A 72,089-nucleotide genomic window follows, 5' to 3' on the forward strand; every position below is an offset into this window, starting at 1 on the left:
CACAGATGTCCTGCTGAGGCAGATGAAATGCCTTGTTCTCAGGCACCAACATAACTCTTTAATGACAAGCCATTTAACTTTAGTTAAAAAATGATGCTCCAGTGAGAATCCAGGAGATGGAATGAGCATTGCCTATAACCTCATGTAAAGAATCCAGGACTCAGACCTTCTGAAGCAGGCAAAGGAGAGGGAGGAATCCACAGTAGGAATTTTAGAATAGGGGGTCAGGAACTCTAATTGCTATTGGGACTGAATGGTAAAGGAAGGGAACATAGCTGACCAGGAAAGGTGCCTAAGCAGGTGTCTTTTGAGTGATGCAGAATGTGAACTGAAGGTGACACATTGTGCTTTAGAGTCAGCAACTGCTCCACTCCAGCCAATTTAGGCTTCACAGAAATATAGGGCCCAGTGATGTTCCATCTATGATATATTTTTCAGAAGAAAATAAGGATTTACATTGTGTAAAATTTCCCCATTATAAATGCTTGTCCAGATTGATGAAAACACTGTGGAGCCAAGTTGAGCATGATTGAGGTGGAATAAAACCCATGAGCTCTCCTTTTGTATCTTCACATTTAGAATGTCGATGTTCTCACACTAAACTCAATGCAAAGTCAAAGTCAGTTGTTACACATTGTTCAAGTAAGCATGCTGTAGTCCCAAAGAAAAGAACCCATGCATATATATTTTCTTCCCTGCCCTCCCCTCCCCTCCCTTCCCCTCCCCTCCCCTCCCCTCCCCTCCCCATTTCTCTTCTTTCTGTCTGTCTGCCTTTCTGTCTTTCCTTTCTTAGGATGCATCTGGCCATCTCATAAGCACCATGCATCACAAGACAGAAATTGCCCCAGCATTCGTGGGGACAGAACTAAGATCTACAAATCAGGAATTGCAGCTTCTCTCTATGTTTTTCTGAGGATCCATGGTCTTGTGATTCTGCCTTTCTAGGTGCATCCCTCCCCTTCTAACTGTAGACTGTCTGTTTCCTCTGTATATTTCCGGGTGTTGCTTCCTCACATCTGAGGTATGTATTTGGCTTTGGTTGGCTGAGGGCTGACTCTGGCCCTTACACTACAAGACGTTTTTGGCTCCGGAACCTACCAATTAGAAAGGACAGTCTATGTTTCAGTCTAGAAAATCTGATTGGCTGAGCCAAACCTATGAATTGATTCTCTTTGGATGAGGAGCCTTCTACTGGTCCAATTAGAATGGGCTAGGCAGAACTGAATGAAACCTCTTGATAGGTCTATGGGCAGGTTAGATTAAGACAAAGGGGAAGGTAGGTGTGGAAGCAGATTGACTGACATCTTATATACCACACACATTAATGTTGACATTTTAGATTTTTAATGTTGACAAATTTAAACTAAGTAATATGTGATCATCGAAAAAAGTTTGAGAAATTATGCAAAGGGTAAACATAAAATTACAGTCTCATTTCCCGTAGTCAAATGCAAACATTTTGGGTATATTTACTTCAGTCTTCTTTCCTACGTGTAGATCTCAAAAGGCTATATTTAATAAGGAAACATTCTGAAAGAATGGGAATATGAAGATTCATTTCTCTATTATTTGTGGATTAAAATGAGTTAAATTAAAAAAAATAATGCACTTTAAGAAAGACTTAACAATATGCATGGCCTTCCATCTAGTAATTTCTTATTTAAGGATTTACCTTGAAGAAATTCTCAGAGATGTGTACAAAGATGTATGTATAAAGTATTCACCAGTGCATTATTGAACATAGACAGATATGGGAAACACCTGAAATACCCAACAATAAAAAATAATTAAAAAGAGTATAAAACAGGCACCAGAGGGAATATTTTGTGACCAATAAACAATTTTTGGAGAAACATATTTACTGAAGTAAAAATGGTCACAATAAATTGCTAAGCACTTTACAAAATTATATGTTCAGTATAAGCATATTTTTGTATAAAATTATATTTATGTTAAAAGAACTTGGAAGACATTCACCAAGATGTTAGTAATAATGATGATCTCCAGGTAGTAGGATAATGAATCATTTTCACTTCTTGCTTTTCAATATTTTTTAACATTTCTGTATTGAACATGTATATATTGTGTAGACAAATAAACCCAATACACACAATTAATGAGAAAATTAATTTGGTGACAAAATTGTGTGAAAATGAAAAGGAAATTATAGCAAGAGAGATTTTAGCAGTGTCTAAGCTCAGTAAATGGGAACATAGACATAGGGCTCCTTGATCAAAACATCTTTTAGGAATCTGTCCCACCATGCCAGTGAAATCCAAAATGTATGCACATCCTTTTTGCCTCCTACGTGCATCATATGGAATTGAAATGTATCTCCCTTTCTTTGATAATTGAGGTCTTTCAAGTTCTCACTCTTGGAATTCTTTTTTACCCCCTGAGAGTTTTCTTTTCTGTTCTATACTGAAAATAATATGTCTACATTATGCAAAATCCGGAACATATTAAAAAGTACAAAGAAGAGGAAAAAAATGCCTCCTAGTTCTACAGGGTTATGTTTCTGAATCTTAGTGAGTCCAGGATGATTGATACGAGTCTGCACTGAGTTGGTAACTTAATCTTTCCACTAGATGAGAAATGGAGTGAGATGTTTATATGTGTGTTTATATGTGTGCAGCAAAACAACAACAGTAGCAGTAATAGCAGCCACAGTTCTGATTGAAGGTTCTACAACACTAGATTCTAAAGAATCAAGACTTTACTTCCTTTGTAATAAACTCAGCATGTTTTCAAAATCTCAATACTGAAATTCTTCCTGGGCACATCTGATTGTGCAGGTCAGATGAGATTATTTTCCTTATTTCTCTCTACTACTTTGTCTTTAATTTGGATGTGGATTGATCAAACAGCTAAATATGGTTTTTAAGGATATTGGAATGGCTGGGAAATGACCCCCATGATGCCACAGTGTTAAGAATGTTGAGCACCCACCGAAGAAATACAAAGGCAGATGGTTTGAGCTTGAAGAACATGAAAGATACTTTTTTTCTTAAAATTAAAATGAATGTATATATTTTATGTAATGCTCATGGGTTAAAAAGTCTAATAGTATGAAGACACTTAGGAGGAAAAGCAATAATTCTTGGTGTTTGGCTATTTTCTTACTGTAATTACACTTCTCAGAGGTAATTACTTATGTTTTGCTTTTGTCTATATATCTGTTTCCTCCATTTTTTAAAGATAAACTTTGTTGCTATTTCTTATTTTTCTTAATTCATCAGTATTTTATCTATTATAATACATAAGTATTTACCTAAATAATACCTCTATCCAAAATTATTTTCAGTGCCTTCACAAGTCACTTTTGCAGCTCCAACCGTATTAAGCTACCATTTCTTATTGCATCATAACTGATAGTATTTACTGACTTCCTACTATGAAGATAATAACATCAGTGTTCCCATACTTTCCTTCCCCCTATATTCCCTCTTCAAATCCCATTCTATCCTTAGTCAGTTACACCTTTCATTTTATACTGGCAAGGTTAAGAATATATACAGTCTGTTCAGCAATTATAGTACATTATTCCACACCTTGTCCACAAGTTGCTTCTAATAATTGGAAATAAAGATGATTTACATTATTTAGACAAGGCATTACAGTGTTTTCTATCTCAATGTCTTTGTTTTACAGTCTGGGAGACTTGCTTGATTTAATATTACAATGTATCATGATTTTTAAGAAATTTGACAATTTTTGGATTTCTGAGAGTTTTTTTTTTTGGTTTTTGCACTTTATTCACAGCATCCTCTTCTTGGTTGATGGTTGCAATATCTTCCCAATCTTTTCCATGAATACCAATTAGAAGTATTTTTGATATCTCTCTCTCTCTCTCTCTCATTCATTCTCTCTCCCTGAATTGCCCAACATTCATATTAAACTTTTTTTAATCTATTGTCTTAATTTTGCATATTTCAAGCTTTTCTTAAATGTCATCATTGGTGACATTAATAAATGACCTGAACCTTGTGTATGAGAATGGGACTTGATGAAGAGGATAGAATCAATATGGAGAGAGGGTAGGTATCCAGAGATTATGCACTGGGACTCCCGAGTGCTGGAATGATGAGGGATTTGCTCAGAGGCACCAATTTCTACTCTGACTGCCATGTAATCTATTCACCATATCCTCTGGGGGATAGTTATCTCACTTTAGAGTGGTCTGCATGCAGGTAGGTAGGTAGAAGAATGTTTTCTGTTCCATCTGTAGACTTTCAGTTAATTGTCTTTTCAAGCCTATTCTTTGAATATATTCTCTGTCATATCTGTTGTTTCTGAGTCCTCCAGAGCAAACCTGTTCTCTTGTTGATTGCAGTCCACTTTATTAGTATCCATGATTGTGGTTTCCCCACCTTTCTCCATCAATCTTCAGGTTTGTTCACCTGTATTTTGTTGTGCAGAAACTTTATGAACTCTTTTGCTCCCTGGTGATTCCTCTCTCATTCCCTTTGCTGTGATGAGTTTATATCTAGTTCTTCGTTCAGTATCTGTATGATGGGTCTCAAAAGGGAGAGGAGAGAAGTACAGATGCCATATTGAGATGTAAGCCACTACTATCCTTTTAACTAGGATACATTGTGGGCCCTAAGTTCAGAAAGACCAGAAGCTGTCAATATCCTAGCAAGATGAATACAAAATAAGAGTTAATAGATACAAACGTTTTACTAGTATATGGTGTCAGGCTTCCAAGTATTGCCCTAGAAGAGAAGAAGGATATAATGTTTGATTGAGGGAGACAAAGATTTGTTGAATGTGAAAGGTGGAGAATTGTGATTTAGAAATTCACAGTCATGATAGAAATTCTATCTAGTTGATGCGTTCAGAAAAGCAATTGCTGACAATTGTGATATATGCTGTAGAGCAAAAATAGACGGTCATTGGTGGAGTGATGTTTTTAATAACAGAATCAGGTGTTTTTAATAGGTGTTGAAACCAAGAGAATAAATACACTAGTATATACTAAGACATAAAAATGTTAAGAATTCTTGACAAAGAGAATTAGGGACTCAAAATGTGTACAATTGATCTTCTAATAACCATTTAAAACTAAATAAAGGAATAAAATGGCTTCTTTTGCAACGTAGAATGCTACAGTTATAAAAGGCAATTTTGGCTTAATTTTGGCAAGGCATGTCCCAAAAGAATAGACTGGCACTTCCTCAGTTTATTTGAACTTTTCTCTTGTGGGTTTAATATATATATATTGATTTCAGAGAGAGGAAGGGAGACGGAGAGAGGTACAGGAACATCAGTGTTGAGAGAATCATTGATTGGTGGCCTCCTGTGTGCCCCCCACTGGGGCTCGAGCCCGTAGCCTCGGCATGTGCCCTGACCAGGAATTGAACTATGACCTGCTTCATGGGTCTATGCTGAACCACTGAGTCACACCATTCCCGCAACTATTTTCTTATTTTTTACAGGACATTTACATTTACTGAGGCCAGTCTTCATTTTCTGAGTGTCTACTTTATCCCAGCACTAGATACTTTACGTTCTATTACGAAGTATCTAGTATGACATATTCCTTTTCAATGTATCTGAATAACTATTAATAAAATATTAATGCTGTATATTTATTTATTCATAGAATTCATTGTAAATCCAATTAGCAATCTCATTCTTTCAGATGCACCACTTAAATCCCATGATCAGAATCTTGACAGAGCACTATCTAGTTGTTTGCATAAAACAAAGGTTTATGAGGTACAAGCAGATTTTATCGAATGTCTGTCCCTATGGGGTCTCACATGTGCATAGAATTTTTACTTAGACTTTTAGGCACTCTGTCATTTTCAAAATAAGGAATAACATTTTAGCATTACAAGTTGTAGAAATTATAAGATCGAATTTTAAAAATTAAGAAATAAGTGCCAAGAAAAACAAATTATTCTTAAAGCAGCCTCTCCTTTTCATCTTTTGGTGCTGATATTAGAATCGATAGGCATGGCTTCATGTGATATATGTTTATTGGAAAGTTTGATCGTGTGATCCCCAGCTAAACATTCTGGAAACTGGAAACCACACCCAGATAGATGTGTTTGGCTTTATAATCTCCCCAAACCCTTAAAAAATAGATATAAGTTTAGCTGTTTTGTAGAGGTTAAACAGAAGCTCAGAGAACTCAGGCACTTTGTCAAGGACATAAATACTAGCTCAGTGATGGGGTCAGGATTATATCAATGCTAGTTCAAAGATGGATTCAAACCCAGATCTGGGATTGCAGAGCCCAGTTTCTTTCACTGTCCTGCCTGGACCTGCCAGATAAGAGGCTGTCTGAAGCCATTTGTCTCCTTAAGATGCCCCTCACTGTATTGAACAAAAGGATGATAAGGAAAATATCTTATTTTTATGACTGATCCCCCCAAAAAGTATTCTTTATATGTCTACCTGATGGGTTAAATACTGAATTCAACAGTAGCTTCCCTCTCCTTAGAGTCTATGCCACATAAGAAAGGTAAAGCCAGTGAAGCACTGGTCATGTTGAGAAGAAATCCTTTGTCAAATATTGAATTATGATTGCTATGAATCCTGCCTGTCAGCATTTTATGTCACCTAATTTGAGCAGGAGCGTAGACAGGATATAAGTTTTCCCCATCAGTTCAGCTGAAAGGATGGCCATATCCTTTTGAAATTTGCGTTTGAAAACCCAAAGTTTGAGCTGTCAGGGCACATCATTGCTCTGCTGAGAAGACATTCTTCCATTTCCATTTTTCTAAGCATCTCTCTGTTTCTCTGATCTCTGGTTTTCTTTCTTTCTGCACATCCTTGACAATGTGAAGATTTGTACAGGCCAATCAGGGCAGAATACCCCAGTTCAGCAATGTGTGGTCTCCTACTGACACTGGCTGGCTCTCATGGTCTATCACCATAAAGCCCTTATGGTCCTCAGTCCCTTTGGCCAAAGCATAACTTTGCAAGATGTTTCTTGTGCTGGGGCACCTGATAAGTCCTCCCATTAAGACACTTTGGCCCCTCTCCTCCACTGCTTTTAAGCTACACCTTAACATGGAATTATTTCTTCTTAAAATACCCTAATTTCAATAGTGTTCTATTTATTATTCAATTTTTGCCCCTGGGGGCAGTTCATGGTCTTAAAAGAAAATTTCTTAGATTTATATTAGCTATGCTGTTGTGTAATAAATAATTTAAAGCAGAATGAAGGGCCTAACATATTTCTTAACACAGAATTAAGCCCTTAACAAATACTGGTTTGCTTATTTCTCCTACAGGTTGAGAGGTTCAGAAACTGTGCGAGGTGTGTGTATGTGTGTGAGTGTGTGTTGTTGTTGCTGTTTTTTGAACATGTTCAGAACTCAGATTAATTCTATAAGGTTGTACTGCTTACTTTACATATATATGTAAGTGTATGCATATAGCACACATATATGTATAACAGAAATATAACATGTATATTATATATATATGTATAGGTAAACTGAATTTATCTTATATATAATAAGCTACTGAATAAATGCTCTTCCGTGGGACTGATTTGAGTCTCTTGTTCCTCCTCACAAAGTTGTTGGTATAGTGTAAAGAGGGCATGGACTGGACATGTGCTGGTCCACCCATGTCCTCTTTAGACTTGCACTGCATCTCTTGTTGCATGAAGATGATCCAACCTGGGATTTCTGCATCATGTTTCAAGGCTCTTAGAACTCATTGATGAATGTTATTAGATTTTTCTTATGTATGTGACTAAAGTAGTCTTTGAATAGTGTATTTGTTGCATTAATATCTATAAATTTAGAATTGATTTATAATAGCACCTATATAGTAGAGTGGCTGTGAGTACTGAGTTACCATATGTAAAATACCTGAAGCAGTGTGTAGCATCTCATAGAACCAGGTGAGTGTTTGGACTCTGATGTCAGAACTCTTGCATTGGGATTCCAGCTCGGCTGTGCCATCTTGGCAGGTTCTGGTGCCTCAGTTTCTGCATCTGTAAAATGGAGGTAGGAATAAAATTATTTCATAGGGTATTGTGAGAGTAGATGCATTGAAGTATGTGTAAAATGTTTAAAATGTCACCTGAACATAAAAAGCACAATATATGTTAGTTATATTTTATCAGTAGTTCTAGAATTATTATTATTACTGAAATATTTGCATTTATCTATGGAGTCTAAGTAACATTCCTCTCCTTGATCTTTCTGTACCATCTTTACCTCTAGATCTCCTATGAAAGGTACCCTTACCTCACTCAGGTTGGCTCAGAAAATACTTCCTAGCTCCACATTCTTTGCCTAGCCTAGCTGTGTGTACTTCGTGCTCTAGACCCTGTCTTTGCCTTCAGTTCTTATCTGACAACTCCAGGGACTTCACTTTTTGGCTTTTCCTTACTTCCCAACCCTGTATTTACACAGAAAAGTTTCCTTTTGCCCCAGTTATTCTAACATCATATGCTTCCATGTGTGACATTGGTTCCCAGCCGCTGGCCTGGGGTGACATCTGGATCCCTTGTTGCCTCTGATGAGAGGTGAGGAAGTGGGCAGAGGCAGTGGATGACATACTTTGCAAAATGCTGGCTGCTGGCTTCCATTGCTGAACTGTGGGGTCCATCTCTATAACTCAAAAGGTCTTTATCTTTTGTCTTAGCCTTGCTTTTTTTCCTACTCTGATTGGCATTCTTTTCAAGCTGTTGTTGTTTGAGGGGCGGTGTTTTAAACTCTCCTTTGCAGAAAGACTGACTGACTGCTTGGAATTCAAGCTGAAGGAGACTCCCTCACTATTCAGGGTAATCAACTTCCTGTGTAACATCTTTCAGGAACACCTGGCATTACTCATAGGTCACCTCATGCACAATAGGATATGAGCTACACTTTCAAGTGTTGTCATAATCCAGCAGCCGTATGAAGTATTATTATTACTTAATCGATAAAGAAGTGAAAGTTCAGACTAAGAAGTCTCTGTGGTCAATACTATTTTTAGCTGCCTGAGAACACTCCTTGGGGCCTTTTACACCAGTGTCTGAAATACCTCCTTTCCATGACCCCTCATGAACCAACTGGATGGTTAAGATGTTCCCTTTCAGCTTCTGGGAGAATGATCCTGGAGTCAGCAGCTTGGGAAGAGGCCCCGAGCACAGTCATTTGAAACTTTCACTTATAGGAAGTTGCTAAAGCAAGTGATAGTAAAATCTGTCCTGTTTTCACAGTTTCAGGAGGGTTGGAAAATAAATAAGAGGTGTTTATCTCTTTTTTACCTTCTGTGGGAAGAGCTCAACCTTCCAGAGAGTAAACAAGCTTACAGTCTCAGAAGTTGGACATCTCTTGGCCTCAGGGGGAAATGACCAGTTCTTTGTTTTTGAAAATCTAGATTCACTGAAGGGATGGATCATCTGAGAGAAAGGAGAAATAGATGGTACTTTATCCTGAAAGGAGAGAGATGGATTTTCTCACTACCAACCCAAGATGGCTGTACCCCAGAAGGGAATGACAGTATAGATACCCAAAAATCTATACACTAGGTCCCAGCCATAGCAAAGGATCCTGTGCCTGAGCTTGGCAAGAGGCAAAGGAAACACTTGCCTTCAGATGGCCTGTGTGTGCGTGCGCGCGTGTGTGGTGAAGGTCTGAAGGCAAGTAGCCTCTTTCCCCAATGTTAAAGATTGGATATGCCCTCTGAGACTATTGAATAATCTGAGAGAGGGAGGGCCTCCCTAAATATGTCTGAGATTCACTTTGTCCATGCTGATTACTGAGGGGCTTAGCACCAGAGTAAATTTGATTTAGAACAAATAAAGGTGACATTTCTTCTGAGTGTGAAGCATATTGGCATCCATTGGATATCTATCAATAAAAGTCAGCCATTATCATTTGATTTTATTATTCTTTCCAGGTTTAAACTTTGTTCTGGAATTGAGGGCTGAGGGAGTAAGAAAAGAGGGAGGGATAGAGAATATTGTAAAGGAAAGCAGGTGGGAAACAAAATGGGAGGGAGAAGTGAGTGCATTTCAGGAGGACAGGAAAGCGAGGATGAGCAGGCTTGCTGATAGACTGAGTGAGGGTGGACCTGTGAAATGGGGTTGTGTGTAGTCTGTGTATAGTAGTAACTAGGAATATTTACAGTGGTGGGGAAAGAATTGGAAAGGCAGTAGGCTTGATACCATTTTCTAATTCTGGAAGTGGTGAAGCATTCTCATAATTGTTCAGGGCCAGAATTTCTAGGTTGCTCATGATTGAGTCATTGATAGACATGATAGTTATACATGGCCATTGGCCAACAGCACTGTACTACTGTAGCTGCACTAATGCCTCCAGGCTCTTGGTGAATAAGAAACAGGAAGACAAAGGTAATATCCTATAGAGATGTTGATCTGTTTTGGGATGCCTGCCTAGTTCACTCTTCCTTTTTTTTTTGTACTGACCCCTGTTACAGTGTTTGCTGAAGGGATGGGCTGTGGACCTCATGGTACAGCTGCCTCCCCTGTTTCACACCCCTGCCACAACCTCTTGTACCAGAGATACACCTAATTTGTCAGAGACAAACTATATTAACTGTCTTGTGAATCTGGTGTCAAAGACACAAGGTGTATACCTGTAGGATGGTGCATGCTTGAGTATAGAAATCACAAAGCAAGAAAGAGGGCAGGGACAGGGTATGTTTTCAGCTTTAGTAAGTGGAGAAAGCTGGCCTCAAAGGGAAGCAGGTGAGGGTAAGGGACAAGCAGAGAAAAGCAGAGAAGAGAGGCCAGTTGGCTTCAGAGAGAGACTGAGAGAAGCTGAGTAGCTGCTCTGGTCACTGAATGGCTTTTGAGATCATCCTGGGTTAACAAAACATCTTTCCTTGAGCCTTCTTCATATCCTTCCAGTTGTCCTCCTTGAATGGGTATCTGTTGCTTGCAATCTCTGATGAAGAAGAAAATATATCATTTAATGAGTTGGCTTTATAAATAGGAGACTTACTGAATATGTCTGGCTCTGTCCAAGGCCTCTGCCAGAGAAATCATACTTGTGAGGAGATACTTTAATTGTAGGGAAAATAAATGTTTCTTAAGCCAAATTTAGATGTAGGTCACTGTGCCAGGTGTGTTACCAATCTCTTTCATTTAATCTTTACAAAACCCCTTTAAGGTGTGCAGTTACTATCCCCATTTTACGGATGAAGACCCAGAGACCAAGAAAAGTGAAGTAATCTTTCACTTTATATAAAAGACCCAGGATTCAAAATTATATCATTTTCTCTTTTATTCTGCCATGCTCTCTTATCTGACTTCATTTAAACTGGAATATTGAATTTTTTTCTATCCCCATGGTATTGCTTTAAAATTTTACACAGTTTGCTAGTCTTGATAAGTAAGTATGGGCTATTTTTGAACTTAGAAATGTTATGCATGATTCTCTGGGAACCTATGAATAATTTTTATCTGCATTTCTAATCTGGGACCCTCAGCCTCTGAAGCAGCTCTGCACTGTTGAAACCAAGGAGATTCAGAGGACGCTAAAGGAATCTGGGTGAATTCAGGAGGAATGCAGAGTAATTATTCTGAAGAGCCCAATAATTCCTTCCAGTGGATTATTAGCTGAGTAACTCTCAGGAGCCACTTGGCTGGTCATGATTATATAACTTAAGGAATTAGTGGAAGAATGTAAGACATTACTTATGAGACTCAAAATTTAGAGGAAAAAAATATCTTGGAATCTGCCTTGAGGACATTCTGAATAGATTCCAGGCACACCATACTGTTCTTTACTGATTGATGTTCTGTTTAGTTAAATCCTGCTGTTTCACAGTTTCAGTGCCATCCAATAACTTCATAGAAATTCCCAGAGGGAAAATTAGCATCTGTGCTCTATTCTGCATCACCTTAAGGAATTATTGTTGAGGACTGTAAGATAATGTTTTGGGAAATAATGAGATACTTAAATCTGTCTTGTAGTCAGAACTCCCTCCAATTCTTAAGGATATTTTAGGATATGTTAAAGAAAATTTCAGATGGAGCTTAAACTAGGGATAAAATTATAGTACTTAAACTCTATGTTGAATATGCTCTTAATCTCTGAAGGATGCTAAGTATCTGCAGATTTAGACATGTATTTATTTTCCAGGGAGAAAATGGTGATTTGAGCTTCTTCACTTTAATATAAATTCTGATTCCTAAGGGTTTTTTGATCACATGGCATGAATGGGATGACCTCCTCAATTAAACATAGCGTTAAATGACCCTATAAGGGATGCTTGTGCAATGCAGACTTTCAGTTTATTGTAAATTGCCCAACAGGTTTTCAGTTGGAACTCCCCTGAGAGAAGTCCACTTTCCCATTAGATTTTCATTAAGATCTATTTCCCTGAACCTCTGTCTGTTACTGTGCTCTTGGAATGTCTTGAGAATCAATCATTCCATTTTATTTTCCCGAATCTCAGGCAAATATAAAATCACATGACCTAAGGTTTGTGATCAGTTAGCCATAACAAGCACACCTGATTTTTTTTTTTTGTGGAGATGTGGCTTTCAGCTATTGAAGCAAAACATGTTGGTTGTACCCACTTCATGAGCGACGTGAAGACAAATTAGTTTAGTTTCTAGTAAGTACAGGCTTTGTTGTATAATGATTATTTTTCATACATTTCTTCTAGGGTCAGAATCACTCTGATGATATGCTGTAGCAGCAATCTCTGAAAGTTAATGCCATTTAAGTACAGACACAGACTAATACATGAATATGCTGGTCTCTCATTCCTAACACTTCTTGGACTCTTCTGCATTGGGATATAATTAAGCATGTATGGGAACCCTGAAAAAGATTTAAAAATTAACATGAAATATTTGAAAATTGCAACTGGCCTTCCTTTTACAAGATTCCTAACACCCTTTGGCCTCTGAGATTGAAGGTCAAAAATTTTATCCATTTTCCTTTTTGTGCTATTATAACTAAAATAGATTCAAGTATTTGCCAAGTATAATTCGGACTTTCTGGTTAAAGGCCAAGTTTTCACATTAAGCATTATGAATTTGCAATGAATTCATTACATTTAGCATTCATGGTAATAACACTGATCATTATGAAAATATTTAATATTCATGAGGGTTACACTGCTATTTTCTCAGGTGCCATGATAATTTTTAATAATAATTCAGCATTTCTTCATAGGCAGTTGCATAATAGAGTGGCAAGCAAGGCATTAATACAAATTTTAAAATGTGATCTTCCATGAGAGCGTTTCATTAGTATTATTCTGTATTATTAAAACAAGCTGCCTCTCTTCAATGATTCTGAAAAGTCAAACAAATCTCTCCATAGAGTGCAAGGTGATGACTGGTGTAGTTCACAGTTTAAAAGGGCAGGGACAACAGAAATATCTGCAAGTCCACTTTTTTTGGTGGGGGGAGTACTTTCAGTATTTGTGTCATCCTTGGCCTTTGTGTCCTTAAATTTGCTTTTTACCAATGCATACACTTCAGAGTATTTTTTCTGGTACACCATCTGTTTCTCTGCAATTGGGGATGGTTGAATAATTTCCTGAGGAATTGCTGACAAGATGTGGCCTAGGAACAGTAATCCAGCAGGACCAGCTTTCTCATTAAAATTGCTAAGCTCAGCTGTGTTGTAGCAAGCTCTTGATTTAAGGTGGTCATCCTGGGCCAGCGAAGGTCAGTGACCAGCAGCTACCCACTTTTTTCTAAAAATAGAACAGTGAGATCTGTATACACAGTGTAAATGCTCCCATGTATAGGACCATTTAGGTGGAATGTGTCATTTGTCCTAAAGGGATTTTTTTTGTCACTTCAGTAATAGGGACATCCTTGTTTACCTTCATGTGGTACTGTCTCTCACTCTCTGAGAACACTGGAAAGGAGGCATCACATCACACCTATTTTACCTCAGACTGCTGTCCCTTTCTTCCCCAGTAACAGATAAACAAGTATCTATATTTCTCTTCTAGAGTTTTCCATGATTCTTTTAGCAGAGCCTGGCCCTCTTCCCCAGTTGCATGGGAACTGCTGAAGGAGGCATCTAGAATCAGCAAGAGTCCCAAGCAGGGTCAGATACTGACTTTACCTATATCACCTCAATGTCCACAACAACACTATGACTCAAATATTATTATTTTTCTCATTTTACAGATGAGAAAACTGAGTCACAGAGCATTTAATAACGTGTCCCAAATCACACAGCTAGTAAGTACTAGAGCAGTAATTTGTACTCTATTGCAGTTTTCTTTGTCACGTACAGTGCACATAGTCTCATAGTCCTATAGCCTTAGATATGTGTGTCCCCAAAATGTATCCAACCGATCACCAAGATCAGATGCATTGGGACTGTTAAAAATAAAATCCTTGCTCCCCACCGCAGACTTACTGAATCAGAATCTCTGGGTTGGTGGGTGCCTGGAGTTTTTAACAAACTCCCCTGGTAATCCTGATGCATACTAAAATATGAGAACTACTGTCCTACAGCATAATAAATGTCATTTAATTAATTGGTTTATTAAATATTGAACAGTTAAAGTCATTATAAAGCTCAGAGTAGAATTGGGTGAAATTAAAAAGTAAAAATCTGAAGCTATGGTGGAAGGTGGCAGGAGGGGGCGGGAGGTGGGATTGAGAACCAACAGAAAGAGACCAAGGCAGGGACTCTCTTATGCTATATAATCCTATATAATAAGAGAGGAATATGCTAATTAGCCATTACGCCCTGAGGCGTAATGACCAAGCACATCGACCAGATCACAGATCAGCAGGAGGGTGGGCCAGTGAGGTACAAGCGGGCTGTGGAGAGCTACAGGAGGGGGCAGGGCAGCAAGCTATGTGCGGGGGAGGGGAGAGGGGGAGGGAGGAGGGGGGAGCTACAGCAGGGTGGGGCAGCGGGCAGAGAGCTACAGGAGGGTGGCAGCGACCTACTGGCGCACAGATTCGTGCACAGGGCTACTAGTATGTAATAAATCACAGGAAGGTTTTGGTATCAAATTTTGGTACAGTCGCAATGATGACCTTAAGTTACTAGTAAATGAATCCTGTCTGACTCCCTGATTTGACTTTCCAGCCAAACCAGTTGAAAGGTGGGCTCAAACCTTCTGTCTGCCTTTTTCTGCAGCTTCTTACTTCTCTGGAACAACTAGGAGATTGGGCAGCTCTACATTGTTCAGACAGTGCTCTAAATACAAGGGCTTGTAATAAGGAGGTCCTTGTTCTCTCTACATATTCAGCATGTGTATTTCTGCTCACTTTCTCCCTTAAAGTTTGACTAAATTTGGGATGAAGTCTCCCAGGTTACACCTTAAATTTGATTTTCCAGTCTTTGAAGTGAAAAGGGGGCTGTTTAGTTTTTATAAATTGTATAACATCCTGGATTGAACTTGGCGAGGTTTCCAAATATAACTACTGTTGAACTCATCGTTTTGTAATAACAGATCTGAACTGGCTTGAAAAAGGAAGAGGAGGAGTATTTATTATGAAGGTAGGAGTGCTTACAGGCCTTAGGATGCAATTGGAAACCTGAGCAGTACTTCCCAGAACTTTCTGTCTGCCTCCAAAGTTGCGCCATCCCTCTGCACCACTCTTCTGTTTTTTTTAGGCTAGTGGAAGGGGACCACTTCACATGACCATCTAATATCTTCTGTATTCAGAAGGGCTCAGACTCTTTCTTAGATTACATTCCCAATTACCAGGGTAAACAATCTAATCAGTGTAGCTTGGCACAAGTCTCACTGCCAGGTGGGTATGTGTAGGGGTTAGGGGATGGAGGAGGTGGAGGAAGGTCAGACATCTAGTAGTGAAAAGGGATTAGGAAGATGTCCCAAAAGTTAATTATTCGAGAAATGAGCTGAATGCATGTAGCCAATGCCTCCAATATTGCTTTTTCTTCTGGTGAGAGAGATGTGAGGGATAGTGATGGACAAGGAGTACAGGAAACAGCTTTGCAGAAAAATAAAAAGGAATTGAATGCAGTTTTCTTCCTTCCCCTTAAAATATCCTCTCCTGAGATCAGGCCATGTTAGATAAAAAACAAACAAAAACCATAGCTAGCTGTGAGAGGTATGGATTTAAATGTAACACATCCTGCAATTAAATCTCAACGACATAATATTAATGCATAACTTTTTATGCATGACTTAATGTCATCATCTTGAAGTAATATTCATCAAGAGTATGGAAAGAGTAGTAATGTTTCCAATTTGACATTGAATCTGGTGGTGAAAGTCCATTCCTATTTCGTCTCTAATGACATCTGGATGTGGGCTCTTTATGAAGTATTTGTTTAACAGAGAAGAAATAATATTTGATGGCAACTGCTCTCAGGCATTTCCATAAACCTTAGTGGTCAGTTCTCTTTATAGAGCAAAGATAAAAATCAATACTGTACCATTCAGACAATCCCAGCTACTGCTCTCAAAATACCAGGACTTCTCTGGTATGTAGCCCTCATTTGGAGGGAGAGAAGTATTGTACTTTCGGGATAGCTTTAATGTCTTCATTCAGCAAGTATTTATTGTGTGTGTCACAGGTTAAAAACTGGTTACCTGTAGGCTGGCCTTGTCCTACAAGTGTGTGTGCATATATGTGTGTGGGCTTGGGTGTGTGTATGGGCAATATAGCTATAGCTATATAGAGAGAGTTTAAAAATGTTTAGCTAGTTGCCAATTTCACATAAAAATCCAGATTTCCAGCTTTACTTGAAAAATCACATATGTCAGCACTAAGTTTACATATCTACAAAATAATATTCGCTAGAATTCTGTATGAATAACACATTGGAATTAACTATAGGGAGAAGCTAATAGAATGATTCCAGTTGCCTTCGCTCTTGGTCTTTGTTCTATGGAGCTGAGTTATTGGCAATATTTAAGTTCATTATGTGACTCTTTTCTCAGACTTGTCTCCTCTAGGTAGGAGATGTTTGGCAGGGAGTTGGCTTGAGCTCAAAAGGTGGTCATAAATTCATAAAATTGCCTTCTCTTTCTACATTTGGTGGCCTCCCAAATAATTATGATGGAGTAAATTTTTCTTCCTAAATCTTCATAGTAGGGTAATGTGGGAAATTTGTGGGAAAAAGTACATTGACAGAGAGGTGGTTGAAAGTGTCAGATTTTAATATTTGGAGGCATCATCCACATTGTTCTCCTACTAGTATCTGCTCTGCCTGCCAACAATTGCCCATACTCCTGAAATTTGACAGGGGTGTTAACTTAAAATGGACCATTTTACAGATCCCTCAAGTAACTTGCTAAATCCATTATGAGTTCCAGACGAATTTAATTCCTACCTCAGTAAAGTATTTCCTTTCTCCACCAACACAGACTGAATTTACACTAGTACACTCCTATTATACTAGTACTCCTTACTAGGGGCCCAGAGCATGAATTTGTGCACCTTGAAAGGAACTGTGGGCCACGAGGCTGTGGTGGGCAAAGGGGTGGGTCTCAGCCCATCCTCCCGGTCCCTTCTTGGCTCCTCCCACTGTGGCCCCCAGTCCTCTGTCTGCCAGCAGCCCTGCTCCTGCCACTGCCGCTCCCACGTGCTGATGGTGCCAGCCCCGCTCGCACCTGCTGACGGTGTGGAACGATTGGGGCCAGTGCCAGCAGCAGGTGCAAGTGGGGCCAGTGCCATCAATGGGTGCAAGTGGTGGCTGCTTCCCTGATCGCCCCTCAGGAGCAGGGGGAGGTGGAGAAGCCCTGAGGGGCAATCAGGACCAGCAGCCGTTGCTGCTCACACCCGCTGATGGCGCTAAGCTATCCGCACCAGTGCCGGGCAGCGGGTGTGAGCTCTGGGCAGGACTGAAGTGCGTGGGAGCAAAGAATTTTCAGTAATCACCAGAGGCTCACCCCGATGACAGTGACTGATGCCCCACCTTGGTCTGGCGCCTCTGCTCACCTGCTCCACCATCCCACCACGGCCAATGCCCGTCATGTTCCACGCGCACGTCATAACGACCAGTTGTTTGGTTGTTCCGCCATTGGGTCTATTTGCATATTAGGGAGATTATATATATATAATAATTGGTTTGCTGACCATGGCACTAGGGGATATAGACCTTTATAAAGTACATTCCAATATAGATAAATACTATATATTATATATATAGATAAATATATATATATTATCAGCACTTCCCAAACTGTTATGGATTGAATTGTATTCCCCCCTCCCTCCCCACCCCCATTCATATGTTGAAGTCCTAACTTGCAGTTTGACTGCTTGTTGAGATAGGGCTTTTAGGAGGCAATTAAGGTTAAATGAGGTAATAAGAGTTGGTGGCCATATAAGAAGAGGAAAAGCTCTCTCTGTCTCCATCTGTGTCTCTGTCTCTGCCATGTGAGGACACAGTGAGAAGGCAGCCATCTTCATGCCAGGAAGAGAGCTTATCAGAAACTGACCATGCTGGCACCCTGGTCTCACACTTCCAGCTCTTGGAACTGTGAGGAAAATTCCTGTTGATTAAGGCACTCAAGTCTCTGGCATTTTGTTATGGTGGCCTGAGCACACTGAGGCACACACCATATTCAGAAAAACATTGGATGTTAATGGGTATTTCAGTAGGGGAACAGTGGATGGGCAGGTAACTTTAGAGGGTACTAAATTAAGTTAAATAGTATTCTTTGTCATATGACTTCTCAGACCTTCAGTTGTTAATGTGCATCATCCATCTCCAAAGGGATGTATTTTATATAAGATTTCCCAAACCTATTGAACTGTGGACACTTTTCTCAAGAAATACAGGTTACTATCTCAAGCAAAACTAATCACCTATGGGGAACAATTTAGAAAATGCATGTATATTAATCTGACAATTTAAAAGTGGCTTATATCTCTTAGCTTAAGTGTGCACTTTCTTTCTTCCTATCTATCTATCTATCATCTATCTATCTATCTATCTATCATTTAAAATTTTCAGTGCAAACAAAATTAACCAGGACCTACTGTCAAACACTGTCCTACTTGATTTCCCAATTCTGTGTCATGTAGTGAGCCTAACAACGATTTGACAGGTGATGAAACTAACGCTCAAAGTCATTAGCTCAAAATTATGATTAGCAGAGAATATGAGTTGGTCTCAATTTTAAGTCTATGCCTTTGCTTTTTTTTCATTATCCCTCCCCGCCCTTGCACACCCAAATCCATGTAGACAGAGGTATGAGACTCTTAGAGAACATGGTTATTTGAGTGATGGTCTTGGTTTCACATGCTGATTTGGCCTGTGCTCTTTCCATCAGAACATGTATGTTCTAGGCCAGAGGATTTTCATGAGCAGAACCATGGAGATGGAAAAGTATAGGGTATATTTAGGGACTAACCCCGTTTTGGCATAAATATGGTTTGTGGAGGGAAGAAGGGTGGCAGGTGAAACTGTAAAGATAAGCTGAGAATAGATTGTGACTTTTTTAACATCATGCATATTAGATAACTTTGTAGCAACAGACAAGTTGAAAATTGCAGTGACTTACTATGAGGGATCTTTGCAGTGATTTTTGACCACGGACTCCAGGTGTGAGAAAGGAGACAAAGCGGGGAAAGGACCGAAGAGTTGTGTTTCAGGGTGTGTAAGGTGGTAAAAATTGCAGGTCAGTCTGGATCAGTAATCAGGAACCTCTGGTCCTCCTATGAGAAACCCTCCTAGAAAAGGGACTGCTTTTAAACACTTGTCTGCCAGATTCTTAGCCTTTTGGTACTGATCCATCTCAGACTCTTCCACACATTTCTATGGAGACTAGAAGAACTGAGGTTTAAACAGCCTTTGTGTCTTAGTGTCTTCTGTTGCCTGGGTCACTTGGGACTCTTTACTATTGTTAGTTAAAAAAGCTTGATAACTGTGTCCTGTTCTGATATAATTAAATATTTGATTAATTGCTTCAGCCTTATTCCACAGAGTATGCAGTTTTCCTGAATCAAAGAGTTTGTCTCAGCACGGTGTCAAAAAATATGAAGATTTAAGACTCACCCAAGCATCAGCTCAGAGCTAATGCAGCTGCCCTGACTCTTGAGGCTGCTGAATGGTAGGATTAAGCAAACATTTAAAAAAGAGGGGCTGCTAAAATTACTGAACAATACTACTAATAAAGTGTGTTAAATATAGGAGAATACAAGCTTACGTTTTTATATCTGTAATGTGTACTCTTGCTCCTGTTTTTGGTCTTCCCTCTTATTGGAGGAAAATCAGTTTTAATCTGTGAGAGGTCAAGGTGTTGAATAAACTTGGATGTGGAGAAAGTCTTTCTTCAGTCACCAAACATTTACTAACTACCCTTTGTGTACCAGATACATAAGAGAGTAAGATTGCTTTCCAGGTGCTCACATCCCGCTCAGCAGTGGTCGGCAAACTGCGGCTCGGCAAACCGCGGCCCGCGAGCCACATGCGGCTTTTTGGCTCCTTCAGTGTGGCTCTTCCACAAAATACTGGCTCTTCCACAAAATACTGACTTCTGTGCACGGGCCACGAAGTTTCAGTCACACTGTATGTGTGCACCCACACGTGGTATTTTGTGGAAGAGCCACACTGAAGGGGTCAAAGAGCCGCATGTGGCTCGTGAGCCACGGTTTGCCAACCACAGCGCTAGAGGATATAGACCTTTATAAAGTACATTCCAATATAGATAAATATTAGCTTGTTTCTGGGAGATTCTCTAGTTCTGTACTGCATTTGCAGTGATTTGCACTGCATCTCCCTAAGGTAGATTCTGGACTGTGGATTCTTTCACCGCTTTATCTACCAACATGATTCTCTCTGCTGTACAATTCTAGAAATGCAAAGACCTGCCCTCTTCTCCCATTCTATCTATTCATATGGTTCTATTTTCTTTCTACTGATAGACTTTTTCACAGGTAGGCCTTTGGATGGCAAGGGTATGCATCCCTGGTCTGCCACCTGTACCTGAAACTATTCTGCTTCTCTTTTTATACTATATCAAGGTACATCTGATTATTCATCTTCCCATGTAATGAAACATACAATAATAATTGATTTTGGAAGTAAATTTACTCAAATTTGTTATGCTTATATTCAGGGATTTGGATGAGCAAAAGCATTATTCTTTGGGAGAAAAAAAATAAAGCTTAATGTTACTTCTATTGCCAAAGTCTCCTACGAGTCTTCAGAAAATAATTTAAAAACCAAATAGGTGAAAGGTTTTATAATATATTTTACAACATTTTATTAGAATAATAAATGAGTATAGAATTAAAAGAATGAAGCTTTTTGGCAGACTATAGAACATTCACGTAAGAATAAATTACTTTGGAACTTTGGTTACTTTTTTAAATATTTGTTACCAGTTTTTGCCTAAGGCATAATGCCAAGCTGTTCCACAAAATGAATTATTACCCACAGCTCTTCCCATTTTATCTTTTTTATTTAATTAAATATGGCTCTCATCTCATTATCAAGAGGAATAAATCTAGATTGCTATGTGTTTAGTCCATTCTAGCTTATTTTTTCTGGTACTTTAAAAAAGGCAACTCTTTGCCATATGCTATGCACCAGAATGGCTGTAAATAATCATAAAATTAAATGCCAGAATTTACCACTACATGTGGTTTCTCATTAAGATTTGATGTGGTTTCTCTAAACTGGAAATGGTTGAAGGGTTGATTTCTGGTATTATCAAGCTGTTTTCTGAGCTTTCTTGTTGGCCCACCTACCTGGATATATAATTAACTTTAGCTTTCAAAGACTTCTGGTATATTGGGGCTATATCTTTAGGAAAATAAGAGGTTATTCTCTGAAACACATGTGCTGCAGAAATAGCAATATCAAAGTATCTTCAGTGGCTGTTTCCTAATATGATGATGACCATATGTTCTGGATATTCCCTAGCATCCTATGTCATGTACCCTGATTCAGGATTTGGAATATACAGCCAATACCATATGTAACACTTACTAAGTAGAGAGAACAGATCAGGCTGCTATTGCTAATGAGCTAAATGTCTTTTTAGGTTGAATCCCAAACTAACCCAGACTGTATCAGTCATTATTTTAGATTCATGCCTTTAATTTTCTTCTTAAATATTATTGTATTCTAGAGAATTCGAAATTTCCATATAGAGAAGACTGTGGTCCTATAACAACAAAACCATTTAGGGGAAAGATTACTATATATAAATTAAAATTAATATGGGTTAGACAATATATATATTTTAAATCTATTGCTTTGATAGTCTTCTTTAGATATTTTTGCTTTGTAGAGAATTAGGAATTTCCATGTAGAGAAGACAATTGTCCTATTTTCACAAATCATTTAGAGAAGAGATTATTAAAATTAAAGTTCTCTATGTGTTTTGTTCTGTCATTATGGTAACATGTAAAGATCAGTTCCATTGAACAGTGTATTAAATTTTCATACCTCCCAATTGATTTGGTTTCAATTCAATCACCAAAAATATAGGGATAGATCTTTCAATAACGAATATATTTGAATGTCATTCATTGTTCAAGGTTTTGTGCTAGGGCAGTGGTTCTCAACCTTCCTAATGCCGTGACCCTTTAATACAGTTCCTCATGTTGTGGTGACCCCCAACCATAAAATTATTTTCGTGGAGAGTGATAGAGGAGTGTGTGGATGTGTGTGGTGTGTGTGTATGAGCTAGGGACAGTTAGATTCTGCAGGTCTTCTAAGGGGCTGCTAACCCGGGCAATCTTAGGCGGCGGAGTCCCGCTCCCAGCGTGGACACTCCTGGGCGGCCAGCACAGGCACAGCGACCACACCATCTTGGGAAACAGAGCTGCTTGAGACTAGGATCCTGGCCTCAGCACCACCCAATCTGATCTCAGACGCATACCAGGACCCTGCAGCCACTGGGGACAGAGACCTGTGACCACAGCTACAGACCTGCGGACACCAAAAGTTCAGAGATCCCGGCGGCAGATCCGTGAGTAACAGAGCCCATCCCCCCTTCCCGCAGGCTCGCGGGCAGCGCCAGAGTAACTAACTGATAGACCCACCCCTTGCCGAGCCTCAGCCCTGCAGGAACTTTGGCCTGGAAGTGCGAGAGCACCTTGGAACTGATCCTTCCTTCTTGCACTGCCGGCTTCAGAGCCCTGGGCTGGGAACAAACGCGTGAACGGGAATTGGTCCGCTAGCTAGCACAGGCCCAGGGACCCCGTTTCTTGGGGCAGGAGGCAGCACCAAGCACCAGTGACTTGACTGTGTTTCTTATCACCTGCGCCTGAGATCCTGATTCCCTGTGCATTCATACTAAGAGCCAGTGAATCCAATTCCTGGTGCAAGGGCACACAGGGACCCTGATTCTCAAGGCGAGGTCGCGCGAAGCAAAAGAGACTCTGATACTGGTCTCTTGGGGAACTCTGACTCCTGGCGCATGCTAGGGGGCTCTGGTTTTCAACACGGTGCAGGCAGGGTCCCTGATTCTAAGGGCACGTACGAGGCCACATTGAGCGCTGGCAACACTGACTCAGAGCGAGCCTGGTTCCCACCAACCAACAACAACCACACATCTTAGTGTCAGAGCTCTTCAGTGACACTAGGGTGGTGGGAGGCTCCCACTGCACACGGCCCAGGCCCACGCAACTCGACGTTTGAACCTTCGGGAGATAATCGGAATGAAGAGACGACACAACACCCAGAGGAAAGACAATGAGGAATCACCAAGAAAGGAAATAAATGAAGTTGAAGCATGCAACATGACAGAAAAAGAATTCAGAATAATAGTTGTACAATTCATTCACCGGATGGATGAGAAAATCAACAACCTATGCAAGAATCAGGAAGAAATGAAAAGTGATATAGCTATAATCAAAAACACCATGGAAAGTTTCAACAGCAGACTAGAAGAAGCAGAGGACTGAATTAGTGAGTTAGAAGATAAGGCAGAGAAACAAGCTCAATCTGAACAGCAACTGGAGAAAAAAATTAAAAAACAGGAGGAGAGCCTAAGGGAGCTTCAGGACAACATGAAACGAAGTAACATATGCGTAATAGGGCTGCAAGAAGGACAAGAAGAGCAGCAAGAATTAGAAAATCTATTTGAAGAAATAATGACAGAAAACTTTCCAGATATGGAGAAGAAAAAAGTTACACAAGTACAGAGAGTCCCAGGCAAGATGAACCCCAAAAGACCCACACCAACACACGTCATAATAGCGATGGCAAATGTACAAGACAAAGAGAGAATCTTAAAGGCTGCAAGAGAGAAACAGAGAGTTACCTACAAAGGATCCCCCATCAGATTATCAAACGATTTCTCAACAGAAACACATCAGGCCAGAAAAGAATGGACAGAAATTTACAAAGTGATGCAAAGCAAAGGACTGAATCCAAGAATACTCTACCCAGCAAGACTATCATTCAAAATTGAAGGGGAAATAAGAAGCTTCACAGACAAAAAAAAGGCTAAGGGAGTTTATCACCACCAAGCCAGCAATGCAAGAAATGCTAAAGGGACAGGTGTAAAAAGAAGAAATAAAAAGCCCAGAAAGAAAACAGCTATAAAAAAATAGAAATGGCAACAAACAAGAACCTTTCAATAATAACTTTAAATGTAAATGGACTAAATGGCCCAATCAAAAGACATCAAGTGGCTGAATGGATATAAAAACATGACCCATACATTTGCTGTCTACAAGAGACCCACCTCATTAGAAGGGACTCACACAGACTGAAAGTGAAGGGATGGAAAAATATCTTTCAGGCAAATGGAAATGAAAAAAAAAGCTGGGGTAGCAATACTTATATCGGACAAAATAGACCTCAAAGTGAAGGCCATAACAAGAGATAAGGAAGGCCACTTCATAATACTAAAGGGATCAATACAACAAGAGGATATAACCCTGATAAACATATATGCACCCAATGCAGGAGCACCCACATACATAAGAAAACTCCTGGAAGATATCAGGGGAAAGATCGACAACAATACAATCATAGTAGGGGACTTTAATACACCACTGACATCACTGGATAAATCCGCTAGACAAACAATCAGCAAAGAAACAGCAATCCTAAATGACTCACTAGATCAGATGGACTTAATTGACATCTTCAGAACACTTCACCCCAAAGCCACAAAATATACGTTCTTCTCAAGTGCTCATGGGACATATTAAAAAATAGACCACATATTGGGTCACAAAAAAAGTCTCCCCAAATTCAAGAAGATTGAAATCATACCAAGCATCTTCTCAGACCACAAAGGCATAATATTAAAAATAAACTACAATAAAAAGAAATCAAAATACTCAAACACTTGGAAGCTGAATAGCATGTTATTAAATATTGATTGGGTTACCAATGAGATCAAAGAAGAAATTAAAAACATCCTGGAATCTAATGACAATGAAAACACAGCAATCCAAAACCTTTGTGACACAATGAAAGCAGTCCTGAGAGGGAAGTTTATAGCTCTACAGGCCTACCTCAACAAACAAGAAAAAATGGTAGTAAATCACCTAAATCTACCGCTCAAAGAATTAGAAAGAGAGCAACAAGAAAAGCCCAGAGTGAGCAGAAGGAAGGAGATAATAAAGATTAGAGCAGAAATCAATGACATTGAGAACAAACAAACAATACAGAAAATCAATGAAACCAAGAGCTGGTTCTTTGAAAGGATAAACAAGATTGACAAACCCCTAGCCAGGCTCACCAAGAAGCAAAGAGAGAGGACCCAAATAAACAAAATCAGAAACGATAGAGGCAAAATAACAACAGACCCCACAGAAATACAAATGATTGTTAAAAAATACTATGAACAACTTTACTCCAACAAACTAGACTACCTGGAGGAAATGGACATATTTCTAGAAAAATACAACATTCCAAAACTTAATCAGGAATAATCTAAAAATCTCAACAGGCCAATAACTATGGAAGAAATTGAAGCAGTCATCAAAAAGCTTCCAGCAAACAAAAGCCCAGGACCAGATGGCTTCACAGGGGAGTTTTATCAAACATTCAAGGAAGAACTAAAACCTATCCTCCTCAGACTACTACAAAAAATTCAAGAGGAAGGAACACTTCCAAGCTCATTCTATGAAGCCAGCATCACCCTGATACCAAAACCAGGTAAAGACAACACAATGAAAGAGAATTACAGGCCAATATCCCTCATGAACATAGATGCCAAAATCCTCAACAAAATCTTAGCAAATCGGATCCAGCAGTACATCAGAAGGATCATACACCATGACCAAGTAGGATTTATCCCAGGGATGCAAGGATGGTACAATATCCGCAAATCAATAAACGTGATACATTACATAAACAAATTGAAGGAAAAAAACCACATAGTCATATCAATTGATGCAGAAAAAGCGTTTGACAAAATTCAACACCCATTTTTGATAAAAACTCTCAGCAAGGTGGGAATAGAAGGATCATACCTCAACATAATAAAAGCCATATATGACAAACCCACAGCCAACATCATACTCAATGGACATAAACTAACACCATTTCCCCTAAGAACAGGAACAAGACACAGATGCCCATTTTCACCACTCCTGTTCGACATAGTACTGGAAGTATTAGCCATTGCAATTAGAGAAGAAGAAGAAATAAAAGGCATCCAAATTGGAAAAGAAGAAGTAAAACTGTCCTTATTTGCAGATGACATGATGTTATACTTAAAAATCCCTAAAGACTCCATCAAAAAACTATTAGACTTAATAAAAGAATTCGGCAATGTAGCAGGATACAAAATTAACGCCAAGAAATCTATGGCATTTCTATACACCAATAGTGAACTTGCAGAAAGAGAGATTATAAAAACAATCCCATTTACCATCGCACCAAAAAAATTAAGCTACCTAGGAATAAACTTAACTAAAGAGGTAAAAGACCTCTACTCAGAAAACTACAGGACAATGAAAAAAGAGATAGAGGAAGACATAAAGAGATGGAAGAACATACCATGTTCTTGGATTGGTAGAATCGACATCATTAAATATCCATACTGCCCAAAGCAATCTATAAATTCAATGCACTTCCCATTAAAATACCAATGGCATATTTCAAAGACCTAGAACGAACTCTCCAAAAATTCATCTGGAATAAAAAACGACCCCGAATAGCTGCAGCGATCCTGAGAAAGAACAAAGTAGGTGGGATCTCAATACCAGATATCAAGCTGTATTACAAAGCCACTGTTCTCAAGACTGCCTGGTACTGGCACAAGAACAGACATATAGATCAATGGAATAGAATAGAGAACCCAGAAATCAGCCCCAACCAATACGTTCAATTAATATTTGACAAAGGAGGCAAGAACATACAATGGAGTCAAGATAGTCTCTTCAATAAATGGTGTTGGGAAAATTGGACAGATACATGCAAGAAAATGAAACTAGACCACCAACTTACACCATACACAAAAATAAACTCAAAATGGATAAAGGACTTAAATATACGACAGGAAACCATAAAAATACTAGAAGAATCCAAAGGCAACAAAATCTCAGACATATGCTGAAGCAATTTCTTCACCGATACTGATCCTAGGGCATTGGAAACTAAAGAGAAAATAAACAAATGGGACTACATCAAAATAAAAAGTTTCTGCGCACCAAAAGAAACCATCAACAAAACAACAAGAAAGCCCACTACATGGGAGAACATATTTGCCAACATTATATCTGATAAGGGCCTAATCTCCAACATTTATAGGGAACTCATACAACTTAACAACAAAAGGAAGATAAACAATCCAATCAAAAAATGGGCAAAGGACCTAAATAGACACCTTTTAAAAGAGGACATTCAGGAAGCCAAGAGACATATGAAAACATGCTCAAAGTCGCTAATCATCCGAGAGATGCAAATCAAAACAACAATGAGGTACCATCTCACACTTGTCAGGATGGCTATCCTCAACAAATCAACAAACGACAAGTGCTGGAGAGGATGTGGAGAAAAAGGAACACTTGTGCACTGCTGGTGGGAATGCAGACTGGTGCAGCCACTATGGAAGGCAGTATGGAGTTTCCTCAAAAAGCTGGAAATGGAACTCCCATTTGACCCTGTGATCCCACTTCTAGGAATATATCCCAAGAAACCAGAAACACCAATCAGAAAGGATATGTGCACCCATATGTTCATAGCAGCACAATTCACCATAGTTAAGATCTGGAAACAGCCTAAGTGCCCATCAGTAGATGAATGGATTAGAAAACTGTGGTACATCTACACAATGGAATACTATGCTGCTGTAAAAAAGAAGGAACTCTTACCATTTGCAACAGCATGGATGGAACTGGAGAGCATTATGCTAAGTGAAATAAGCCAGTCAATGAAGGAAAAATACCACATGATCTCACTCATTCATGGATAATAGAGTCTATTATAAACTTTTGAACAATAATAGATACAGAGGCAGAGTTTCCTCGAACAGACTGTTAAACTACAGCAGGAAGGCCGGGGAGGGTGAGGGGGTAGGAGGGGGCGTGGGTAAGAGATCAACCAAAGGACTTGTATGCATGCATATAAGCATAACCAATGGACATAAGACACTGGGGGGTAGGGGAGGCCAGGGGATTGTCAAGGGCGGGGAAAAAAAAGGAGACATATGTAATACTCTTTGTAATAATTTAAGCAATAAAAAAAAATAACAAATAACAAAAAAAAATTATTTTCGTGGCTACTTCATAACTGTAATTTGCTACTGTTATGAATCGTAATGTAAATATCTGATATGCAGAATGTATTTTCATTGTTATAAATTGAACATAATTAAAGCATAGTGATTAATCACAAAAACAATATGTAATTATATGTGTTTTCCGATGGTATTAGGTGACCCCTGTGAAAGGGTCGTTCGACCCCCAAAGGAGTCGTGACCCACAGGTGAGAACTGCTGTGCTAGGAGATGAGGGCGTCCCAAAATAAATATCTTGGCTTTTGCTCCAAAGCAGATCAAACTCTAGTAGTTGGAGAAGAGCACAACTTGTGAGTTAAGTGTTAAGAGTCAGACAGATGCGGCCTTGTCACTTATAAGTTTTGTGACTTGAGCAAGTTAAATAATTTCCCTGGAGCCTCAGTTTTCTCACTGGTAAACTGGAGAAAATAATACCCCACAAGTGGTTGTATACGTTAAATGACATGATAGTTAGTAAGGAAGTGCTAAGCATAGTTTCTGGCACTCAGTAATTCAACAAGTATTGGCAAAAGCAGTCATTATCATTTTAATAAAGTAATTCCTGTTAAATTGATCAATGCCATTTGTCAACACCAGACTGTGCTACCATTCAGCAGAAGGGATAGGAAGTACTTGTCTTGGTATGCTCAGTATCACATCAGGATAGGAATGGAGTTGAGGTGTGGCAAGAGTAATATAAAATTGCATCTCTGCTTCCTGAAGATTGACATCACTAATTTCTAAAAACTTTATTCCTATTCATTTCTCTCAGTCTTTCTCCTACTCTCCCCACATCCAGAAGTACCCACCCCCTTCAGTAGTCTATGCAGCTTCCTACAATACTAATGACCTGATATGATTGTTGGTGGAGCTGGTCGTACCTCAGCATCAAACATAAACTTAGGGACCAGAGCCAAGAAAATAATTTGCAGAAGGACAGAAAATAATTTTTCTTGATTTTTAAAATTCTTTATGTAAGCAGATTTATAATGTAATAAATTTTTATCACACTCAATGAATTGGCTTTAGTGATGCAGCCAAACTTAAATGAAGTAAGTACTTACTGTACTGGAACATATTGGTTGCGCTGAGTATGGGCTGTCTATGAAATATACCACCACAGGAAAAATAAAGGATAGCATCTGCATGAGAAGGAAAGCTGAATGCCAGGTAGATAATGAGACATACAATCTTCCTTAGAAAAAAATGTATCCTCACTTTAGCGGAATCTAAGACCTGGAGTGATGAGCAGAAGAAAGGTTGACCATATTCTCATTATCCTGGTTTATTTCTTCTGAGAGACTCAGATAGTCTTTGATGGGAAAGATCTTACAGACCATATATTCCAGTTCTTTTGAAAAATTTGTTATAAAACTATGGAAAGTTTTTGAGATGAAATCCTCCGTAAAGCCCATATGTATGAAATAGAAAATAGCTAATCTGTGTGGGAGTGGATGTGGAGACCTTGAGCCTGCCTACTTGGTTTCCCACCTCCCTGGCTCCATTTGTGATCTTTGCTTTTACAATGAGTTCATTCGGGGTTTCCTCAGGTTTTAAACACCATAAACTATGGTGAGCTCATTTCACCCTTTATTATTTTTATTTTTAAAATATATTTTATTGATTTTTTACAGAGAGGAAGGGAGAGGGATAGAGAGTTAGAAACATTGATGAGAGAAAAACATCGATCAGTTGCCTCCTGCACACTCCCTACTGGGTAAGTGCCCGCAACCAAGGTACATGCCCTTGACTGGAATCGAACCTGGGACCCTTGAGTCCACAGGCCGATGCTCTATCCACTGAGCCAGACCAGTTAGGGCTCACCCTTTCTTTTTATATATGAAGAAACTTATACCTAGAAAAAGAAAATTATGTTTAAAATCGTGAGCTAATTAATGTCAAAATAGGTCATAGTACCTAGGTCTCCTAATATCCAGTTCATTGTACTTCCCTTAGGATGCTACCTCACTCAACTTATGTCTACTAGTATTTCTGTCAGGAGCCTCAGTGGAGAGAAAACAGTTAAGCACAATTTCCCATAAAGGATGCTGCTGCTATTATTACTACTATTACATACTTACTACTATTTTTGCAAAATGGAAAAAGGAAAACAAATCAATACATCAATGATGGGAATGTTAATATAATCCATACATATAATTGGATCCTATGTGCTTCTCTATTCATAAACACCTTTTTAAATTGACCAAATTCTAATTGTACCATATATATAAAGGATAAACTTCTTCAGATAATCAAAATGATTAATTGCATATATTCTTTTCAAAAGAATATTAAAACTTTAATTACCTTATTATTAAAGAATCATTTCATGATGTCATTCTGAGGTTGATTATGTGGTCCCAGAAAGAAGATAACAGAGAATAAATGAAAACATTTCTCTCCAGGCACTTATGCCAAATGTTATAATTGAATAAATAAAAGAAGATAGTATTGAATACTAGAGGCCTGATGCATGAAATTTGTGCACTTTGTGTGTGGGGGGGGGAGGGTTGTCCCTCAGCCCAGCCTGCACCCTCTCCAATCTGGGACCCCTCGGGGTATGTCCAACTGCTGGCAGTCGGACATCCCTGTCACAATCCAGGACTGCTGGCTCCCAACCGCTCACCTGCCTGCCTGCCTGATTGCCCCTAACCGCTTCTGCCTGCCAGCCTGATCACCCCCTAACCACTCCCCTGCAAGCCTGATCGACACCTAACTGCTCCCCTGCCAGCCCGATCATCCCCTAGTGCCCTCCTCTGCTGGCCTGGTCACCCCTAACTGCCCTCCCATGCCAGCCATCTTGGGGCTGTGGGCACCACCATCTTTGAGGGCGTGACAGTCAATTAGCATATCCCCTCCTTATTGGCTATGGGTGCCGCCATCTTTGAGGGTGTGGCAGTCAATTAGCATATTCCCTCCTTATTGGCTGTGGGTGCTGCCATCGTAGCAGTCTGCTGCTCAGTAGTTTGGTTGTCCCTCACTAACCTCCCTGCCGGCCTGGTTGCCCCACGCAGCCTGTTTGGTCGTCCGTTCGGTTGTGATGGTCACTTAGGCTTTTATATAGAGAGATTGTCACTTTTGCTTCCAGCATTATAAAGTAGTGACTTTTCTTCTCAGGTTAGTTAACAGATTCTGTTGAGTGATTGACTTTTATATGTGTTTGTCAGCATATTAGTTTTCTATTGCTGCATAGCAAATTACCAAAAATTGACTGTTTTACAACAATACAGATTTATTGTCTCACAGTTTCTGTGTGTTAAGAATCTAGATACGAGTTAGATGGGTCCTCTGTTCAGGCTGTCACCAGGATGAAATCAAGGTGTTAGCTGAGACCGGTAGTGGAATGCATTGGTTGTTGGCAAATTTATTTCTGTGTGGTTTTCTGACTAAGGTCTCTTATTCCTTGTTAGCTGTTGGCTGGGGACAGCTCTCAGCAGCCACCATCCTCTTACAACATGGCAGTTTTATTTCTTTCTGGCCAGCAGGAGAATGTCCCTCTGATATTCTTTTAAAGGATCCTCTGATTTGGTTAGGCACACCCAGGATAATTGCACTTCCGATTAACTCAAATAATGGGTATGATGTTCCATTATATTCATAGGTTTTGTTCTTCTCTTACTTAAGGGGAAGGAGGGAGCTATTCAGGCTTGTACATCAGAGAGCTTGAATCATGGGGGCCAGCTTAGACCCCAGTCTACAACAGTCAGATTTTGTATTATTGCCAAAATAAATGCACATTAGGAAAAATGATCAATTAAAGCAAGTTTGTTCTCAGAATCTTCTCATTACCCTTAGGACAGTGATGGCGAACCTTTTGAGCTCGGCATGTCAGCATTTAGAAAACCCTAACTTAACTCTGGTGCCATGTCACATATAGAAATGTTTTGATATTTGCAACCATAGTAAAACAAAGATTTATATTTTTGATATTTATTTTATATATTTAAATGCCATTTAACAAAGAAAAATCAACCAAAGAAATGAGTTCGCGTGTCACCTCTGACACGCGTGTCATAGGTTCGCCATCACTGCCTTAGGAGTATCTTGTTAACCCAGAGGAATAAATCACTGGAAGGATTTGTTTTAATTTTAATTTTTTAGGTGGAGGAAGGTTGCAGTGAGGAGAGAGAGATGAGAGGAAAGGCCCTTCTCAAACTATGGAAGATCTGCTTAGATGACAAAAGTTCCCCCTCAGCAGATTTCTTAAAAACAGGGAACTCAATACTTTAGTGGTAACCAGTGTGTTAGTGTTAAAACTGGTTTTCTTCCAGTTACAATTATTATCATTAGCATTTTTGAAAATAAATAAATAGAAAATGTCCTCCAGAGTCAAGTTTCAAGGTTTTATTGTATCTATTAACACAATTCAGATCTAGTTACCAAATTACAGGGATAAAACCCAAAAGACTCAATATTCTGAGTTTTAAAAAAAGGAGGGTGATTATTTTGGCAAGAGTAAGTCATCAGTTAAAAGATAAACTAAGACATGTAACACATTTTAAGAGTTTATTTGAGCAAAAATCAATTTGAATTGTGCAGCATCCCATCTAGCAGACAGAAAGGAGCTCTGAGGAGCTGTACAGAATGAAAGGCTTTAGGAGTTCCAGGCAAGTGGACAGAGTAAGTAAATGCTGTGCTGGCCTCCTCCTATGACCACATCAACATTACAGCTATACTATAGAACAGTCAAGCTGAAGAACCATCTGATGATTAGCTGAACATAATCCTATAAAATAAAAGGGTAATCCTATATAATAAAATGGTAATATGCAAATTGATCCTAATGGTGGAACAACCAGTTGCTATGACACGCCCTGACCACCAGGGGGCAGGCGCTCAATGCAGGAGCTGCCCCCTGGTGGTCACTGCACTTCCACAGGGAGAGCACCGCTCAGCCAGAAGCTGGTTTATGGCTGGCCAATGCAGCAGTGGTGGTGGGAGCCTCTCCCACTTTCATGGCAGCACTAAGGATGTCCAACTAACGGCTTAGGCCCACTCCCGGAGGGCTCCTGGACTGCAAGAGGGATGTCTGGCTGCCAGCTTAGGCCCGCTTCCCAAGGGAGTGGGCCTAAGCTGGCAGGTGGATATCCCCTGAGGGCTCCTGGACTGCGAGAGGGATGTCTGACTGCCAGTGGGCCTAAGCTAGTAGGTGGACATCCCCTGAGGGCTCCCGGACTGCGAGAGGGTGCAGGCTGGGCAGAGAGACACCCCCCATCCCCAGTGCATGAATTTTTGTGCATCAGGCCTCTAGTTAAAGATAAAAAGTAGAAGCCTCATGAAGACTGGATTTTTTAAAGCTGTTTAATAATACTTGAGAATTTTCCATATAAAAATCTTGCTCATCTTTTGTTTGTTACTCTTTAGTACTTTATACTTTTTGTGTCTATTGTAAATGGGATATTCTCATATATTTTCGAATTCATTATCTATTTATACATAGATAGTTGTGCAATTGATTTTTGTATGTTCATCTTGAGAAGGAAGCTTTTAATGCCAACTTGCATATTTACTAGCAAATTTTTATTAAATACATAAATTTGATATTAAATATCAGAACGAACGGCTTTTATAGGTAGAAGTGAGTGGGAACAAGAAAGTTACACTAGGCAAAAAAGTGATTGGATGTTACAAAGTCACTTTCCTTTAAGGGATGACAGGTGTCTATCAGGCAGATTACCTAAGTAATGCTGATTAGAAGATTCCTGATCAACCAGTGTAAGATTCCATTTTTTGAGAGAGCCAAAACTGTGATTAATACTCAGTTTGGTGACATGTTATCTTGGCATAAGTGACTCCATTTTAGGCCCATTGTCTTGTTTTTAACAATTGTCAACATAGTTTCGGCTTTGTCTCATAAAAAAAAGTCATGCAATTTCTGGAAATTTTTGCTTTGATTTGATTTCATGAAAAGTTACTTCCTACCCATTTCAAATTTCCCTTAGAGTTTCAGGTTGAACCCTTTTCAATAAACTCAGAGTGTTCTTTGAGTCAAAAAATACCTCCATAGAACTGTATCTGTTCATTTCAATAGAAAACGTTAGTGAGTTTCTATGAATTGGAGTTAAGTTCAGATTGTTACATATTCTGAAACTGCGGTTTCAGATTGGAGTGCCAGCATTTGGTTGGGTTGTTGTACAAATGCTTGTGGGTTCAAGGTTGCCAAAACTGCTCCAGTGTTTTATTGAGACACAGACTCAATGCCAGGATTTTGATTCTACCCATAATTCTGCTCTTCTTTGTGGCTCCCCCCATACCTTAGTACTTAGTACTTCTAGTACAACATATTATTGCACTGTTGCTGAATATGGTCCCACATTCCAATACTTTTAACATCCAGACTCCCATATATATGGAAAACTTGGGCTAAAAATAAGAATTATGTCCCTATGTTAATGTTATTGCTCTCTCTGTCTCTCTTATTCTTCCTCTCTCTCCCCTTTGGAAAACAACAACAATACCCAGACAGAGAAAGAGAAAGGAAAGGACTTGCTTAGTATCAAGAATCCAGAGTTAGACAAAGCCACAGGTGGATTTTGTGGCCATTAATTCCCTACCAGGGGTGGGCAAACTTTTTGACTCGAGGGCCACAATGGGTTCTTAAACTGGACCGGAGGGCCAGAACAAAAGCATGGATGGAGTGTTTGTGTGAACTAATATAAATTCAAAGTAAACATCATTACATAAAAGGGTACGGTCTTTTTTTTTTTTTTTTAGTTTTATTCATTTCAAATGGGCCGGATCCGGCCCACGGGCCGTAGTTTGCCCACCGCTGCCCTAGACTTTTGCAGAAGCAAATGTTAATGATAAGCATGCTGCAGCTTCTTGGAGGATCCAAAGACCAACTATGTCATTAGGGACTCAGATTTTTTAAAACAAGACATTCTGGTCCAAGGTCCTTAAAGTTAAGGGATTTATGACATCTTTCTGAAGATGTTTTCTCTCCCTCCCTCCCTTCATTCCTTCCTTATTGATGGCAAACATTTTATAACTGCAAAGAAGTTAAGTGATGAGTGACTCTGATAAGGAATCTCACTCACCCTTATAATGATCTAGTCATGCTCAGTTGTTTTAATAATTATGCCCCATGATTAAGTTGTTTCCATGAAATTTGCATTGTTTTATGCAGATATAATACCTATTTCCAATAGGTAAAATATCTAGAGTGAATTTGTCCTTACCTGTACTGATATGTGGTACTACTGAACTAGCTTTTAAAATGGCCAACACATGATCATGCAAGACACAACCTTAGGGTGAGTAATGTGCTAAGTGACTCTGACATCAGAGGGACATAATATGTTTTCCAATTTGGCTTGGGCCTCAGAAAGACCGTGAGGGTATTTTATGCAGCTGCTCTTCTGTATTTAGTAATTCTACCTTCCCTGTCCTTTGGATAAAGTGATGCTGTTTCAGAGAAAGTGGTACGAAAGGATTCTCACTGTTGGCCAAGTATGAATTTAAGAAAAAGTATATGGCTCACCTTTCATTGCCATTTAAGAATTTACAGCCAAATTAGCATAATGATTATATCTCAAAAAGCTTTGCCACCAAAAAAAGATTATTATTTTCTTCTACAGTAGGCAAATTAAGCTCTTAAATTCAGACAAATCTTTTTTCTATCCTATTCAAAACCTTCTAAAGAGCTTCATGATGTCAATTGTGTTGGGAAATTTAACTGAGTTAAACGATTGATATGAGAGTTGAGTTTTGGATTCACACTTAAGTGATGCTTTTTACAGAGTTTATGTAGGAAATTCAGGTCTCTGGCATCGCCAAAGAGTCACAGGATCATAGCCGAGAAAGGATAAATCATGCCCAAGACATTTGTTTTCCCTTATTTGATTACTTTCTTCTAAAAAACAAACAAAAAAACAAAGCCTATATTCCCTGAAGCATTACCTTCTGCTAAAACATTGCTTTTTAAAGCTTAATTTTTCCTGTTCTTGCTACTTTTTAATCATAATAATATGTATTATTTATTTCAAATGATGAACATTCCATTTTGGTGACCCTCTCGAAAAATAACTCTAGATAAGAACTTAGACAAAGTGTAGAAATAGACAGCAAGTGGTTAACCATTTGTACGCCATAAGCATCTATAGACGCAAGCAGCGGACCTTTTTAAATTAAATTAAAAATATTGTGGCAGTTAACTGGTTAAACCTAGGACACAGGCCAACTCTCAAGATTCTTATAATCGTATCCCAGAACCTTGGGTCAGGGTGCAAGAATCCTATGACAGAGTCATGGGCCTCTTCTCCCTCACAGCCACCAGTTACTTTTCCTAAGTCTTCCTACTCAAGAGGATGATCTTTTCACATCAGAGTGTTCTTCAGCCAAATGTATATGCTTTATTGCTGGAGCGTCCAAGCAAACAATCCTAAAGCAAGAAAATATACTCTCTTAACTACAACAAAGTTATTCTGAATTACAGCAATGGAATTGGCACAGCAACCACAAAAATTGTGTGCTCCTTTTCTGTTTTGCATTATAAATCTGTGCATGTAAAAGACCTTTATGCTTATACAAAAAGGATGCTCTTGATTTAGTGTCAGTAGGACCTGTCTCTTTGGTATCTTCCACACACTTTGATTCAGGTTGTCAGCATTTACTTAGGACCTACATGGCACCTTGATGAGGGCTTTCTGAACAGTCCTCACTTCTAGGAACTAACATTCAGTATAGCAACAGCTGTTCTTGCAGTTAAATATAATGCAATATTGTGAGTGCTATACAACAGAGATGGGTACGAATAATACAGAATGCTAAAGAAATGGAATGAGTCAAGAGTAGGTTCACATACAAACAAAAGAAAATCCAAGTTTATGTCTTTCTCACATAAACCATTTTTGGAGATAGGCAGTCCTGGCTGCCTGGTGACTCTATAATCACCAAGAGCTCAGGTTTCTCTACCTAGTTGTTTCAACATCACCAACACATGACTCCTACCTCCTGGTCTAAAATGGCTGCTCAAGCATCAGTCATTAAATCCATAGTCTAACAAGTTGGAAGGGGGTAAGAAGTAAAGAATTACGTGCCCTGCTCTCTGTAAGGATACCTCCTAGAAGTAGCAAACAGCACTTCTTTCTTCATCCTATTCACCAAACTATGGTCACATGGCTGCCCAGACCTAGCTGCAAGGAGAGGGTGATACAGTCTTTTTATTTTAATTAAAACTTTCTTTATTGTTTAAAGTATTACATAAGTCTCCCTTTCCCCACATTGACTACTCCCTGGCCATACTACCCCCCAGCACATGCTCTCACCCTCCCACCCGCCTGTCTGTGCCCATTGGTTATGCTCATATGCATGCATACAGGTCCTTTGGTTGATCTCTTACCCTCTCACCCCCAGCCTTCCCTCATAGGTTGGACAGTCTGTTCGATGCTTCTATGACTGGTTCTATTTTTGTTCATCAGTTTATGTTGATCATTATATTCCACATATAAGTGAGATCATGTGATATTTATCTTTCTCTCACTGGCTTATTTCGCTTAGCATAATGCTCTCCAGTTCTATCCATGCTGTTGCAAATAGTAAGAATTCCTTCTTTTTTTACAGCAGTGAAGTATTCCATTGTGTAGATGTATCACAGTTTTCTAATCCACTCATGTATGGATGGGCACTTAGGCTGTTTCCAAATCTTAGTTATTGTAAATTGTGCTGCTATGAGCATAGGGGTGCATATATTCTTTCTGATTAGTGTTTCTGTTTTCTTTGGATATATTCCTAGAAGTGGAATTACTGGGTCAAATGGCAGTTCCATTTTTAATTTTTTGAGGAAATGCCATACTGTTTTCCACAGTGGCTGCACCAGTCTGCATTCCCACCAGCAGTGCATGAGGGTTCCTTTTTCTCCACATCCTTGCCAGCACTTGTCATTTGTTGATTTGTTGATGATAGCCATTCTGACAGGTGTGAGATGGTACCTCCTTGTTGTTTTGATTTGCATCTCTCAGATGATTAGTGACTTTGAGCACGTTTTCATATGTCTCTCGGCCTTCTGTATGTCTTCTTTTGAAAAGTATCTATTAGATTCTTTGCCCATTTTTCGATTGGGTTGTTTATCTTCCTTTTGTTGTTAAGTTGTATGAGTTCCCTGTAAATGTTGGAGATTAAACCCTTATCGGAGATAACATTGGCAAATATGTTCTCCCATGCAATGGGCTTTCTTGTTGTTTTGTTGATGGTTTCTTTTGCTGTGCAGAAGCTTTTTATTTTGATGTAGTCCCATTAATTTATTTTCTCCTTAGTTTCCATTGCCCTAGGACAGTGTTCGGCAAACTGCGGCTCGCGAGCCACACGCGGCTCTTTGGCCCCTTGAGTGTGGCCACGAAGTTTCAATCGCACTGTACGTGCGTGCCCGCACATGGTATTTTGTGGAAGAGCCACACTCAAGGGGCCGCAGTTTGCCGACCACTGCCTTAGGAGCTGTATCGGTAAAGATATTGCTACACAAATGTCTGCTATTTTGCTGCCTATGGCTTCTTCTAGGATTTTTATGGTTTCCCATATTACATTTAAGTCCTTTATCCATGTTGAGTTTATTTTTGTGTATAGTGTAAGTTGGTGATCTAGTTTCATTTTTTTGCATGTATCTGCCCAATTTTCCCAACACTATTTATTGAAGAGACTGTCTTGACTCCATTGTATGCTCTTGCCTCCTTTGTAAAATGTTAATTGAGTGTAATGGCTTGGGTCAATCTCTGGGTTCTCTGTTCTGTTCCATTGGTCTGTATGTCTGTTCTTGTGCCAGTTCCAGGCAGTTTTGAGAATAGTGGCTTTTAGTATAGCTTGATATCTGGTATTATTATCCTTCCAACTTTCTTCTTCTTTCTCAAGATTGGTGCAGCTATTCGGGGTCTTTTTTTATTTCAGATGAATTTTTGGAGAGTTCGTTCTAGATCTGTGAAATATGCTGTTGGTATTTTAATGGGGATTGCATTGAGTTTAATCTTCATACTATTTTGGTAGTATGGACATTTTAATGATGTTGTTTCTACCAACCAATGAACAAGGTATGTTCTTCCATTTGTTTATATCTTTCTCTATCTCTTTTTTCAGTGTCCTTTAATTTTCTGAATACAGGTCCTTTACCTCCTTGGTTAAATTTATTCCTAGGTATCTTAATTTTTTGTTGCAATGGTAAATGGGATTGTTTTTTTCTTAATTTCTCTTTCTGTTAGTTTATTATTGGTGCATAAAAAAAGCCACAGATTTCTGGGTGTTAATTTTGAATCCTGCCAGATTCATTTATTAGTTCTATTTGTTTTTTGATGGAGTCTTTAGGGTTTCGATATACAATATCATGTCATCTGTGAATAATGACAATTTTAATTCCTCTTTTCCAAATTGAATGCCTTTTATTTCTTCTTCTTGTCTGATCGCTATGGCTAGCACTTCCAATACTATGTGGAACAGGAGTGGTGACAGTGGGCATCCCTGTCTTGTTCCTGTTCTTAAGGGAAATGGTTTTAGTTTTTGCCCATTGAATATGATACTGGCTGTAGATTTGTCATATAAGGCTTTTATTATGCTGAGGTATGATTCCTCTATTCCCACTTTGCTGAGCGTTTTTATCATAAAAGGGTGTTGGACTTTTTCAAATGCCTTTTCTGCATTGATTGATATGATTCTGTGATTTTTGTCTCTCAATTTGTTTATGTGATGTATCACATTTTTTTATTTGTGGATATTGTACCATCCTTGCATCCCTGCAATAAATTCCACTTGGTCATGGTGTATGATCTTTCTGATGTAATGCTGGATCTGATTTGCTAGAATTTTGTTGAGGATTTTAGCATCTATGTTCATCAGCGATATTGGCCTGTAATACTTTCTTTGTGGTGTCTTTATCTGGTTTTGGGGTTAGGGTAATGCTGGCTTCATAGAAAGAGCTTGCACATTTGCCTTCATCTTGAATTTTTTGGAATAGTGTGAGGAAGATAGGTTTTAGTTCTTCTTTGAATGTTTGGTAAAACTCCCCTGTGAAGCCATCTAGCCCTGGGCTTTTGTTTGCTGGAAGCTTTTTGATGACTGCTTCAATTTCCTCCTTAGTTGTTGGCCTTTTGAGATTTTTTTATTCTTCTTGATTGAGTTTTGGAAGGTCATATTTTTCTAGGAATATGTCCATTTCCTCTAGATTGTTTAGTTTGTTGGAGTAGAGTTGTTCATAGTATTTTTTTTTTTTATAAAATTTTTGTATTTCTGTGGGGTCTGTTTTATTTTGCCTCTTTCACTTCTGATTTTATTTGGGTCCTCTCTCTTTCCTTCTTGGTGAGCCTGGCTAAAGGTTCATCAATCTTGTTTATCCTTTCAGAGAACCAGCTCTTGGTTTCATTGATCTTTAATATTGTTTTTTTGATCCCTATGTCATTTATTTATGCTCTGATATTTATTATCTCCTTCCTTCTGCTCACTCTGGGCTTTACTTGTTGCTCTCTTTCTAATTCTTTAAGTTGTAGAGTTAGATAATTTATTACCATTTTTTCTTGTTTTTTGAGGTAGGCCTGTAATGCTATGAGCTTCCTTCTCAGGACTGCTTTCACTGTGTCCCAAAGGTTTTGGATTGTTGTGTTTTCATTGTCATTCGTTTCCAGGATGCTTTTAATTTCTTCTTTGATCTCTTTGGTAACCCAAGAGAGTGATACAGTCTTTATTCAGCAAAGCCAAGTGCTTGCTGGCTGCAACCCATAAGTTCACTAACTGGTAGAAAGAGAGGATATTTTCTAGAGCAGTGGTCGGCAAACTGTGGCTTGGCAACCTGAGGCTCGCGAGTCACATGCGGCTCTTTGGCCCCTTGAGGGTGGCTCTTCCACAAAATACCGACTTCTGCGCATGGGCCACGAAGTTTCAATTGTACTGTATGTGCGCGCCTGCACGTGGTATTTTGTGGAAGAACCACACTCAAGGGGCCAAAGAGCCACATGTGGCTCATGAGCCACAGTTTTCCGACCACGGTTCTAGAGGAAAATTGGTATTTTCTGACTCAGGTATTCAAATAAGGAAGAGAAAATTTTATCTGGAAAGGAAAAGCAGGTCTGGAAGGTGTCCATGGAGGAGTTTTTATTTAAGCTAGGTCTCTGAAGAAAGCAGGAGTATGTCAAATATTGAATCAACAGAAGCATTACATAGGCAGAGGGAACAGTATAAGAGTTTGCTTTCTGGAAGCAGCCTGTCCGAGTAAGGAATATAGTCAGTCACCATAGATCAGGAATGGCTCTTCTGTTTAGTGCTGACCAGGGGATCTAAGGAAACATGGCCACAGGGAATTGCGTGTGGGATGAATCTCAGCCCCCTGGCTAACTAGACATGAGACTCTTGGGAATGTCATTTCATCCCTCTGCATCTCAGTTTCTCACAATTTCTATGCGTCCATAAGAAGCTATATGTAAAAGATTAGCCTGGGGCTTGGCACAAGGTAATTGCTTAATAGTTAAAAGGTTGAACAAGACTGAGTCATTAATTATAAGCACTAGTCATATTTGGTCCTTAACCATACAAAGCAAAAGACAGACCTAAAGCTGTTTCTGACATGGCTTTAAATTCTTTCAAAAGAGTAAAATCTCTTCTACCATTTACCCCGATTCCCTGAGGTCTGCTTCTCTGCTAGTTCTCCAGTTTGAGCTGCTTTTTATAGCCATCTGCTACAGTGTTGTGTAACAACAAACAATAGCCTCCTAAAAATGTTTACAAATGCTTCTTACATTAGTGCTGTATATTTTTTCATTAAGCTGTGACATCGCCATTGAAAAATTATTTTAATCTTTGCAAACTGAATTACATGAAGAGAAAGCATAAAGAGATAGTACTTAAAAGGCTGAATGTACATTAATTGCGTTAGCTAATGAAAGAAACATGACTTAGCCAATGCATACACCATGAATCCTAAGATGCACGGACAATTGACTACGGTAATAAAACAAGTATTAGTGTGTTACATCTGAAATCCTCATTATGCTTCATGCAGCAAAACCCACGTACCTGCTGTTCAGTGTGTACTTCCTCCTCTTGGCACCGCAAGCTAATTATAGCACAGGGCATAGGGTGAAAGCATGTGATCTACGTGTCCACAGTTTGGGGACCTCCAAAAACCCTTCAAAGTTATGTCTGGTGACTCTTTTTCTTCTTTAAGCTGATAAAAGTGTGTGTTGGTCGAAATGATTTTGGAATATCCAGTGCTCCATAGGCAATTTTAATTAAAATATGAATTATTTAAATGTGCACACACTATATTTCACTTACATTGGGATCTTGCTTTATCTCCCTTGGCTCTATAAACTAGTAAATTATTAACTCAAGGATAATTTATGGCACAGTGTTCAAGATTTTGTCCATTGATTTTTTTGGTCAGTCTTTTCATTTCATGAACCTTAAAGTAAAGATGATGATAAAGGCATGGCATTTAAGAGATAGAAAGAGAAGTGAATGTCTTATTTTACTATTCATCTAGAATCACATAGCAATGAGGTTATGTAGCTTATAAACAAGCTCTATTAATCTCCCACCTTTTGTTCACAACTAAAAATATCACTCCATTAGGACCCTCAGTAAATCTTGACACAACTTAAATGCTCCCCCCTTTTTTTAAACTTTGAGAACAAGGCTAATACTTCAAGGGATATATAACTATATGTAACAGTTGGCTTAATATAAAGTCAGTGTTTTTCTATATGAAAATCTCACCTTTCAAAGAGCTTGGAGTGTGGTGAGAGAGATAAGAAAGTAGCCAATTTTAGCACAATAAGTGTTACAGTGGTGTAAGAGTGGGTAATATGAACAAGGATCATCTAACCCACTCTAGGGTATCCCAAACGGCTGGAGGAGATAGTATCTTTTTTTAAAAATATATTTTATTGATTTTTTACAGAGAGGAAGGGAGAGAGATAGAGAGCCAGAAACATCGATGAGAGAGAAACATGGATCGGCTGCCTCCTGCACATCTCCTACTGGGGATGTGCCCGCAACCCAGGTACATGCCCTTGACCGGAATCGAACCTGGGACCTTTCAGTCCGCTGGCCGGCGCTCTATCCACTGAGCCAAACCAGTTTTGGCAAGGAGGAGATAGTATCTAAATGGAAACAGGAGTGATAAGGAGTAAGTAGGAGGGAGTTCCAGTTTGGTTTTCTGTTTTTGACAGAGAGGCTGTGGATCATGGGGATAGGCATAGGAAAGGGTGGGAAAAGTGAGTAAGAGGTCAGAAGATTAAAGAACTTGTAAGGTGCATTTTCAGGTCTCAAGGAGCCTACAATATAATTGGGGAGATAAATGATAGCTTTCAATTGACTAAAAATTGAGTAAAGCAGACTTGCCATGCTATAGGATTTTTCTGGAGAAAGTATCTAGATTCTTCCTTCAATAAAATTCTAGATCTATGAATTTTTTCCGTACCAATTGAGGGTAAGTTGGAGATATTTTGCTCCTTTACTCCTAAACATTTCAGTCTATATATATCCCAAGAAGAAGAACATACTTTTATATAATCACAGTAAAATAATAAAACTTATGATATCTAATACTACTGTTATCTAATCAACAGTCCATAGTCACATTTTGTCAGTTATCTCAATCCTGTTCATTATAGGTTTGTCTCTCCCAGTGCAGGATCCAATGCAGATTCATTCATTACCTGTAATTGTCTCTGTAATTGTTCTCTCATCCAAATAGTTCCTTAACCTTTCTTTGTTTTTCTTGATCTTGAAATTTTTGAAAGGTACAAGTCACTTATTTTGTTGAATGTCCCTCAATTTGGATTTATCAAATATTTCTTTATGATTAATTTCAGATAATGCATTTTTGGAAATAAAGAATTTAGGTTGTATCCTTCTTAGTACATCATAGGAGGAGGCACAAAGTGTGGGTTTGTCCCATTATCAGTGATATTAATGGTGATAATTTAGAATGGTGTCCACTAGATTTTTTCACTATAAAATTATTAATTTTCTCCTGTGTAATTCATAAACAGTTTGTGGAGAGATACTTTAAGGCTATGTAAATATCATGTTCCTCATCAAACTTTCATCTGATGATTTGAGAATCCATTGATGACTTTCTAATCCATAATTGCTCCTGCCTACATTTTGCTACATCTATATTACTGTAAGGAAGAGCTTTTCTGGTTCTCCCAAATATGTATTCATTTACTTATATCATTACTAAAGGCCCGGTGCACGAAATTCGTGCACAGGGGTGTGTGTCCCTCAGCCCAGCCTGCACCCTCTCCAATCTGGGACCCCTTGGGGGATGTTCAACTGCTGGGACCCCTTGGGGGATGTTCAACTGCCCGATCCCTCAGGGATTGGGCCTAAACCAGCAGTCGAGCATCCCTCTCACAATCTGGGACTGCTGGCTCCTAACTGCTCACCTGCTTGCCTGTCTGATTGCCCCTAACTGGTTCTGCCTGCCAGCCTGATTGCTCCCTAACTGCTCCCTTGCCAGCCTGATTGATGCCTGACTGCTCCCCTGCCGGCCCGATCGCCCCCAACTGCCCTCCCCTGCAGGCCCAGTCACCCCCAACTGCCCTCCCCTGCTGGCCTATTTGCCCCCAACTGCCCCCCCTGCCAGCCTGGTCACCCCATGCAGCCTGCTGTTCAGTCGTTTGGTCATCCCTCACTAACCCCCCTGCCAGCCTTGTTGCCCCAAGCAGCCTGCTGTTTGGTCGTCACTGCTACTGTGACGGCATCCCAGATAATTTGGATATTCCTCTATTATTAGTATAGATGGGCTCATTTCTTTTTAAAAACAAGTTATAATCCAGTAGTGTCATTATTTTGATATTCAAATTATCCCTGATTTTTACCTCTGGAAATTCCTTCAAATTCGTTCCTTCTTTTTTAGATGTCTCTATCATTCTCTGAACACATTTTGACTTTCTGGAGTAATATGCTACTCCAGGATCATTTTGTACAATACAATACAGTACAGTACAATACAATACAGTACAGTACAATACAATACAATACAATACAATACAATACATTTGTCTCTCTACATTTGAAAAAATCCAGAGTCCACAATGATAATAGTACATTCTAATCTTGCTTCTATATTTGTAACTTCAGTAGTGAGATACTTAGCTCAGAATGAATACATTCTTAAAAGGCAGAGAGAAATAAGAAAGTCTTTCTGACCTTGAAGAATCTGTGAGACATCCAGATGGAGAAAGGTCTAGATCTGAGTTATTTCTACCAAAGGAAAAGCTGTCCTTAATTTATTACATTTTATTGAGTGTTATAATTGCTAAGAAGGTCAATATTGCAGGATCTGCTTGAGATAAGGCTTATATAGTCAGGTGGGTGACTCCAGTTTCTCCACAACCATCTCTGCCTTCATTGCAGAGGGTGGGGAGCACTTCTATGCAAAATGCTTATATGGGTTTTAATAACTCCTTGCGTTCAACATTGAGGTATTTAAGACTGATTTCTTATTGTCTTATTGAACTATTTGTGATATAAGGTTTCTGTACCAGAGACCATGGACTTGGCAGTAAATCCCATAAAACAAAAAACTCTCCTAAAAAAAGCCCCTCTTTTCTAATAAATTTTGATAAGGAGTTCATCTATCAGGTTAAATGGTAAAACCTCTTCAAAATGTAATTGCTGAGCTTTTGTTCAAGAATCAAGAAGTTTCTCTTCATGATTTGTCTCTTTTTATAATCTTTATAATTAAGGGCAGACATCATAGTGCAAGTCACTGTTGAGCAAGATTATTATCACAATTACTATTTTTGTGTGACCAGTTGAAGATTACTTGAAACTGCAGAACCAGCCAGGGTATTGGATGACTGCGATTTCTTATTTAACCATTTCAAGTCTCTTTACTGAGATGTGTGCGTGGGAGGGGGAGAGGGAACAGTATGTTTCCAAATTAGGCCAATGGCTATTTGCTTCATATTAATGAAGAAGGAACATTGAGTCCTAGATGAACAAATTCTCCCAGTCTAGGGACATGATTCTGTGTCAACTGGAAAGAAAATTTTCTCTCTTTCAAGTAATAGTAAATATAGTGCTTTCACAGAGACCTGGGACCAAAGATACAGGTTGTTTCTTATGGAGTTACAGAATTTGGAAGAATTTAACCTGGTCACTGGAGGGGCCTCAAGGTTGAGCTAGGCCTAAAAAATATCTGAAGCAAGGCTGTTAAACATTCCCATCAGGACTAACCCCCACCCCCTTTTTTTGGCCTTTTAACGGGAAGGTCAGGACCCAGGTTGGCAGAGGGCTGGCCCCTGAATCAGATATTTGCTCTGTTCAGTGAAGTATCTTTCTGAGCTTCACTTTCCCCTTCTCTTATCATCTCACTCACAAACTCCTCAAAGCCTGACGCCCCATTACCTTAGGACCCCTCCCTTTGTTACATAATAATTTTGTAAACAAAAAACAAAACACTGTACACAAAGCATTTAACATGGTGTGTGTCAAATAGAAAATACTCAGTGTTTAGCAGTGATGATAACTTTTTTGGGAATTATGAAAGTTTATTTTTAAAAAAGGATGTTAGAAATGTCACATTTTCTTTAGATACAATTACATTTAGCCTTAAGTCTCCTTCATGCTGGTTGGCAGAAAGTCTACTATCAGTCATTTTTAGACCATCCCATTTCAGTCCTTGGGGCTTAATATAGAGAAAACTAATTGTCTAAGCATTACGTGGCTACCTGATGTTAGGGCACCCTGGGCACCTCTGCCCTGCGTGGTCCTGGGGACTGTGGAGCACACACTGAGGCCAGAGGTCCAGCCTCCTGCGGGACAGTAATTAGTGCCTCTCCACTGTAGTCCCTCACCCTCTCCATTGTGTGAGGGGGACTCAGGATCCATCCTGGTCTTGGGGGTTCCTCACTTCCACTGCTTTCGTCTCTCTTCTTTATCACATTTCATGTTTGCGAAGGTTCACTCCCTTTACCCTATGGTAAGGTTACCAGATTTTACAGAAAACAAAATAAGTCACCCAGTTAAATGTGGATTTCAGATAAGCAATGCATAGCTTTTCAGTATAAGTATTTCCCCTACAAAGCTTGGGACATAGTTACATTTAAAACAGACAGACAAAGAAACACAAACAAACAAAAAAAACTACTGTTACTTATCTGTAATTTATATTTAACTGGGAACCCTACATTTTATCTTGTAACTCTACCCTAGGAGTTGCTGCTTTTGAAAGATTCAAGAATAAAAGTTGTGTGTAGGGTTGGGTTTTCCGGAGCAAATCTTCAGTGTCGTGGAGAGAAGACAGCCTATATAGACTTAGAAAGGTACAAGGAAGAACCCACCATGGACAAACATAATAATGTCTATAAATAATTCTGCTACTCTCATCGTTGTGATCTTCATCCTCATCATCCCCCCTGGTGATTTGCTGCTTAAGAGTTGATCCCTATGGGGGAGACAGTATTAATGGATCCTTTCCTAAGTACAGTAAGATAATTAAGATAAAGGAGAAGGGGAAACTAGGAGGCACAGGAAGTCTGCCTGCAAGCTGAGAAGGGGGAAAGGAAGCGGGGGCAGAGGTGCAGAGAGGTCAGGGCCAGAAAGGCAATTTCATACCTCACAGCTTTACTCGTTGGCCTGTTGTGGGCACCATGGGCAGTCTAGGATGGCAGAACTGATACTCACCTGATTCCATTCAAGTCTCAGCATCGTCACCACTGCCACCAAGCTGTGTAGCCTGGGGCAGGTCGCTTGACTCGTCTCTGCAGCTCAGACCTCTCTTGTGAGATTCAAACCCAGTTGTCTCCTGAATGTTTCATAGGTACCCCAAAGTCGACATGTGCTGATGTGAACTTCTCCTCCTCCTCTTCAGACCTGCTCTTCCTGTGTTCTCTATGTTAGAGCACTGACACCACCATCTGCTTAGGCCAGTGGTCGGCAAACTGCGGCCCCTTGAGTGTGGCTCTTCCACAAAATACCACGTGCGGGCGCGCGTGTACAGTGCGATTGAAACTTCGTGGCCACACTCAAGGGACCAAAGAGCCGCATGTGGCTCGCGAGCCACAGTTTGCCGACCACTGGCCTAGGCCTTTAGGCAGGTACCTACCAGTAATCGTAGACTTGGCTGCCAGTCTGTCCCTGGTGATTGCCAGAGTGGGTCAGGTTCACTTGGCTTGCTAGTCATGTGTCCCTTGTCCTCTTCGTTGCTGCCCAAAGTGAGGGCCTTCTGGACAGGAGAGGGACCATTCTTACTTTTCCCAGGAGGACAAAGTCATTCTGAGGTGGCCAGAGGGAAGAGGAAATGACTCTGTACATTTGGAGGGCAAATTGAATACACATACTTCTTTACCTTTATAATGACTCCCTGATAGTTCACTCTACCTTCCTTTCCCCCCCTCCAAACATTAAGCGTTGAGTTTTTTTTTTAATTGAGATATGATTGACATGTAACATTATATTCATTTCAGGGATACAACATAATGATTCCATATTTATGTATTGTGAAATGATCATCACAGTAATCTAGTTTACATCCACCCTCCCTTTTCTTTGAAGTGACTTGAATGAGTCTGTTCCTGTCTATCAAAAGCAGCTTAACAAACAGAAAATCATTTTACTTTCTTTTTCTCAATGGACATTTTACCTGGAGATGTTGACTAAAATTAGGGTGGCAGAATATTATACTAGGGCCTACTTACACCCTGGAAACTTCTTGTGTTTTCAGAAAAAAAAATGCATGTTAGTATATGCAATAATGACAATTTCCTCAGTAATACCCCCATGAGCAGAGAGTTATTTTAAATAAATCCATGGAGATTAGAGTCTAACAAAACAAGGTAAGAAGGCATCTGAAAATAATTAACCAATCTTCTCTATTCTTGAAATAGCTTCTCTTCCCCAGGAACACAGAGGAAAGTAGCCAAATACTAGGGGGATGGATGAGAAAGCACAAGACAACTTCATGGTTCTTGCTTTGCAAGATAGAAAAAAATGTTCATAACCACATGCCCTTTGCTAGTTGTCACAAGAAGGAATATGGAAAAAGAACAAGAGGAAAAGCAGGGTCATTAGCCATGTTTAGAAATTGTTAAATTGTTGGGAAAGGTGGGGGGGGGGGCGCGAATCTCAGCTTAATAAAACCATAGAAATTTCAGCCTAAGTAAAATCATTTCATGATGGTTTTGGATCATTCCAGCCCAGTCAACAGAAAGGTTCAAAATGGCCAGTAACAAGGAGGTCAACTGTTACAGAGTCACCCTGGGAGAAACATACATGCATGCATGCATATGCACTCGCACTCTCATACACACACACACACACCACACTATATATTTGTATTTCACTTATGTATTTATGTATATAAAATATGTATTTAAAATAAAATATATATTATAGGCACTCAAAATGTACATTTTTTGACACTCCCTAAACAAAAATTAGATTCAGAATTAAATTTGGATCCTAGCCACTTGTGCTGTGCACCTGATAAATGTGATAGGATTTGACTATGGAAGTCAGTTGTTTTCTGTCTTTTGAGTTCCACAGAAATCCAGTCTGTGAGCATATTTCTGTGTGTATGTGTGTGTGTGTGTGTGTGTGTGTGTATGCTTATGATTCTTTTCTTTACAGTTTACAACCATCCCACTCTATTGTGCCTTTCAGATCTTGAGCTAGAAAGGTAGTCTGGAGTTGATAAATGCCATTCTAGTGCTGGATCATAGCCAGAACTGATCGGTGAGGTTAATGAAGCTGTGCCTTAAGAAACTGTTTATTGAGTGTTTGCTAAGTGCTCACCTTCATGATAATCTCCTGGTTCAGAATTTTATCCATTTTACAAGTAAGGGATAAAGTTAAGCCACTTCCTCTGCATCATATTTGACCTCCAAGTGACTAAGCTGGAGTTCAGCTCCATAGTGTCAAACTGGAAAGCCCCTGGTCTTTCTGTGGTAGGGATGACTCATGTAAGTGGTTTGAAACAGGGACTCTGGCACCAGACTGCTTTTCAATCCTGCTTCTGTTGCTTTCTAGCTGTTTTACCTTGGGCACATTATATAACCTCTGTGGTTCAGCTTCCTCATCCATAAGTGGGAATTACATTATATTATATTATAACAATAATATTACTAAGGTTGTTGAGAGGATGAAATCATACAATGTCTATGAAGTACTTACCCCATCCATTGTAAGACCCAATCTGTATTGGGGTTGTCATTATTGTTATTCTATACTTTGACAAGGAATTCAAAGATGGAGATGCTAGTTAACCACCATTCCCCCCTATTGGCTGGTTGGTTCACAATTAGCAGCAACTATGTCATCCCGCCTTTATTCTCTTGTCTCTAAATGGGGAGTGTGGATACTCATCAAATTCAGTCAGGATTTCTCCCAAATGCTTCTTACTCTCTAGATTTTGGGGTCACTTTCCAGATTAATTGGGAAAAACTGTGAACCTGGTGTGAATGGGATGGCTTTACACTTAGAATCACCTCATCCAAAATCATAGACATATTTTCCTCCCGGGAAACATACTAGTAAATTATTTGATTCTAACGTGCAAAACACACGTTCTGTGAATGCCTCCCACCATGGTGCCTAAGTGAGGGGCTTTCCACCTCAAAATGAAGTCATAACATGCAATTATTCTCTTAGAGTTTACTCCACCAGGCTCATTTACAAAGTTACTCAGCTGTGACATGGCCACTTAAATAACCCTATTGTCTAAAGATATTCCTTACTGCAGCCATTTACCCCCAAGACCCATGTTCTTGTTACAGAGAAATACAAATAAATACAAGTGCGTTCTGCACCAGCGGTGTTAGAGAGCTATGTTTTGTCAGTTATAAATTATGTCTGTTCTTGGTGGGAGCGAGCCAACAATTCTATAGCCCATGAAAGAATTTCATAAGAAATATTAGACCTTCATAATTTGGAAGTCTCATATGCTAGTTTTATTTTGTTCTGGCAGATTTTAGAAGCAAATAGTTCTTTGGATGCTTAAAAGTAATGCCTAGGATTCTGTATTTTACATACTTAAGCTATGCATTTAGATACAATTCAAGCATTCCAGGGGTTAACAGTGTTTACAAAGGAAACTGCTGGAGGCATATTCAGGCAGTTCCTTAAATTAATAATGCTTTTGTTCACAGTCCAATTTTTCCATCCAGTTCTGCTATAGCATCTTCTCCATTTGTTCAGGGGATAATGATGACAATTGCCATTTACACATTTCATTTCATCTGAAAGCTCCCCTCTTCCCCCCTTCTCCTTTCTTTCCTCCCTCCCTTCCTTCTTTTCTCCCTCCCCCTCCCTCCCTCCCTTGCTTGCTGTCTGTAGCCTTTTGCAGGGCAACAGAAAATGCAATCTGCAACATTCATGCATTGGTCAGTGAGGAGAAGAGAAGCCCCAAAGCAAACACTGAAAGAGGAGGCAAAAGAACAGGAGGGGAAGAAGGAAACTCAACATGTTGCCATGCTTGCTTAGAAGAGGGCCTGGCCCAAGGAGCAGTATTCTTCCGGTAACCATGCCTGCACTTTTGTAAGAATAAGTAATATATAGTGGTTTGGAGCTAGACAGAGCCACATTTAAGTGTTTGACCTATTACTTTCTAGTTGAGTGTCTTAAGTCAAGTCATGTGACCACTTTGAGACTTGTTTTATTTTGTTTTGCATCTGTTAAAGGGATATAATAATTCCAACTTTCCAAGGTGGCATGTGTGTATATATATATGTTATAAGGGTTCAGTATATGATCACCAGTATTTACTACTCATTATCATAGTGTTGCTATAATTATTACTGTCACTACTGTCTACACAATTGCATTGATGGGGGCTGCACCCTTCAAAGAGCCCACTCTCCGCCTAACTCCACCTGCCTTGACCTTTAGTCCCATCAATGGAGACAATTTCCAGGTTTACACAATAGAGGGAGGGGTATTAAGACCCAAAGGCCTAAATTACAATGCACCCATATGGGCCAAGGAGAACATCTGGTGTTCCATTAGCATGAGCTCTATCAAAACTACTTTAGACAGTAATCTTCAAATTTTAGTCTGCAAAAAAAGTCCTAGGGAGGAATTTAAAAAATACAGGTTGCAGGGCCCTGTCCTACAGTGTCTCATACAATAGTTCTACCATCCAATAATTTGCATTTCTCCTAGTTGCCAAGTGGTGCTGATGTTGCTGCTCCCAGGATTACTCTTTGAGAGTCCCCACACATCAGGTAACTAATTATCAGTCTCAGGGAAGCCATTATCAGTCTAATCTCCAGAGTGTGTTTTATATTTGGGGCCCAGAGAGTCCTGAAAGGGCTGGGGGTATTAAAGGTTAAATTAGGGATAGTTTGAACACCTGCAGAAGCTGAAGACTGAAGGGGAGGGCGGGCCTCAGGACCCCATGCCACCTAGTTCACTGTCTGCTAGGACTTTTGGTTTAGGGTTTCTCTCCTTTCTCCCCTTCCTCATAGCTTCCTCACTCTTTATCCCTGTGGGTTTCCTCTTCTTCCCACCTTCACCCCCAGATGGGCCTGATGAAGGGACCTGGAAAGGGTGTCTCAGTTAGTGGAAATAGCAAGCATAATGGCCTGGAGCTTGGATCAGAGGAAGTAAAAGCAATTCAACTTGGCTAAAACCTAGAATGCAAAGAAATTCCAGCTTAAGAAGATGCTGCAGATAACCCAGCAGAAGTTGGGTCATGACTCGGACTTGAGTCTAAGTACTATGGGAATCTACTGAACGGTTTTGATCAGGGAATGATACTAGATGATTTGTAATTTAAAGGCGCACTCTGCCTGCACTGTGAGAAATTGGAAGGAGCCGCCTGAGCCTGGTGATAGGGAGACCAGGGAAGTTGCTGCTCCAGGTGTCTGGTGTCTAGGCAGGAGGCAATGGTGGCCCCTAGACTAGCGTGAAATGTCAGGAAGGAAAAGACTCCTTGAGCCCTTTTTTGCTGTAATAAAGTTCTTGAACCATTTCTGTCATTTATGCCAGTGGTTGTGTTCCCCAGTGGCTCCCATACTTAAATGTGCATCAGAATCACCTGGTGAGCTTATTAAAGTACAGATGACTGCGTTTTAATAACGGAATTTCTGATTCAGTGGGTAGGGGTGAGGCCTGAGAATTTCTGACAAGCTCCCAGAGGATGCTGCTGTTGCTGGGAACTTTGAGAACTATTGATTTATTCCTGCCTTTTTATAAAGAGGATTATAGCCTTTGCACCTTTCCAGGTGAGCATGTTCTCAGCTTTTGGTAATCAACATTCTGGTGTTTAAATAAAACATTGAATCTATTGGCTAAGACTCTACTCCTCAGGATCTACCTTAGCTCCTCGAGCTCTCTTGGGCTCAACTAATTGGTCTTCATGAACCAAAAGCCTTGCCCCAGCTCTTCCAAAAACTGCTTCCTCTCAGGCTTCCCTTGGCTTCTACAGCAAGTGGAACCTGCTCATCCCCAAGTGATGCTAACAAACTCTGTCTGGGTCAACTCCTTGAGTGAATGACTTGAGTAACCCAGCATGCCTGTAATGTTTTATTTACTTAAAGATTCTGAACTCTCCTACCCCATAATCCTATGTTGAGCAAGGACAAACCAAAAAACAATTATGAGTTAAAAAAATGTTTCTTTATTCCACAAGTTGCTTCTTTGTTCTCTGACTCGGACTTCCGTTGCTTTAACTCTCACAGATGGCCAGTCTTCCTTGATTTTAATTTTGGCAAGGGCCCTCCTGGCCCATGCAGAAACGTATTAAACATTCTTTGATGATGGTCATAGAAAATAAAAATTAATTGCAAGGTTGCCATCCTGGTCTGTTATTAATCCTTTGGAAGGATTAGCAGAGTATGCATCTCTCTCTTTTAAAATTTCCCTAGTTTGAAACATTGCAGTCTAGGTTTTTGCAGCTTGGAATATCTTGTCATAAAATTGGTGTGGTTACCATGTCTACTGCAATGAATATATATTCATGCTTCCTATGTGTCCTCCAGAGACATGAAGGCTATTGTGATCTCTGCTGTACCTTCAGCTCCCTGGATGATCCAGCAACTTACCACACAGTGACTTGTGGGCATGAGAATGGATTCTTTAAAGCACTCCCCTGGCATTGATTAAAAGGTGAAGGAGAGGGAAGGGAAAGAACATCAGAGAAAAATAAAATATTAGTACTCCTCTGTGCTATACTGCAGTCAAGAATGGCTTTCACAGTGTCACTGAGGGGAAGAGACCAGAGTACCTGAGAGGAGAGATAAATGAGGGGGAGATACAGGGGCAGGTGAGTTCAGAACTGAGCGTGAGAAAACATCACACCATCCATTATTAATGCAATCGAGTGGTTAAGAAGGAAATGAATGAGAGAACTGACAGTGAAAATTATTTTATATCAGAAAGAAGACTGGGTTCAAGAGTACTTCTAGTTTCAGGTATCACTCATTATACATTGTATTGGTATATTCCCTCAAGTGGAGTTTACAAAACAAATTACTTAAAGTGAATCTAATTTTCCTACCGATTTCATTATTAAATTTATTTTGCAATGCAATTTTATAGTATAAATATACTTAAATCTATTATATGATATATGCTTAAATATATATTATACCATATAAATATATTTATACTGCAATATATATTTATAAGTGATTGTTATATAAATTATTTTAATAAGTTAGTAAGTTATGTAACTTTTTCTTTTCTTTTTTTAAATATATTTTATTGACCCTTTACAGAGAGGGAAGGGAGAAGGATAGATAGCTAGAAACATCAATGAGAGAGAAACATCAACCAGCTGCCTCCTACACACTCCCCACTGGGTATGTGCCCGCAACCAGGGTACATGCCCTTGACCAGAATCGAACCTGGGACCTTTCAGTCTGCAGGCCGATGCTCTATCCACTGAGCCAAACCAGCTAGGTCAGTAACTTTTTCTAGTAAACTAAGTGAGAACTTTTGATGAGGAAGGGGTCAAGTTAATGGCTAACCCTATGGCATACTAGACATTTTAGAGAATTGTTTGTAATTTCACTTTTCACATTTCCCTTACTTTTGTTCCTGATCTATTAATGAGAGGATCTATTTTTCTTGTCTGCAATTGATTAAGGCAAGAAATGTTTATTTCATACCGAGAAGTCTCCTCTTTCCATATATATAACGCTCAAATTTAATCTCATTTTTGTTTTAATTTCAGTATATAATTTTTTATTATTAATTTGGCTTGCACAAGTTTGGAATTTATGAATTTCCATTTTCAGATAGGATGGCTTTAAAAATAAATCACAACATTTTTCAAAATTGGGTTGTGAAATGTCTGGTCACTTTAAAGAACAAAGTTACTTTAAAAACTTTAGAAACCCCAATTAAAAAAAATAATTAAGTGTACTTTCAGGCAATAGGCTGAATATTTCTTTTTTTTTAAATATATTTTTTATTGATTTTTTACAGAGAGGAAGGGACAGGGATAGAGAGTTAGAAACATTGATGAGAGAGAAACATCGACTAGCTGCCTCCTGCACACCTTCTACTGGGGATGTGCCCACAACCAAGGTACATGCCCTTGACCAGAATTGAACCTGGGACCTTTAAATCCGCAGGCCGACACTCTATCCACTGAGCCAAACCAGTTTGACGAATATTTCTTGTACTAATCAGAAATACTTTCTGTAACAGTAGGAGACCTCATTTTTAGTCTAAGTCAAACTATCTAGTTTATTTGAAGGTAATAAAAGCATATTAAAGTGATTTTTTTTCCTATCACGAATTTCCCCCAATTCAGTATGGCTTTTTTCCATGTGTCTGAGTTAGAGTGGTTTGACTGTACTATGATACAGTATTCAGTAGTCCTAGTTTTACAGTATTACAGTTCACCAATAGGTGTCACTGTCTAACACATGATATATTCAAACAAAAATATCCTATGTATTTCAAGGTTCTGTAATCCTAATTAATTCCATACTTTATCAGTGTGGAAGGGTTGAAACTTTGAGCATTAGGTTTCCATAAAACAAGGACTCCAGAGGCTTTTGGGGGCAGGGAAAGGAAGCAAATTATGTATAGAGATCTAGTGTTTTAGCTATTTAAGGGAGAAGTTGGGAGAGCCTCACAGAACTTGAGCTCACTGGCATTCTGATCTCTTTCACGAGATCTGTCATCATAAGTAACCTTTAATGATTGCTTGTTGAAGGCTTACTTGCTTTAAAAACAAAAACGCAAAACAAAACAAAAAACAACTCAGCTAAGGCCTTAAAATAATAGTGGAGAATTAGTTCATTCAAATTCTATTCCAAATGGTGACCAAACTTTAGGGCTCAGAAAGATTTTTGTACTGTTACACATAACTGAGCCAGGATACCCAAACTCAAGGTTTCTATCTTTGTCAAATATCGTAGTGAAGTAGACATATGTTCTCTGATGAGAAAAGGAGTTGACCTTCCATATTTGACAAAAGAGGCAATATTTAAGGATTAGAAAGAGAAAAGGGAATCACTTTTGTGTCCAGTTGTCTGCTTCAAGATTTTGGGGCCCAAATAGACTTTTTTCTGGATAAGAGGAAAGTGGCTTTTTTACTGTTTTAAGGAACCTCTTAGAATGTTTAGTATTTTTCAGATGCTTTAAAAAAAAGTTGTGGAAGTTTTGGATATACACACAAAATTAGAGAGAATTGTATAATAAACCTCCATATGCTCATAACCCAGTTTCAATTATTATCAGCATATGGCCAGTCCTTTTTCATCTGTACTCTCTCACCCATGCCTTAACCCTAGCTATTGGATTATTTTGAAGTAAATGCTAGACACCATGTCACTTCACCCCTAAATATTTCAGTATGTATCTCTAAGAGACAAGGACACTATTTCCTTAACCATTGTTATAGCAAAAAAAATTTTAACACTATTTCTTTAATATCATCCAATGTGCTCTCACTATTAACTTTCCCTAATGTTCTATAATATTTTAAAATTTGGCTTATTTGAGTCAAGATTCAAATAAAGTATACTTATTGCATTTGGTATTTAATAAAGCTCTTTTAATCTATATCAATTTCCTCTTTAAAAAAAAGTGCTGTTTATCGATTGAAGAAATTGGATCTGGTGTCCTGTAGAATATCCTACATTCTAGGGTTGGCATATTACATCCCTGTGGTGTCATTTAACGTGTTCATCTGTCCTCTGTGTATTTCCCATAAACTAGTAGTTGTATGTAGATGCTTGATCATATTCAAGTTCAAATTCTAGTAAGAAAATTTTATAGGTGATGCTATGTATTCACTAGTATATCACATAAGAGGCATATGATACATAACACACTACTATATTTTTTGTAATGTTATGATTGGCTAAAGTGTTAAGATGTAGTCAACCTGATTTATGCTTCATTATCCATATTGTTTTAGCAACCCTTGATAACCACTGCCTATTAGGAACAGAGTGACGAAATAAAATGGAGTCACTATAGTCAAGCTGCTAAATCACTAAAAGGAAGTAGGTTGAGGCATGAGAAAACAATTCCATTATTGTTTTAAGTAGCCTGGGAACTTAAACTTTTGAACTTGCCAGTTCTGCGTCAATGCCTGGATATGCTAATCAAACCTACAGGTAATATTCTGATTAGTCCCAGACAGGCTGAGGACAGAATGTTCATGTACCCAGACCACCTGACATCCCTTATCCAGACCACAGATCATCCTGATCCTCAAACTTTTTAAACAGGGGGCCAGTTCACTGCCCCTCAGACCGTTGGAGGGCCGGACTATAGTTTAAAAAAAAAATTAGTCGGCTGCTAAGCAGCAGGCAGCAGCGGCAAAAACACCCGGCGGGCCGGATAAATGTTTTCGGCGGGCCGCATGTGGCCCACGGGCCGTAGTTTGAGGACCCCTGATTCAGAAGATTAGCATCTTGGACCAATCAAAAGCTAAGAATGCAGGACTGATTCTTCTCAAGAAAGTACTTTTTACCATGAGAGCTCTTAGCTTTTCTTTTTTCTTCAGAACACTCTAGGTATTGCCTAGGTGTATTTCTGGTTGAAAAACCCCAAGACCCTTGAATAAATCTTTATTATTTATTTCTAGCCAAAGCCTCCATATTCTTTTTGAATTTGTTCAACACCTAGAGCTATAATTTCATTAGGAGCCACAAAATATAGACATTCTAATTGAATATCTTCTGTACCTACTAAGTGGCATTCTCCTATGAAGAAGAATTTTTCCTTATCAATTGATTCCCTTGGAATAAAGTTAATATAGGAAATGCAGGATAAATGCTTGATTTCCTCAACCCCTTTATTTACCAAATTTCAGAATGAGAGTTTGGTGCTCTAACAAACTTCAAATGGAACCAGGAAGATTCTTAAAAATTTCATCATGACCTCATATCTATATAATAAAAGCCTAGAGACTGTTACGGCAGAACAACCAGTCGCTATGATGCGCACTGACCACCAGGGGGCAGACGCTCAATGCAGGAGCTGCCCCCTGGTGATTAGTGCACTCCACAGGGGGAGCGCTGCTCAGCTGGAAGCCAGGCTCGTGGCTGGTGAGCACAGCAGTGGTGGCGGGAACCTCTCCTGCCTCCGCAGCAGCGCTGAGGAGCAGCAAGCAGAGCAGTAAGGAGCAGCGAGCCGGTGGGTGGTAAGGAGCAAGGGGTCCCGGACTGTGAGAGGGCGCAGGGGGGCTGAGAGATCCCACCCCTTCCCTCCATGCACGAACTTCATGCGCCAGTCCTCTAGTATTTAAAAAACACATTTGATATGTTTTAATCTGTTATAATTATTACATGTTTTGATGCACAAACTATTTTATCTTTGGCCAGTGGGAGTCCCTTTAACTTGTCTTCTATTATCTCTTGACATAGCCCTCGTGAGTGTGAATAACTTCTTTGCTTTTCAGTATGAAAGGATGTTGCAGGTTTATATTGTGAATTTACTGCACCAGACTTAGGATCAGCCATCTCTCTAAGGATATCAGGTTCTTTCCCCTAGAAATGGTAGTTAGAAACCACAATATGGACACAAGAAGCGCCCCTGGCCACTGAGCTGGATATTGCTTCCAGACCTTTTGTGAACAGAGCTAGACAATAATCTTTTTAAATAAACTATGTAATGAGTATATTAGACTTTTAATTCAAATGCAAGTCTACAGATCTCATTGACCTTGTTTCCTTTAACTATGGTTCAGTCTTTTATAAGATCCAGCTTAGGTAAAATTGAGTTCATATTTAGTTTGGGTTTAGTGAGGTATATTTATGTGATTTTATTTTAGTCACTTTGGTGTAGTTAAGCTATTGCTAGCCATCAGTGTATGAATTCATTCTGTGGTTCTTGGAAACTAAAACATATGGATACTAGAGTAAAACCTAGGTTTGAAATGTATGGAACATGAAGCTGATACATGGAAAATTCTTTCAATCATCAGACATGTTTAATTGTTAGTGGAGAATACAGTTCTCATCAACACCTAGTCAAAATGAAAAGTGCTCTGCTGTCAGGAATATATTTGACAATGCAGTATATACAAATCAAAAAGCAGAATATATTTTAAAAAATGTATGGTAATCTTGCCAAATAAAATTTGTCAAAATTCCCATGTTTGTAGGCTCCAAACTTACAATAGGACTAGAAACCACAAAAACATGTTTTTGTGAAGTTGCATATTTTATGCACCCCAGCTATCAGTAATAATTTTTCAGAATATATTTTTATTGATTTCAGAGAGAAAGGGAGAGGGAGAGAGAGAGATAGAAATATCAATAATGAGAGAGAATCATTGATTGGCTGCCTCCTGCACACCACACATAGGGGATTGAGCCTGCTACTCAGGCATGTGCCTTGACTGAGAATTGAATCTGAGCCATGCCACCTAGGCTGTAATAAAATAATTTTTGTTGTATCACTCTAGAAAATGTCAAATTATCTTTCTGTTCTCATTACAGAAAGTTTTTCTTATTTGAAAAGATGAAAAATTGCAACCAAAACCATGCAGGTTAATTTGATAAAGGTATCTTAGGCTGGTTATGAATAAGATTTTTTTGGATTATATGAAAGTTGAGTACTTGCCAGCTGTTTAAAACTTGTTTGTTGTGATTTTTCTTCTTAATCTAAACAAATAATCCCTTTCATACCTTATTTTATATTATTAATATTTTTATTATTTTTTTAAAGTGAGCCCCTAAAACTGTAGAAATCTTAGACTCCCCCACAAATTCTAGAGCTGCCAAGTTTTGGTTGTTTTTTATTTAATCTCTCCCAACTTTAGCCCTTCTGTTCTCTATTCTGTGCTGTGGGACCATTACAGATTGTCTTAGTTGAGCATACATGCTCATGGCTTTCCGATGGGTTTAGTCAAAGAGAGGTACCAACTAGAATTCAAAAGGAAAGAGAAGAAGGTTGGACTATTCACTGCTTCTCTTCTCTCACCATAGTTATAACAGTGAATGTGCTTCTCTAAGGCATCAGGACTTGGGGGAAGGCTCCAATTCTGTGGTTTTAGTTCTTATGGGGCGGCAGTAATACCATTTTCTTCATTTTCCCCTTCGGGCCCTGGATGTAATGGCATTCTCCAAGATGCCTCACCATCCTTGTTGGTTTCTTTAATCCTCTCCAAGACTTACATAATAGTTCCCTTGAGAAATTCTTTTTAACTTTTCAAGTGTGCCATTTGTTTTCTGCTGGGACTGAGACAGGTATTGGTTAAGCCTGAGCAGAGAAGCTGGAATAGGGAATTAGCCAGTTACTGGCTCCTTTTTATACACCTGGTATCTCAACTTGCACTTCCCTTTTCTGTCTGAGAGCTGGGTTGTATCTGGCATGGGACTTTTTGGCAAGGGAGGGATCTCCTGTGCTTATGATTTAGGGAACACCACATACCTCTAAGGCAGTGGTTCTCAACCTTCCTAATGCTGCGACCCTTTAATACAGTTCCTCATGTTGTGGTGACCCCCAATTTCATTGTTACAAATTGAACATAATTAAAGCATAGTGATTAATCACAAAAACAATATGTAATTATATAAGTGTTTTCCGATGGTCTTAGGCAACCCCTGTGAAAGGGTCGTTCGACCCCCAAAGGGGTCGCGACCCACAGGTTGAGAACCGCTGCAAGGGTATTCCTTCTCCCTGGGGTGTCAACACTGTATAACATATGAGTCTTTGATTGTTCAAGATACCTATATACTGTCCGCTCTCTGGTGTTTAGAATTATTTTCCTTTTGCTACTTGCTGCTCCCAGAGGTGCATCCCTCTTTTCCTTTCGCCTATAGTACCTTTAGCATAATATTTAAAACTAGTTTAGGCATTTATTTTATAAGTAGAGATTTTTATTTCAAGTAACTAATGTTTCACATCTTAAAAAAATCCCTGAGGCAAAATGTTGAGATGTGTAAAAGGAAAAATACAAGGAGGATCACACAAATTAAAGCTATGTTATTATGCCCCCCCTGACCACCTAAAATTGTTGCAAGGTGTATAATAGTATGTAAAGTATTTCTTGAAGCCTACATGGGCCACCTTTTGGTCTGCTTACTTTCAGATTTATACTCTGTCTTCTTCTGCCCTGCTTTCTATTTCAAGAAATTATATTTCTCAGGCCTCTAGTCCTCTAGCATCTCTGCAAGTTTGGCCAATGGGATACACTGATATAAAGCCAGATAATCCTCCTCTCCTCTCTGCTTGTGTTGGCACCTCTGACAGTATCTCTGCCTCTTCTATGAGTCCCGATCCAACGGCTGGAGAATGTCTATCTTCATAGTCCCACTAGAAAGGCCCACTAGGATTCCAATTTATACACAGTGACCACAGCTCCTGGATTTAAGAACATAGCCTCTTCTCTATGTTTCTCTAGCTCTAGGATAGGAGCAGTTTCTTGTTGTTGTTGCCAATCTCTGGGATGCCTCACCAGGTCCTGTTTGGCTCCTTGGTTCTCTTCATTGTTTATACTAGTATAATCAATTCCCTAGATTGAATTCTATCTGTTTGAGATACCTCAAGTGGTTTCTGCTTTCTGATGGAAATCCCAATGGTATATCATGTTTCTGCTCAATGAGAGAATTTGTTTTTAGCTGAGACCCCATCTTTGCCAAAGATTGCTTGTATGTAAAAAAGAGCAACCCAATCAATTAATTTAGTTTAAGTAAAAGGAGATTTATTGCAAGTATATATACAGAGCTCATGAAATCCAAAATTTATTGCCAGTATATAGAAAATGAAATCTCTTCTACTTTCTACTCTGGATAGGCTTAACCCTCAGATGATAATATGAATAAGAAGATCAAACTAAGCCACAGCTGACTATTTTACAGCAACCCCAGTTCAACTTATCAATGCTCCTGAAGAAAACTTATCCCTCTTTCAATTCCATGGTTTGTTTAAAGCAGTGTTCTCACCAATGGGGAAAATGTGGTTATGTAACTACATGATTTATTATCCACTTAGACTTTACCAGTGTCAATCGGGGTTGTAACAGGTCAGGGTACTCAGAAGACTCTCCATAATACAGGCTTAGGGTAACTTTCAAACTTTAAATTCTTTTGCTTGCTAACTTTTTTTATCCTATATAATTAATTCCTCCCATATTTCCTACCAGACATTTTCTATTGTATTTTTTTATTGTTTAAAGTATTACACATAGTAGTACATACGTCTCCTTTTTCCCCCATTGACTTCGCCCCGGCCTCCCCTACCCCCCGGCACATGCCCTCATCCCCCCCTCCCAGTGTCTTGTGTCCATTGGTTATGCTTATATGCATGCATACAAATCCTTTGGTTGATCTCTTACTCCCCTGCAACTTTCCCCTGCCTTCCCACTATAGTTTGACAGTCTGTTTGATGCTTCTTTGTCTCTGTATCTATTTTTGTTCACCAGTTTATAATGTTCTTTATATTCCACAAATGAGTGAGATCATGTGATACTTACCTTTCACTGACTGGCTTATTTTGCTTAGCATAATGCTCTCCAGTTCCATCCATGCTGTTGCAAATGGTAAGAATTCCTTCTTTTTTACAGCATTGTAGTATTCCATTGTGTAGATGGACCATAGTTGTATTTTCTTTTTATTTTATTTTCATGTATTTTCTTCTTATAATATCTTATTATAATACTAGGGGCCCAGTGCACCAATTCATGCACCTTGAAAGGAACTGTGGGCCGCGAGGCTGCGGTAGGCACAGTGGCAGGTCTCAGCCCATCCTCCATGCCCCTGCCTGGCCCTTCCGCCATGACCCCTGGTCCCCTGTCTGCTGGCAGCGCCACTCCCATGTGCTGACGACACCAGCCCCACTCGCACCCACTGACAGCGCGGAGTGATTGGGGCTGACGCTAGTAGTGGGTGCGAGCAGTGGCTGCTGCCCTGATTGCCCCTCAAGAGCAGGGGGAGGTGGAGAAATCCTCAGGGGCGATCAGGGCCAGCAGCTGCCACTCACACCCACTTGATGGCGCCGAGTGATCGGGACTGGTGCTGGGCACTGGCTGCAGGTGCGAGTGGGGCCGGCACTGGCAGTGGGTGAGAGTGGCAGCTCTGGTGCTGGCAGCAGGTGTGAGCACCGGGCGTGACCATGGTGCGCAGGAGCAAAGAATTTTCAGTAACTACCAGAGGCTTGCCCTGATGACAGTGACTGGTGCCCCGCCTTGGTCTGGTGCCCCCCCTCACCTGCTCTACCATCCTGCCGTGGCCAGTGCCCGCCATGTTCCGCACACACCCCCAGTGGTCAGCACACGTCATAGCGACTGGTTGTTTGATTGTTCCGATTGTTCCGCTGTTTGGTCTATTTCCACATTAGCCTTTTATTACATAGGATCCTATCATAGTATCTTATAAAAAGGCAAGGAGATCTGTGTCCAGACAAAAAGAATGGGTTATGTGTAGACCTTCAAGTTCATTTGGCCAAACTCCAGCTATAATTATGGAGTCTCATTTCATTTCATGTAAACATTGTTCACTTCCTTAGTTTGGCTATTTCCATAAGGTCTGAGGAACTTGAAAATGTTCCTCAAATTCATTGAATATGCACAAATTGTTTTTAACTGTACTTTCTTCAATGCAATAGCTTCTAATTCTGATCTATATTGCTTTCTCAAATTATGTCATAGGATGGGCCAGATCCAGGGCAGTCCTAAGGGATCTTGGCAGCTGGAGTCTGTGGTTTTCATAGCAGCAACCCACCATTAATATGTTTCAGATCCCGTCTGATTCTAGTTCTGTCTCTTAGTTTAAAGATCTGATGGAATAGTAGTAGACAGCCTGAGATCAAAGGCTGCCCTTCTCTTATTAATTTATACCTGGTTAGTAAGGGACTTGATCATGATCTTAGTATTTTACCTTTTCCTTCTTCTCCCAATCATGAGTATTAACTTTTCTTCTCTATGCTGTAAGAAGCAAAACTAACAATACCAACATTAGTCACTTCAACAAGGAGAGTATGATTACTTTTATTAAAATGGGACTTATTACAATGACATGCCAAATACTTCAGTAAATGTATAATTTCAACTTGGCAAGCTATCACATTATTACTGAACACCATCTCTCTTCTCGACTCTATTGCACAGTGTTGTTGTTCTATATATATACCCTCCAGAATGCTGCCATGAAATGGAATCTAGGATGCCTCTGTTGGGGCTGATCTGTGGATTTACAATTCCTGAACTTATAATGACCAATTTGTTTAGGTTTGATTTGATGTTCCACAGAACTAGAAAGCTGCCAATCCAAGTTACTACTGCTCACTTATTCATTGGTCAGTTCACTCATGTTAAATAATTGCACAACCAATCACTAGTGACTAAAGTAAGGGCATTGAGGTATACTAATGGCTGAACCATGGGTAGCAGGAAAGCCCTGGAAATAGCTACAGTTACTGAATTTCAATGAGCATCACACATAGACCAGTGGTCCAGGCAGTGGAGATTACCAAAGAACAAGGGTCTAGGAAAGGCAGCCTTCATGATTGTAGCTTTTGCTGAGATGCCATCCTCTAGAGAATTAGGCCACTTTCAAGGTAAAAAAAAGCCTACTCATATCAAGGCAAAATGACCAGGTAAAAGTACTATCCTATATATTGGTAATGGCAGAGTCAAGCTCTGTGGTAAACAGTTGAATGGCTTTGATGAGAGATTATGCAGTAATGAGGGTGTGTGTGTGTGTGTGTGTGTGTGTAATATGATTTTCTAAAAAGGTATTTTGGGTTAGGAAAATGGCGGAGGCTTAGACGGACGTGTTGGTGCTTTGTCCCGGACCAGATAGGGGCGAGCAGCTAAAACGGGTAACAATCAGCCCGATCAAGCTGGGGAGGTTCAGCTGAGAGACAGTCTGCAGCCAGGAAAGACAGAAAACTCCTAAAAAATGCGGATGGTTAGAGATTGAGGCTGAAACCTCCCTCTGGGCGCCAGCGCAGCAGCGAGACCGCGCCATCTCAGGCAGCGTTTACCGGCATCCAGAGATCGGCTACTAACCCGGAGGCAACGATTCGCAAACAGCGCGACTGCAAGAGCCAAGGGGAGACCTGCACCCCTCCACGGAAAGGTTAGACTTACCTCAAAGGTGCGGTTCGCAGTTCAGGTTGGAGCGAGGAACGCGCGAGCGGGCGCAGGGGGAAATCTGCGTCCGCCAAAATCCGTGCTCTCCAAAATCCGTGCCTATAGAGGCCAGCGTGTCTCGCAAGGGGGGAGGGCTCCCGCAGGGCTGCTGCCAGAAGGTAACACTATAAATGAGCCCATAGTTGGACTGGATGCAAAAGGGCTGCCTCAGAGTTTCCCTGATAGCCGGCTACTTGTTGTTGCCAGGGGCTTGAGCGCGCGCAGACACTCCGCGCGGTTCTGGAGGGTGGAACCCTGCGAGTTCGAACAGCTTCCCAGGCTCTAGTTTGCACACTTCCTCTTACTTCTGTGAGTTTGATTGTTGAGCCTAGTGCATGTGAGTGCCCAGTTGGGGTCACTAGCAGAGCTTGTAGGGGAAGATTGTTTTTGGGGAGCCTGGGAAACAGAGCTGGGAGTGGCGCCGGGGGAACCACCTCTGGGCGGAACTGGTTCAGGTACAATAGAGAACTGGTCGGAGAGAACTTATAGCCTCGGAGGTCAACCCAGACACACTGCCACCCAGAGGCAGAGCCACGAACTGACTCCTCTGTAAATACAGATAAGGCAATAAGGACTGTGGCTTGCAACAAGGAGGAACAGTGTATCAGAGGGAAAGTCAACATTCTCCTGAATTCCGGGCGTGCCAATAAGAAGAGTAGAAGATCTGAAGCACCTGCATTAATGCACATTTTTATTTTTATTTTTTTAAATTACTTTTTCTCCTTTTAACTAAGAAAACATTTTTCTTTTTTCTTTTTTTTCATTTTTCTTTTTCTCCATCACCCGATTTTGCCCTTTCAGCTACTACATTTTTATTTTTAACTAGTATTATTACCGCTACCATTTTACCAGTTTTTAAAGTGTCATCTTATCTTGTCTTTATTTTATTTTGGGACTAATGTTCTCCATTCTATTTTCATCGTTCCTTTAGCAACATTTTTCTCTACCTCAATTTGCCTCTGTGCTAAACAATCTTCCCCACTTTTTCCCTTTTGCTGTCCTGTTTCTCTTACCCTACTCCAGCTTTAGATCTTCCCTATTCTTTTTACCCTCTGTCAAAATTTAACCCTGCTTAAATATCCTATGTCCAATCCCCTGTTCTAAATCCTTATACACCTTTCCCTTATCTTCCTTCACTATCCATTTTTTTTCTCTCTCTCTTCTTCTTCTTTTCTCTCTCTATTGTTTTATCGTTGTTTGCCTGATTGACGAGTATATTGTTTTTCTTTTTTTTTCTTTTTTTGATTGTTTGTGAGGTTAGACTGCTTATTCTTTTTATTTTCCTGCCCCTCCCTCTCCCCCCCACCCCCTGGTTATTTCTGCGCTTCTCTGTCCCCTTGCGTCACTTGATATTATTGGTTGTTTGTAGTTTGTATTCATCTCCAGGAATCTGTTGCTGCAATTTGTTGGTATTAGTGGCGGACCTATAGGAGTTTTCTCCTCACATAAATAGTCTCTCCCCCTTTTACACTTCACTCTCTTTTCTCTCTTACTTTTTTTCTTCTTTCTTTTTTTTTTCTTTTTTTTTCTTTTTTTCCTCCTCTTTTTCCCCTCCCTTTTCCAATCTCATTTTTGCACTCCTTTTTTTCTTTCTTTCTTTTTTCTCTTCTACCTTTTTCTCTTCTTTCCCCCTTATCTCCCAACTCTCTTAGCTCGGGTGGCCACCTTTATTTGGGGTTAGTAATATCGTAAATACAATAGTGTTCAGTGCCTGGTACGTTGTGCCTTGTTGTGTTGTATTTTGTGCCTCTAAATCAACGCAACAGATTCAAGCAACAGCGGCCTCCTGATCACCACACACTCTGCCTGGGGAACAGTTGCTGCGTCTGAAGCCTCCCTCCACCAGCCAGAAGAGCCACCACAACTGTGAACAGCACCCATCAGAGGCCCTGCTATCAACAGAGGAGCCGCTGCTACCACAACCGCCCAAGGAGCAACCACAGACCGAGGAGCCACTGCCACCCAGGGAGCAGCCACTGCCACCCAGGGTCCAGCCACTGAACGATTCAACAACTAGTAATGTCAGTGAGATCAAACATGGGTAGACAAAGAAACCCCCAAAGGAAAGAAAAGGAGGACTCGCCAGAAAAGCAGCTAAGTGAGACAGAGATATGCAACATGACGGAAAAGAATTCAGAATAAGGTTCCTAGAGTACATGCACGGATGTTCAAGAAGCAAGAAGAAACAGATGAAAAACTCAACTACGTATGCAAGAAGCTAGAAGAAACAGATGAAAAAATCAACAACTTAAGTAAGTCCCAAGAAGAAATGAAGAGCGACATAGCTGCAATAAAAAACACCATTGAAAGTATCAACAGTAGACTGGGAGAAGCGGAGGACCGAATCAGTGAATTAGAAGACAAGGAAGCAAAACACACTCAAACTGTACTGCAAATGGAGAAAAAAATTAAAAGACAGGAGGAGAGCCTAAGGGAACTTTGGGACAACATGAAACGAAGCAACATACGAATAATAGGGGTGCCAGAACAACAGAAAGATGAACATGGATTAGAAAACCTATTCGAAGAAATAATATCAGAAAACTTCCCTGAGGTGGGGAAGAAAAAAGTCACACAAGCCCAGAGAGTCCCAAACAAGGTGAACCCGAAAAGACCCACACCAAGACACATCATAATTACCATGGCAAATGTTCAGGATAAAGAGAGAATCTTACAGGCTGCAAGAGAGAGGCGGAAAGTAACATACAAGGGAGCTCCCATTAGATTATCAAATGATTTCTCAACAGAAACACATCAGGCCAGAAAAGAATGGACGGAAATCTACAAAGTGATGCAAAGCAAAGGACTGAATCCAAGAATACTCTATCCAGCAAGGCTATCATTCAAAATTGAAGGGGAAATAAGAAGCTTCACAGACAAAAAAGGGCTAAGGGAGTTTATCACCACCAAGCCAGCCATGCAAGAAATGCTAAAGGGACTGGTGTAAAAGAAGAAATATCAAGCTCAGAAAGAAAACAGCCACACACACACACAAAAAAGAAATGGCTACAAACAAGTACCTTTCAATAATAACTTTAAATGTAAATGGACTAAATGCTCCAAATAAAAGACATCGAGTGGCTGAATGGATAAAAAAACATGACCCATACATCTGCTGTCTACAAGAGACCCACCTCATTGGAAAGGACTCACACAGACTGAAAGTGAAGGGATGGAAAAATATCTTTCACGCAAATGGAAAGGAAAAGAAAGCTGGGGTAGCAATACTTATATCTGACAAAATACATCTCAAAGTGAAGGCCATAACCAGAGATAAGGAAGGCCACTTCATAATACTAAAGGGATCAATACAACAAGAAGATATAACCCTGGTAAACATATATGCACCCAATGCAGGAGCACCCACATACATAAGAAAACTTCTGGAAGATATCAGGGGAGATATCGACAATAACACAATCATAGTAGGGGACTTTAATACACCACTGACATCACTGGATAAATCCGCTAGACAAACAATCAGCAAAGAAACAGCAATCCTAAATGACTCACTAGATCAGATGGACTTAATTGACATCTTCAGAACACTACACCCCACAGCTGCGGAATATACATTCCTCTCAGGTGCTCATGGGACATATTCAAAAATAGACCACATATTGGGTCACAAGCAAAGTCTCCACAAATTCAAGAAGATTGAGATCATAAAAAGCATCTTCTCAGACCACGATGGCATAATGTTAGAAATAAACTACAATAAAAACAACCCAAAATACTCAAACACTTGGAAGCTGAATAGCATGTTATTAAATATTGATTGGGTTACCGATGACATCAAAGAAGAAATTAAAAACATCCTGGACACTAATGACAATGAAAACACAACAATCCAAAACCTCTGGGACACAATGAAAGCAGTCCTGAGAGGGAAGTTTATAGCTCTACAGGCCTATCTCAAAAAACAAGAAAAAATGGTCGTTAATCATCTAACTCTACAACTCAAAGAATTAGAAAGAGAGCAACAAGAAAACCCCAGAGTGAGCAGAAGGAAGGAGATAATAAAGATTAGAGCCGAAATCAATGAAATAGAGACCAAAAAAACAATACAGAAAATCAATGAAACCAAGAGCTGGTTCTTTGAAAGGATAAACAAGATTGACAAACCCCTAGCCAGGCTCACCAAGAAGCAAAGAGAGAGGACCCAAATAAACAAAATCAGAAACGATAGAGGCAAAATAACAACAGACCCCACAGAAATACAAATGATTGTTAAACAATACTACGGGCAACTCTACTCCAACAAACTAGACAACCTGGAGGAAATGGACAAATTCCTAGAAAAATACAACATTCCAAAACTCAATCAGGAAGAATCTAAAAACCTCAATAGGCCAATAACTATGGAAGAAATTGAAGCAGTCATCAGAAAGCTTCCAGCAAACAAAAGCCCAGGGCCAGACGGCTTCACAGGGGAGTTCTACCAAACATTCAAGGAAGAACTAAAACCTACCCTCCTCAGACTACTACAAAAAATTCAAGAGGAAGGAACACTTCCAAGCTCATTCTATGAAGCCAGCATCACCCTAATACCAAAACCAGGTAAAGACATCACAATGAAAGAGAATTACAGGCTAATATCCCTCATGAACATAGATGCCAAAATCCTCAACAAAATCTTAGCAAATCGGATCCAGCAGTACATCAGAAGGATCATACACCATGACCAAGTAGGATTTATCCCAGAGATGCAAGGATGGTACAACATCCGTAAATCAATAAATGTGATACATCACATAAACAAATTGAAAGAAAAAAACCACATGGTCATATCAATTGATGCAGAAAAAGCATTCGACAAAATCCAACACCCATTTTTGATAAAAACTCTCAGAAAGGTGGGAATAGAAGGATCATACCTCAACATAATAAAAGCCATATATGACAAGCCCACAGCCAACATCATACTCAATGGTCAAAAACTAACACCATTTCCCCTAAGAACAGGAACAAGACAGGGATGCCCACTCTCACCACTCCTGTTCAACATAGTACTGGAAGTATTAGCCATTGCAATTAGGCAAGAAGAAGAAATAAAAGGCATCCAAATTGGAAAAGAGGAAGTAAAACTGTCCTTATTTGCAGATGACATGATATTATACATACAAAACCCTAGAGACTCCATCAAAAAGCTCCTAGACTTAATACATGAATTTGGCAATGTAGCAGGATACAAAATTAACCCCAAGAAATCTGAGGCATTTCTATACACCAATAGTGAACTTTCAGAAAGAGAGATTAGAAAAACAATCCCATTTACCATCGCACCAAAAAAAATTAAGTTACCTAGGAATAAACTTAACTAAAGAGGTTAAAGACCTCTACTCAGAAAACTACAGGACGTTGAAAAAAGAGATAGAGGAAGACATAAACAGATGGAAGAACATACCATGTTCTTGGATTGGTAGAATCAACATCATTAAAATGTCCATACTACCCAAAGCAATCTATAAATTCAACGCACTTCCCATTAAAATACCAATGGCCTTCTTCAAAGATCTAGAACGAACTCTCCAAAAATTCATCTGGAATAAAAAAAGACCCCGAATAGCTGCAGCGATCCTGAGAAAGAACAAAGTAGGTGGGATCTCAATGCCAGATATCAAACTGTATTACAAAGCCACTGTTCTCAAAACTGCCTGGTACTGGCACAAGAACAGACATATAGACCAGTGGAATAGAATAGAGAGTCCAGTAATTAGCCCGAACCAATATGCTCAATTAATTTTTGACAAAGGAGGCATGAACATACAATGGAGCCAAGATAGTCTCTTCAATAAATGGTGTTGGGAAAATTGGACAGATATATGCAAGAAAATGAAACTAGACCACCAACTTACACCATACACAAGAATAAACTCAAAATGGATAAAGGACTTAAATGTATGACAGGAAACCATAAAAATTCTAGAAGAATACAAAGGCAACAAAATCTCAGACTTATGCCAAAACAATTTCTTCACTGATACAGCTCCTAGGGCAGTTGAAACTAAAGAGAAACTGAACAAATGGGACTACATCAAAATAAAAAGCTTCTGCACAGCAAAAGAAACCATCA

This window comes from Myotis yumanensis, unplaced genomic scaffold (genome assembly GCF_028538775.1).
Source record: "Myotis yumanensis isolate MYYU_CA2020_CCGP unplaced genomic scaffold, mMyoYum1.0.hap1 SCAF_13, whole genome shotgun sequence".
NCBI lineage: Eukaryota > Metazoa > Chordata > Mammalia > Chiroptera > Vespertilionidae > Myotis > Myotis yumanensis.